The sequence below is a fragment of the Mus caroli genome, unplaced genomic scaffold, assembly GCF_978045245.1.
Source record: "Mus caroli unplaced genomic scaffold, Mus_caroli_1 scaffold_6, whole genome shotgun sequence".
In the NCBI taxonomy this organism is placed as follows: Eukaryota; Metazoa; Chordata; class Mammalia; order Rodentia; family Muridae; genus Mus; species Mus caroli.
In genome coordinates, this window is record NW_028227261.1 from 73,502,161 (window position 1) to 73,574,249 (window position 72,089).

The 72,089-nt window shown below is 40.3% G+C and overlaps 1 long non-coding RNA gene across 1 annotated transcript; it reads left to right on the forward strand.

The window, feature by feature from the left end:
- Positions 1-2,671: 2,671 nt before the first annotated feature.
- LOC115030847 (uncharacterized) lies at positions 2,672-37,593 on the forward strand. The gene is made up of 3 exons (XR_003836409.2): positions 2,672-2,759; positions 35,093-35,180; positions 37,304-37,593. It is a non-coding gene; the product is annotated as an uncharacterized LOC115030847 (long non-coding RNA).
- The last annotated feature ends 34,496 nt before the right edge of the window (positions 37,594-72,089 follow it).

The following is a 72,089-nucleotide window of genomic DNA, read 5'->3' on the forward strand; positions in this document are numbered from 1 at the left end:
GTTCATAAACTTCAAGCAATGACATTGAACTCTTCTTGTATACCCACATTTTATAAGCATTAAAACTCTATCATCTATCTATCTATCTATCTATCTGTCTGTCTGTCTGTCTATCTATCTATCTATCTATCTATCTATCTATCTATCTATCTATCTATCTACCTATCTATCTATCTATCTATCTATCTATCTATCTATCTATCTATCTATCCATTTTCATCATTGAAGCTAGAAAAAAACAAGTGGATGTAGTAAAACCAATATAGCAATCAGAAATGCTTCAAATGGCCAGAGAAGCTTGTCACCTCCTGTCCGCCATGGCTGTTTGTGATAGGAAACAGGAACAATGGCACATCAATGCTTGGTTTTCTAGATATTGCCAAGACACTCATAGAGGTCATTATGCTGCTGTCAGAGTTAAAGCTGCAGGCTAAGCAAACTTCAGCTTATTAGAAAGCAGCAACAGATGGCCTTATCTGGTATCAATGGGAGGAGAGGCCCTTGGTCCAATGAAGTCTCAATGCCCCAGTATAGAGGAATCCCAGGGCAGTGAGGTGGGAGTGGGTGGGTGGATAGGGGAGCACTCTCATAGAAGCAGGGGGAGGGGGATGGGATAGGGGGATTTGTGGAGGAAAAACTGGGAAAGGGGATAACATTTGAAATGCAAATAAATAAAATATCTAATCAAAAAAGAATTGTTTAAAAAAAGAGAAAGCAGCAACAGAGAAACATGTCACTTCTTAGTCCCCTCTTGGTAGCAAGCACTCCTTCAGGATACAAGACCCTTAGTGTTCACAATAACCACTTAAGCAAATGGAGCCATGAGAAGGAGTTCTGTGACCGAAGATGACTTTCCATGTTTATTTCATCTTAATTATTTTAAATTTAAAACACTTATACTTGATTCAGATTTTAGGAAATATTTAAGTACTTTTGGCACAACTTGTGTATGTGAATCTATTTTTTTTCAACTGCAAGTCTTGACAAAGCTAAATATAAAGTGAGTATTTCTTGTGAAAGTGCACTGTCTCAGTGTGTAAAATCCACATTGGCTTTTAGAGACTTAGTAGGAAATAAAATAAATGTAAAATATTCCATTAACATAGATTTGGTGACTAGGTCTTGAAATGATAATATTTTGGATACATCAGATTAAAGAAAATGTGTTATTATAATTAATTTCCCCTGCTTCTTCTCTGCCTTTTGAAAGTGTGGCTACTTGCAAGTTGAAAATTACAGACATGGCTTGCATTACATTTCTGTTGGACAGCATGAATTGGGAGGTCTTTTGAAAATCTCGGTCATGTCACTGAATCGTTAAAATACTCCAAGACAGTAGCCCCTGCCTCCAACCCCCTTTGTAGGAAGGGTAATGGAGTGAATTTTTAAAAAAGTTTTAGTAAATTGGAGAGATGGTTCAGTGGTTAAGAGCACTTATTGCTCTTCCAGAGGTCCTGATTTCAATTCCCAGCAGCCATATGGTGACACCCAACCATCTGTAATGGGATCAGATGCCCTCTTTTGGTGTGTCTGAAGACAGCTACAGTGTACTCACATACATAAAATAAATTAAATCTTAAAAAAAAGTTTTAGCCTTTGAGGAATTATGGAGCTAGTGAGGTGAAGCCAGGAAGGAGTACAGGCCAGGTTGTGAAGGCTCTCTTCCCCTCTCCTCTTGGCTGTGTAACTCTGTGCAGCAAGAGGTGGAGAGCTGGCATGCTTTGTCTCTTGAGGCTTCATAACAAAGTTTCCATAGCTCAATTTATAATCAACGATAGAGTGAACAAGAATACCTTCTCTCCAAATGGCAGCTAGTGGAGTACTGCAGTTTGTAAAAGGAATGATCAACAAACCCATTTATGTGAACAAAGGGAGCTATAACAATGAAGGCTAAGATGTACTGGTAAAGGAGAGAGAGAGAGAGAGAGAGAGAGAGAGAGAGAGAGAGAGAGAGAGAGAGAGAGAGAGAGAGAGAGAGAGAGAGAGAGAGAGAGAATTATATAACAGAACTAACACAGCCTTAGGAATTCTCAGAATTGCATTCACCCTATTAATAGTATTCCATATATGGACATCACAAAGAATGAAAATCTTCCCCCTCCAAGCACATTTTTGATGTTATTAGTTTCAAACCAGCCAGTTCCCCGTCGTCTCCTTATTTTGCTGTCTTCTCCACGCAGTGGGGCACAGAGTCACCAAGCCTTTCTTCATCCCTGCATCATCGAAAGCAAAGCATGGCTAGAGTAGATACAAGTGAACCATCCGCATTGGCACGCACTCCTGTGAGGGAAAGACTCACAGAGAGCAAGACAGGCACTTAGCGGATCATTTCGTCCACAGAGATATGTGCCAGCTGCATGTCTTGAAAAGTTTAGTCATCTGCTCTGTGCCTTGGTCAGCCTTTGCCTTTCTCAGATTCAAGCACTTGGGGTTGGCGGAGCTCAGTACTTCAGTAGTGCCTAGGACAAAAACAAAGAGAACAAAAATTGTGCCCGGAGGACAGCATGCCCGCTTTTCCCAGGGGAATCCTGAAACCACTTCCTCGGATGTATTTTCTGTGTCATCGCAGGAGACAGGGGAGAAGGTGTCCCTGCCAAAGCCACATGATGGGCATTCTGTGGCCCAGCTTTCTGGCTCTCCCCAAGTCCTGCCTTCCCCATTCTGACCTTCCACTGTGCAGAGAACAGACCTGCCAGAGAGCCTTGCTATTTTTACTTCACTGCGAGGGGATCTCAGGTTACAAATTATATACGGATGAGGTAAGTTCCAGGTAGGCAGACTCATGTTTCCAATTTAGCTTGGCACTGATTTTGAACATTAAACAGTCCCGCCCCAGCCCTCCCTGTTTCCACTCTCCTCCCTTCTTTGGCATCTCATTTCATCCTGCTTCTTAGGGTCACTTTCTTTTCCTGCTGTGTCCCTCAGCTTTCAGGCTGCGTGAGGGCAGGTGAGGGCTACCAGGGAGAGTTAAGTTCTGGACAGATAAGATTGACTCCTACTTCCTATTACTCAGCTGTAGCAGCAGTGCACACACCTTTTGCTATAGTGGATATTTGTAGTAAAGTTTAGAAGTTTTCCATGGTTTTCATTCCTGCAGTCACAGTTAAGCCCTGAGACAGCTTGAAGAGGTTGGGATTGCTGTAATTATCTATGGGTTGCAGAATGAAGAAAAAGAAAAAGAAAAAAAAAGCCAGACTGAGAGAAGCTAGTGTTTTGACTAGAGTACATAGGCGAGATGAAGTGCAGAAATAAAAAGGATGAATAAGACCTGGCTGGGTGGTTGTCCTCCTTTAAAACCCCAGGTCTCTTGAAGAAGAACACATCTTTCCTCCTCTCTAAATTTCCCTTTCGTTCCATTATTTCTCAGTCTCAACTTGGTTGGACTTCAGTTGAAATGTCTCCTCAAAGTTACTTGCAAGACAAACACATTGAGTCTTTCCTGCATTCCTTCTTATGAATGTGAAATGTTGATGTGAATTTAATTAGAATGGAAGTTTTAGGAATGGGAGCCGCTAAATTTAGGCTAAAATAAACAGGGGTTATTAAGAGTCAGAACTCAAATGCTTGTTAATTTTGCTTTTAAAAGCTAAAGGTATCCATTAAATGGTATGCTCATCTTCAGGGAGTTCATAGTATAATATGTAAGAAAAATTTTAAAAATAAAACAACATTATTCCCAACCAGAATCTTGCAATCAAGGAGAAAACTTGAATTGCTCCTAGGGAAAAAATAGCTTTAATTTAAAAAATGCAGCTTTGAATTTTGGAACATTGTGCATACTTGTTAGAGATGTAGACATTTGCACATATCCATGAACCCAGTGTAGTGTTTAACCCTTCTCTTGGCTTGTTGGGGTACCTGTTTAAGACTCCTTGACTGTAGTATTGGAGTCCTCTTAGAGGTGGGTGTAGTTTCTTGTTCATGAGTGTCTTCATTCTCTTACACGTGTGCTATACACAGTTCACAATATAATAAAGTGAACATGGAATGAGGTATGGACTGAGCACGTTTTTTCAGTGTATCTGTGTCCCTGTTTCCTCATTTGTAAATTGGGAATGACAAGTAAGGCTACTTTAAAAGTCTATGGACAGCATTGCATGGATAATCTCTAAAAAGCACTTAGAATGACTTTAGTAAATAATGTTTGATAAAGACAGACAGGGAAAGCTATAAAACTGTGACTTGGAACAGAGACCCACCTCCAAGATAGACTAGTGACTCAAATGGCATGAGAGTAACCAATAATTTTTTAAATTGTGGGAGAAGTGAGGGGGAGGGGAAAAGAGGACACATGATCAGATATGGGGGGCAGGAGAGAAGCCCTGAGGGCCAGCAGAATGAATGGAAATATGCAATCTCCAGAGGTGGGAAGTGGGGAGACCCTCTAGAAAGTATCAGAGACTTAGTATGTGAGAGACTATCAGGACTCAAAGGGAGGGACCTTAGATGAAATGCCCTACAGTGGGAGAGGGAATATGTAGAGACCATCTCCAGTAGAAAGACAGGGCATCAAGTGGAGAGATGAGGATGTCATCACACAGTCAAAAACTCTGACCCAGTATTGTCCCTGTCTAAAAGAACTGCAGGGACAAAAAATGGAGAAGAGACTGAGGGAAAGGTGGTCCAGTGACAAGCTAAAATTGGGATCCATCTCAAGGGGAATCTCCAACTCTGACACTATTACTGATGCTATGGTGTGCTTACAGACAAGAGCCTAGCATGGCAGTCCTCTGAGAGGCCCAACAAGCAGCTGACTGAAACAGGCACAGATGCCTAAACCAACTGAAGCCAAGGACTCCTGTGGTTGAATTAGGGAAAGGCTGGAAGAAGCTAAGGAGGAGGAGAATCCCATAGGAAAACCAGCAGTCTCAACTAACCTGAACCCCTGAGATCTCTCAGACACTGAGCCACCAACCAGGCAGCATACACAAGCTGGTCTGAGGCCCCCAACACATATGCAGCAGAGGACTGCCTGGTCTGCTGTTGCAGGATTTTCCCTGTCCAACCACATCAGGGCAACGGGAGGCCTGTGATTGGACAGGAAAAAGGAAAGTGTAGAATCAGGGAGTATCTCAGGGTAGGAGAAGAAAGAAGATGGCTGCTGGTGTGTATCTGTGGGGTGTTTTCCAGCCACAAGTAATTATGATTTCACAAGGTTAGAACTATTGGGATAAAGCTTCTATCATTATCAATTGCTCTGAAGTTATTGTATTTACATCTTGTTAATTGTGATATTATTGATACATAAATCTGCTTGGTTAATTAAGCTTTGGGAGTCTTGATTCTACCTGGTAATTGGGTATTGAGATGGCTGACAGTGGGGTGTGTGGTTGTCGTTTCACATGGACGAAGCAATGATTTCATAGACATGAGAGAGCTCCAGTGGTATTTATCATCTCTGGTCTCCTTTCTAGCATAGATCAGGCGATGTTTGGGAAAAGGGTGTGGGTTCTGTATTGGAGAACAGCAGAGAATGTGATGAAATCCCATGAGATTCGCAAGGTAAATAGTGCCAATGGGAGAGACATTCAGAAGCTCCTGAATTCCTCGGACTGTGCCGTCCCTCTCCTTTCCTCTGAATCACTTGCAATCTTGGAAGGGAATTTTAGGTGTGATCACCTCAGTTTGTCCTCTGGTTGTGCTGGGTCCTGGCATATATCATTGTTGATGACAGCCTCTTCCAGACTGACTCACTGATTCCTTGGACAAAGAAGGAATGGATGGGAGTGGTGCCTGCTAACCCATTCATTCAATTGTTTTTCCGTACGATAGATAGAAAAGCAAAACAATACTAAAACGCTCAGATTAGAAGACGTGTTTTGCTTTTCTATCTATCGTACGGAAAAACAATTGAATGAATGGGTTAGCATCTTATTATCTTTTTTTTTGGTGTATTTTCTTAATGCATTGAGGTTTAACTTATGTAGAATAATTAGTCCCATTTAAAACAACAGTTTGATGATTCTGGCAATTATATAGAGCCATGTAACCAATATCACTGTCAAGTTCTCTTATATTTTCAGAATGGCCTCTGTTACCCCACATCTCTGCAGTTGGTCACCTCTGTGAGGTACTATCTTTAGTCGTCCTGAGTTCAGCTGATGTCCTGCAATATGGTGCTTTGGAGAATTATCCCTGTTCATTGCTTTTTATAGCTGGATATATTGCAGAGTTGATGACCATACAGTTTCTTTACATAGCAGACTATGTAAAGATGCCTGTATGCTTCAAGGGCTGCTATTAGTAATGCTGCCCTCATGAGCCTTCCAGCACATGAATCATTTTGAAATACATGTTTATTTAATTTAAATCACTATCAACAAAATGGGTAATGGGGTAAGCATGTATTCACCGTCATAATTGTCTGGTTGTTTTCCCAATTACTTCACCACTCTCAGTGGAACCAGCAAGGTATGCCAGTACCACTAGGTAAATAGTTACCTTATTTTCCTAGCATTTACTGATGCTCCATACTCCACAGCTGGTCATCTGTTTACCAGGTGATTGTCTATCTCGTTTGATGAAAGTTGATTAAATGTTTTGCTTACCAATCACTTCTTAGAGTTGCATTCTTACTAAACTATGTATACTGTATTCTAGACACAAAGGTTCTACCTAATACAAGCTTTGCATTTTCTGCCAGTCTGTCTCTGTGTCACTCTTCTCCATGATTGTATATGCAATTCATTTATTGTATTTTTCTTTTTTCTTTTTGCTTTTGTATCTGCATTCTTTCTGATCTGCTTAGGATAACAGTTATTTCATTTACAAAGATGGTTTTGCTAACTTTGCGGCTTGAGATCTCATTTTCAACTCATAGTTTCTATAGTATACTTTATTTTTGTTTCTGTTTTGTATATATCTTATTTAATTTTTTCTCATGAGAAAAAATTATCACCATGTTTTTAAAAAAATATTCATTTTTGGTTGAATCATCTTGGGAAATCTTTGATTTAAAAAAAAATGTAGTCGATGGTGTGTTTGATCTTACCCCTGAGTCTTGCACATTGGTCTGTGGGTCTGTACTTAGTGTAGCTTTTTAATAAGTCCTAGAGCAAGATTGAGTAAGTATCCCAACTTGTTCCATTTTTTCAACAATATTTTTTCTGTACTATTTTATTTTAATTTCTGAACACAACGCAAGACCAGCTTATCAACTTCCTTCATAAAATTTAGGGTAATTGGTGTGTTTAGTCTATTAAAATGTAATGTGACTATCAATGTGCTTGAGTTTGAGTCTGCCTTTTTATTGTTCAGTTTCTATTAATCTATTTTATTATCTTCCCAAAGTCCCTCTTTCCAGACCTTGGAGATTTTTGAATACTTTTTTGGCATTTAATTTATTGTTTTTGGCTGTTTGGAGTGTTTGGATGTTAGTGTCCTGGTTGTGATATCTTAGTTTAGCCATTCAGATATTTCCATTGGGGGAAAATCATCACAAAACAAAACCTTTAAAAGACACTATTAAACATAAATGATAGAAAATAGATTACAGAAAAACATCTGTAAAATGTGTGTTTGGCAAAGAAATTATAACATAAGATTTATATTAAAAATAAAGCATCAAAACTCCTACAATTTTAGGAAAAGACAAATGACCTAATATGGAGTTGGCAAATTATTTGGACAGACAGTTCCCAAAGTGCATATGTGAATGGCCAAAGACATGGAAATATATTGAATACCACTGTATTAGTCAGGGTTCTTTAGAGGAACAGACTTACTACAATAACACATATTAAAAGAGGGTTTATTAGGTTGGCTTATGTGATACTGTCTGGAAAGTCCAACAATGACTGCTTCACACCAGATCGACCAAGCACTCTAGTTGCTCACTCCATAAGCCGAATGCTTTAAGAGTCTCAATATGGAGTTAAGGGTATTGAAGATTCCTGTAGAGCTGCTAATTTTCAATCCAGATTGGAAACCTAAAACCGAGTACAATTATCCATGGAGGAATGCACCCATGGCAACAGCAGATTAGATGACCTTGCCAACAAAAGTGAAGGGAAGCAGGCAAAAACAAAACTTTCTTCTTCCATCTTGTATCCAGACTCCCACTGGAAGGGGCTGATCACATTCAGGATGGATCTTCCCACATAAAATATTCTGGTTAAGAAAACCCCTCATAGGAGTACCCAGTGGCTTGTCCTTTTAGTTGGTTGCAGATAGAGGTCAGTTGACCAACAAGATTAATCATCAAGGAAGGAGTCTAGAAAGTCAACATCACAGTAAAGCACCATCACCATTGTTTACCCAGTAAAGCTAAGCTAAAGAGATTGACAAGGTTGAAGCATGGCAAGGGTATAGGATAACCATAATTATGACCACAATTGATGAGAATGTAACATGATACATCCACCTAATAAAAAGCAATGGCTAGTTATTATAAACTAAAGAAACAACTAACTGGTATTCTAAAATGCCCCAATCAAGTCTTCTCAAGATAAGTAAAATATGTATCTATAAAATGTATAAATCTTTTTGGAAGAACATGTTCCATAATGGCCAGAAATAGACATGCCTCAGTAGACCATGAAGAGAGTGGCTAAACAAACTGAGGTTATCCACTCCTCAGGATACCACTCATCAATGACAAGGAGCAAGTCATACATACCAGGGATGAATCTCAGAATCATGCCAAGCTAAAGCATTGTCATTGTAAGATTCCACTCAAGATGTTCCAGAACAGCCAATACACACTTGTGGTAGAAAAATCACATTTGGGGTTGCCAATGGTAGTGGGTGCAAGGTGAGAAGAAACTGGGGAATGGCATAATGAACTTTCAATAGAGATGCTCTCTGTCCAGGTGGGGATTTGAACTACACAGGTGTCTAGTGGCACTTGAAGGTCTTATTGTGGTTCGTGGTTCCAGAAGGATAGCATCCATAAGGCAGGGAAGACTTGGCATGGTGGCTGGTCCAGGTTGTGTCTGTGCTTTCACATTTAGGATTTCCAAGGAATTTGGGAAGGGGGGAGATTATTACTTTATTTATGAATTGAAAGATAAAAGGATATTGAATTAGTATTAGGAAGCTGACTGATTACATTTCCACGCATACACAGGAAGAAGAGGGAGTGAGCAAGGAGTAGGATGAGACTATAAACTCTCAAAGCCTTCCTTCAGTGGCTTATTTTCCTCCAGCAAGGCAGTACCTCCTAAAGGCTCCATAATCTTCCAAGCAGCACCACCAACTGGGAAACGAGTATTCAACTACAGGAGCCCATGGGGGACATTTCTCATTCAAACTGCCACAAAAGTTATAGGCAAAGTCTTTCCTCGAAAATATAAAGAATTGTTAACATCATTTAGTTAAATTAATATTTTATGATATAAGAAATATCTGCTAATCTCTGATTACTGTTAATAATATCCTCAATTTTTTAAAGGCATTTGAAGCAACTATAAAACATTAGTGGCCTGCGGCAATAGGCATTCATTTTGTGGTCCTTAATTGACTCTAAGCTTCAGATTCAAGATGCCTCTTTTTAAAACAATTCTTAGACATACGCTTTTCTTAGGAATATCAGAGACATTTGAGGGTAAGGGGAATCATGTAACTCATCCCTCGAAGCACTGTTTGTATCATGTCTTCTAACATCCCGTTGGTGACAATAATTCACACACTAGAATTCAGAATTAAGAGGGAGGAAAGTGCTTGATGATAATTCAATGTGTGGGTGACTAACTACTGGGGTGACACATGAAGAACTATGTCCAGGATGGGGCTGTGGTTTCACATGAGAGAATTGCCAAGGAATTTTGATGGGGGAGAGATTATTATTCATGGATTAAAAGATAGATTGAGCCAGGCGGTGGTGGCACATGCCTTTAATCCCAGCACTTTGGGGGTAAAGGCAGGCGGATTTCTGAGTTTGAAGCCAGCCTCCTGGTCTACAAAGTGAGTTCCAGGACAGCCAGGGCTACACAGAAAAACCCTGTCTCAATAAAAACCAAAAAAAAAAAAAAAGATAAAGAAAGAAAGATCCTGAATTAGTACTAAGATAATGTGAAAGAGAGAGAGAAGAGTGGGTCGAGGTATAGAAAAGCAAATATTGGCCAGAAGTATGTAATGGTTGAAATGAGACATGGATATAAGGAGTCTGTTACATGATCATTGTTCTCTTGAATTCGCTGGAAATTTTCTATAACAAAATGTTGCAAATAAGACAGAAATCATGCATTGAATTTATTACTTTTATATATGGGGAAACAGAAGTTCTGAGATGGTGTGTTGTTTGTTCTGTGATGAGATATCTATTTATTGGCCAAATAGAGCCAGGATCCAGGCCAATGTTTTCTACTTGATGTGGCTGTCAGTTGCTTATTTGGTAATTCCTCAAATATTTATTTAATGCTAGGTTCTACACAAGTTATGGATAAAAGAGAAAGAGTTTCTATTGTCTCAAGTCCTCTATTTTAGTGTGTCAATAAGAGATTGCAAAGATGAAAGCATGCTACTTTATAATGGAGTTCTATGCAAGATTTATTGGGGTATAAGAAAAGAATCCCTTAACATGATTGAGGTGATTGCACAGAGCATTCGAGGAAGGAGGTAGTGGGAATGGTGTGTGAAGGACACTGATATGTAGGAAGCCAAAGCATAATGTTATTTTGTGGAGATTTATGTGACCCCCTAGTGCTGAAAGATAGCTCAGTAGGTACGAGCACTGGTTGCATGGGGAACTGAGTTCAAATCCTCAGCACCTATATAAAAGACATGCATGGCCTTAAATGCTTATAACTTTGGAAGTAGAAGCAGATCCTGGAAGCTCACTGGGCAGCTGACCCATCCAATGTCATGGGCTTGTAGATCTCAGAAGAGAAGTACGGATGCTCTACAAAACGTTGGGATTTAACACTATGAAGCACATTGCTCAAATACAAAACTGTCTTGCATACTCAGTAAGGCACAAGACCTTAGTTCCTAGTTCTGACCGAATGAATCAGAGGTGAGATACGTTTGAGAAACACCATGTGGAAGCTACAGAAAAACTCTGAGCAGAGGAATGACTCCTGTGTCAGAAGGCTACCCAGCAGAGGGATAAGATCAGTATAAAAAGTTGAACTGGAAAGATCCCTCAAGAGGGCTGTTTGCAGAGCCATAGAATGTATAACGAGTTCCCAGACCATCATAGCAGCTACAGGACTGATGAAAAAGGGTGTGGCTGGACTGAGACGCATATGCTCCTGTTAGTCTGACTGTATGGAAACAAGGTGGTCCTTTCAGAGTGTTTGCCTTGAGTGGGTGTGGTGATATCACTGTTCTCATGCAGGCAGGGATAAAGGGATTCAGAATGAGAAAGCTCATGAGGGCAAACATGAGCTCACTTTAAGTTTTGGGTAGCATGGGTACTTTCTGGCACTCTGGGAGAAGTGTCCAGAAGGCAGGTCCGAAGCTCAAGAACAAGAACTTAACTAGAGATATAGAAAGTGCAAGCTTGTATTCAATCTCTTAGGTAGACTGTATAATTTTAAAATATTAGAATCCAGAGTCCATAGAAGTGGCAGCATTGAAGACACAGTTAGAAGGAGGACCAGGAGGGAGGGAACAAGAGAAGGAAACTTGGGGGAAGAAGGTGAGCACAATCACAGCTGAGGTCAAACATGCATTCTAGTGACTGAACAAAACACCAGCTATGGTTGGCATTTGCTGGGATGGTGCCAGTGGGGCACTGGAGGAGAACCATAGCTTTGGATTGTAAGTTGAATGGGATCAGGGGAGATGGAAGGAATGTAGGTAACACTGGAAAGTTTTTCTGGGAACAAAGCTCGCTTTATTTTTAGGAAAGGAGAAAAGAGAACACACACACACACACACACACACACACACACACACACACACACACATGGGCATCCACTACATAATAATTAATCACCCTGGCAAATGCCATCCTTTTTGATAGGTAGGAAGCTCCTCTCATCTGCATTGGCAATAACTGATATGAATTTCACATTCCTTTTGTTAAAAATGCATCGGCCAGTCTTTCCTTGTTAATTTATGGCATAGATTAAATAATTTGGAGTAAATTTATATAAGAGAATTTAGGTGCAACAGCAGTGTGTTTAAAATAATAAATATTAATTTTACTTTCTGAATACCCAAGTAACCATGGTGAGTGTCCATGTTCATGTCAGAGGCATCCCTGTGGGCTTATGGGCATCAAAAGAAATCTTGTGAGTATGTACACAATTTTAAGCTCACAGGATACAGTTAAGTTATCAGATCTTTCTTCCAAAGTTTTCAAAATCAAAACTTTAAGAGGATATTGACAGACTACTAAATGTGAATTTTAAGACAAGCTGTCAAGAAAACCATATGGTAATACTAATTTTTTCCATGATTAATTTTTTTTCTCCAACAACTCATGGGGTTTTGAGAACAGGTTTTAGAATGCTTATATGATTATTTTAAAGTCCTGTTTCATATTTTATCTGTTTATATCATAACTCAAATACTCCTCTTTGAACTCTACACTTGGTTCCATATTGCGTTCTATTTCAGTCTAACTGAGAGAGCATCTATTACATTTCTTCAAGCCCTTGTAACTTAGCTGACTTGAAGAAGGGTTTTTAAAAAGAGCTTGTTCTTAACTTCTATTCTGAAACTTGCTGACACCACCACCCTACCCCCTTTCTCTCCCATTTTCATCTGTGAATTTGAGAACATTTTTAGGCTGACAAGAATCATGGGAAATAAATGAAATGCAGATGAGTTTTATAGCTGTGCCACAGCCAAAATTTATATTTTTCTGAGTAAAGAAAATGTTTTAGGTAAGGGCAGGAGGAATGTCTCCAGACAGAATGTGGGACCCTTTAGAGGGGAAATGAAGGACTTGCCTGCCCCAGCAATGTGTTCCACCTTGGGAACTTTCTTCCCTATATTCATGACGTCTGTGTGTGTCGGACTCCTAACTCCTAAGGAGATGATATGGTGGGGACTTTGACACTGGTGGCTTGGCTCTTCCATCATGAATAGGATTAGTACACTCACAGAAGGAACCTCATTGAGTAATCTTTCGAGGGCCCAACAATAAGGTGCCGAGGTGAACAAGGAAGTTATCTTTCACTGGACACTCTATCTTTTTCTCTCCTCACTATTGAACACCTCAGTCTCCAGGACTATGGGAAATAAATTTCTGATGTTTGAAAGCTCAACTGTATATGCTGTGTTGTAGCAAACCAACTCACAGTGAACTGTGATGTTTAAACTTTGGCAAGAGAGTTGTTTGCCTTGCTCTGACGCTGAATACTAAATTCATGGCTTGCCTGTGGAAATCCTGCGAAGCTAAGTCTGTGTTACAATATCTAGCCTAGGTCACTTCTGTTTCAGATCATACACTGAGATTCCAAGACCCCAGAGTTTCAAAACTAGGTCTTCATCACACTTCCTGGGCAACTGTGGTTCTTATCTCTGAATGCACCCTTGTGAGGGTACACCCCATGACTGGAGATGAATGGAGGGGTGGTAGAAGCATGGCTCTTTACCAGGGACTGTGATTGGCATGTCAATGTCTTAGACTAGGTTTGAGCACATCATCACATAAATCTCACTGCTAGGCCTGGCAGAGCTGAAGGGAGAAAGGTTGGACCAGAACCATATGCCCCATGTTCCACTATGAAACTCTGAGGAGTCTGAGGGTTCTTAATGGATACTGAAGCTCATGGGTCATCCTGAATGTGTTTCCTCAAAAAAAATATGAAATATATTCTATGAAACAGCTTTTAGCTTTATTTTTAAGGCTTCATCATTTTGTAAGGGGCTTCAGTTTACATTTCTTCCTGGAACTGTGTGTCAGATTTGACACCAGGCATTGTCCTGTTCATGTAGGCACCACTTTACACTTAATTTCAAGAGGTGAAAGCCCATTTAAGTAAGCAGATTGGAGACCATTTCTGTGCTGCACTAAGCTGCTTTGGATACTAGACTAGCAACCTTGGAAATCTGACCAAGTCTGATTGTCCCCTCCCCTAACACCTACCTCTTACCTCCACTTTCCTGGGCTTTTGCTGACTGTTATTTAATTGTATATGTAATATTTATTATATATTATATAATTTTATTATATAGGAATTTATAATATATTCAAGATGTTGAGACCTTCTTAACTAAGCAATAGTGCTGCCTTGATTTTTTTTTTCAGTGCCATATATGGGCCAGTTATATCTCCAAGTCCTCTGTGAATATTAATTATAGTCCTTTATGATATTAGACAGAGCATGTACTGTTTGGGCATAAGGAAACAGAGTCTCAGGTGAGTTCCCTTACCTAAGGATAGCCAGTATATGAGAAGCTAGGATTTGGAGCCCAGACATATCTGGCTCAGATTCCTCACCCCACCACTTGGGTCCATTGTCTCACATGCAGCACATGGAAGTAGGCAGCTGTGCTGAACACAGCCTTGTTCTTGCACTAATCCTCCCACTCTGTAATATTCTAGGGTTGGTCTTACTGTCCATTAGCTCAGAGATGAGCTCTGCATTGTCTTGTGGCTTAGGTTAAGATAATGTTTGCTGGCTGAAATGGAAAGTTATCAGTCTCAGCCAGAAAATTTACCTCAAAGTACAATAGTTTCCTATAGTTTTTTTTTTTTTTGGATGGACAACCAGACACAGTTAATATATCAGCACAGAAAAAAGTCATGACATATTCCTAAAAATCTGTGAATGTAACTCTTATCCCAAGAACCCCTGAGTGAAGGTTTTATTTAAAAAATTAGAAATGGATTACTACTATTTCACAATCTTTACTGAGTCAGTCACTGTCATGAGATTCAGCATCAGTCTGAAAGCAATGAAGCTCAGTTTCCGACTGACTGATCTCTGACTGCCACTCAGAATTGCTTACTCCTCTGCCTAACTTAGCCCAGCTGATTAGGAACTTGTGTCCATTAAAGAAATGCCAGAGATTGATAACTGCGATAGCAAGCTAATTTTCCCCCTCATTTTCTTTTTTTCCTTTACACAACTGCAAAGCTTTATCCATCCTTAGGGCTGGAGTGAGGCTCACTGGCGCCTCCCTCTACCATGCTGTCATCCCCGGCTTCTTTTGATTTTTTTCCAGTTATGATAGCTTACCCACTCTCTTTTTTCCTCCATTGCTTCCCATCCTTTCCCCCTCTATGTTTTAGGTAAATGTAGCACTTTCCTGGATAGGTCATGCCAAGCATCAGGGCAGAGTATCGCAGTACCTAGTGGTCTTGATGAGCACTCAAAGCACCCTTTTGTCTATGACGTTTGCGCCAGAAGCCACAAGTTAAATTTTTTTTCACCCAGAATCTTTATAGGAAGACAGAACCAGCCAGCTGGGCTGGTTTTACTTTACAGTTATGTGCTGTCTATGGCAAGTGAAAAGGAAAATAAGGAACCTGGACTGGAGCTGCAAACTCAGACCTACATGATGCAAATTAGAATTTTATTCATTTCTTCAGTAGGTCATCATCTAATTTAATCAGTAAACACGTAGACTGGCTCTTCTGACTGGCTGAGTAGGGTTTTGTATATGGTATTACATAATTCTCATGACAATTTCAGTTACCTCTTTCAGCCTCAGTGACTGAAAAAAAACCCTAAGACTAATGTTCTGAAAAAAAGTTGAAGCAGAATTCAAGGGCAGGTTCTATCTTTAAGAACTTTTTTTCTTATACTGTGAGACTGTCTCTGTGATGGCTATCCCCCCACCAAGTAATTTATTTATTTATGATTGGATATCTTCTTTGTTTACATTTCAAATATTTTCCCCTTTCCAGGTCTCCCCTTCAGAAGCCCCCTAATAGCATCTCCCTTCTGTCTGCCTCTATGAGGGTGCTCCCCAACCCACCCACTCCCATTCTCCAGCCCTGGCATTTCTTGGTTGTCTACTTGACTACATCTGGACTGAGCTTCAATGCAGAAATAGAGGGCACATCTGAAAGTGATTGCTTGCTTGGTTTTAAGTGGGTAAATTCAATTCTAGTCCAGATCTTTGAGGTAATAATACACATACCTTTGACTCAGATCTTGATGCTGGAAGACACAGCTTCAATCTAGGCCACATCTTCTACTGGAAGTCCATGTAAGGACATAGAAGAAGGAAGGTTTTGTTCTTTGCTTGCTAGCTGGCACCTTGGTAACAAATCCATTCTTTCACTGGCATTGAAACCCACTTCTTCAGGATTCCAAAGTCCTAGGAAATTTGGCTGGAAAAACACAAGTAAAGTCATTGAGTGCTCTTTCTATTATCATGCATGGCATTTTTTTTTGCACTTTTTATCTGTACCCAATTTAGCATTATAGGTCTAAATTCATCAATAGTTATCTTCCTTATGAAAAAATTTAAAATATAGAAATGTATATGTACAGATAGACACTTTGTAAAAATCTATATATGCTGATTTTAACATTTCTGAAAGAATGACAAGCATAAAAATGCTGAAAATTACAATAAGCAGAGGTTACTATATGGAACAGGTATTAAATCTATTATAAATCTACAATAGATACAATGCCATCATCCTAGAATATGATATAGATAAATCAATAAAGAAATAATAAAAGCTATAAAGGCAGATACATAAAATAATTTACTGTATAATAAATGTGGCATTGGGCACTCTGGTTTAGCTGATAAATGGTACTGAGGCAACTAGGTAGCCAGGTCACATAAAGGAAATTTACGTGGTTCTTCATCCTATGAAAATGTGACCAACTTCACACATAAAAGAAGTGCATATGAAAACTGTAGTAAAATATTACCCATCAACTTATGCATATATATATATATATATATATATATATATATATATAAAGTTTATCTGTGTATATGTGTATCTGTATGTCTGTAGGTATACCACATGTATGTAGGTGCCCTTCGAAGTTGAAAAAGAGTGTGAGGGTCTCTGGAGCTGAAATTACAGGCAGTTGTGAGTCCACCACTATAGGTAGTGGATGGGAACTGATCACAGGTCCTCTGCAAGAGCAGCAAGTCCCCTTAAAGACTGAGCCATCTCTCTAGCTCCTTGGACAAGGCTTTGAAGAACCAGCTTTTCCAAGTACTGATGGAAGTCATGTGGATGAGTACAGCTTCTGTGCAAAGCTTATCCAAAATGTCCAAATTCATCCCTATATCTGGGTGAATAGGAAGTTCATAAAACTGAAAGTGGGTGAGATTACTACTTAATTCCATATGTACCCTTTTATGCCTTCTGAATTTTGCATGTAGCCATATGCCTAAAATTCAATTTAAAAAGAAAAATGGTAGTGCCCATAACTTATTTTTCCCACTCATTTAATTTTTAGTCAGATACAAATTCAGCACATAAAATTTCAGTTCTCTACTTTATTTCTTATTTCTTTTGTTATGTAGGTAATTATTAATTGATTACAGGATTGTTATAAATTGGCATACAAAATAGTCAAGTTTAAGCATCTTTGCAGAAACCACAGATTCCATTTGTCTTGTAGTGACTTCTAAAGATTTGGTAGTATGCTTTTAGTTGTGTGAAGTCATGTCTGAGCTTTTACTGATTCCCAATAGCAAGATGAGTAGCAACAGCCATGGTGTGGTGAAGATGATGTGTTTTTACATGGTGAAGGTTCTCGGTTCTTTCTATGTGCTACTCTTTTTATTGTTGTTGTTCAATTTTTTATTAGATATTTTCTTCATTTACACTTCAAATGCTATCCCAAAAGTCTCCTATACACTCTCCCCGCCCTGATCTAATGATTTTAGGTCAGGCTTTCAAATTTCCAACAAACTTTTTCAAGTGTTGTTTAGGTTGTTGCCATTTTCATTTCTTTTTTTTTTTAATAAAAAATTTTTATTTACTTAGAAGCATTCAAATTGTCAACAAAACAGCTGAATTTTGTTGTTGTTGCAATTACAGAGTGGTATTCAGCTATCAGAGCAACAATTATGTTCATATAAGCTGCATCAGAGACAACTGAAGATGAAAAAAAAATGAAAAATAAAAACAAAAGAAAAACAAAACAAGAGGTTTTTGCCTCAGGATCTGTGGGAGCCATCTTGGCTCTGGGACTCTGCAGAAAGTTGTCTGCACAGGCAAGAGTGTGGACCACAGAAGCTAACAGCTTCTGGGACAGGCGAGAGCCACAGAGTTTCTGAGGCAGTGCCATTTTCAGGCTCCAGATATCCGGCCACCTTCCCGGCTAGAGGACAGGGGTCCACCCGGCCCGGGAGGTTTTTGCCTCAGGATCCCTGGGAGCCATCTTGGCTCCGGGACTCCACAGAAAGTTGTCTGCACAGGCAAGAGCGTGGACCACAGAAGCTAACAGCTTCTGGGACAGGTGAGAGCCACAGATCTTCTGAGGCAGTGCCATTTTCAGGCTCCAGACATCCAGCCACCTTCCCAGCCAGAGCACAGGTGTCCATCCGGCCCTGGAGGCCCAAGCCTCAGGATCCGCGGGAGCCATTTTGGTTCCGCGACTCCTCAGAAAGTAGTCTGCACAGGTGAGAGTGTGGACTAATGAAATTAACAGCTTCTGGGACAGGCCAAAGCAACACAGCTTCTAGGAAAGGTCCTGTTTTGGCCCTTCATCTTCGGCCAGGAGGAGGTCCAAACGCCAGATAACTATGCACCTTCCCTGTAAGAGGTGAGCTTGCCTGCAGAGACTGCTCTGACCACTGAAACTCAGAGGAGAGAGCCTGTCTCCCAGGTCTGCTGATAGAGGGTAACAGAATCACCACAGGAATAATCTCTAAACACAGACAACTATAACAACTAACTCCAGAGATTACCAGATGGTGAAAGGTAAACATAAGAATCTTACTAACAGAAACCAAGACCACTCACCATCATAAGAACACAGCACTCCCACTTCGCCCAGTCCAGGGCACCCCAACACACCCGAAAAGCTAGACCTGGATTTAAAAGCATATCTCATGACGATGGTAGAGGACATCAAGAAGGACTTTAATAACTCACTTAAAGAAATACAGGAGAACGCTGCTAAAGAGTTACAAGTCCTTAAAGAAAAACAGGAAAACACCACCAAACCATGATGGAAATGAACAAAACCATACTAGACCTAAAAAGGGAAGTAGACACAATAAAGAAAACCCAAAGTGAGGCAACACTGGAGATAGAACACCTAGGAAAGAAATCTGGAGCCATAGATGCAAGCATCAGCAACAGAATACAAGAGATGGAAGAGAGAATCTCATGTGCAGAAGATTCCATAGAGAACATTAGCACAACAATCAAAGAAAATGGAAAATGCAAAAAGATCCTAACTCAAAACATCCAGGAAATCCAGGACACAATGAGAAGACCAAACCTACAGATAATAGGAGTGGATGAGAATGAAGATTTTCAACTCACAGGACCAGCAAACATCTTCAACAAAATTATAGAAGAAAACTTCCCAAATCTAAAGAAAGAGATGCCCATGAACATACAAGAAGCCTACAGAACTCCAAATAGACTGGACCAAATAAGAAATTCCCCCGACACATAATAATCAGAACAACAAATGCACTAAATAAAGATAGTATATTAAAAGCAATAAGGGAAAAAGGTCAAGTAACATATAAAGGCAATCCTATCAGAACTACACCAGATTTTTCACCAGAGACTATGAAAGCCAGAAGAGCCTGGACAGATATTATACAGACACTAAGAGAACACAAAAACCAGCCCAGGCTATTATACCCAGACAAACTCTCAATTAACATAGATGGAGAAACCAAAATACTCCAGGACAAAACCAAATTCACGCATTATCTTTCCACGAATCCAGCCCCTCAAAGGATAATAACAGAAAAAAAAAACAATACAAGGACGGGAACCATGCCCTAGAAAAAGCAAGAAGGTAATCCCTCAACAAACCTAAAAGAAGACAGCCACAAGAACAGAATGCCAACTTTAACCTCACACAATAATAGTGGGAGACTTCAACACAACACTTTCATCAATGGACAGATCATGGAAACAGAAGCTAAACAGGGACACAGTGAAACTAACAGAAGTTATGAAACAAATGGATCTGATAGATATCTACAGAACATTTTATCCTAAAACAAAAGGATATACCTTCTTCTCAGCACCTCATGGTACCTTCTCCAAAACTGACCACATAATTGGTCACAAAACAGGCCTCAACAGATACAAAAATATTGAAATTGTCCCATGCATCCATTCAGATCACTATGGACTAAGGCTGATCTTCAATAACAAAATAAATAATAGAAAGCCAACGTTCACGTGGAAACTGAACAACACTCTTCTCAATGATAGCTTGGTCAAGGAAGAAATAAAGAAAGAAATTAAGGACTTTTTAGAGTTCAATGAAAATGAAGTCACAACATACCCAAACTTATGGGACACAATGAAAGCATTTCTAAGAGGAATTCTCATAGCTCTGAGTGCCTCCAAAAAGAAACTAGAGAGGGCACACATTAGCAGCTTGACAACACACCTAAAAGCTCTAGAACAAAAGGAAGCAAATTCACCCAAGAGGAGTAGACGGCAGGAAATAATCAAACTCAGGGGTGAAATCAACCAAGTCGAAACAAGAAGAACTATTCAAAGAATCAACCAATTGAGGAGCTGGTTCTTTGAGAAAATCAACAAGATAGACAAACCCTTAGCCAGACTCACTAGAGAGAACAGGGAAAGCATTCTAATTAACAAAATCAGAAATGAAAAGTGAGACATAACAACAGATCCTGAAGAAATCCAAAACACCATCAGATCCTTCTACAAAAGGTTATACTCAACAAAACTGGAGAACCTGGATGAAATGGAGAAGTTTCTAGACAGATACTAGGTACCAAAGTTGAATCAAGATCAGGTTAATGATCTAAATAGCTCTATATCCCCCAAAGAAATAGAAGCAGTCATTAATAGTCTCCCAACTAAAAAAAGCCCAGTACAAGATAGGTTTAGTGCAGAGTTCTATCAGACCTTCAAAGAAGATCTAATCCAAGTTCTTCACAAACTATTCCACAAAATAGAAACAGAAGGTACTCTACCCAACTCATTCTATGAAGCCACAATTACTCTGATACCTAAACCACAAAAAGACCCAACAAAGATAGAGAACTTCAGACCAATTTCCCTTATGAATATTGATGCAAAAATCCTCAATAAAGTTCTTGCTAAACGAATCCAAGAACACATCAAAACAATCATCCATCCTGACCAAGTAGGTTTCATCCCAGGGATGCAGGGATGGTTCAATATATGGATATCCATCAACGTAATCCAGTATATAAACAAACTCAAAGACAAAAACCACATGGTCATCTCATTAGATGCTGAGAAAGCATTTGACAAAATCCAACACCCGCTCTTCCAGCCAGACCAGCACTGGGGTAGCTAGAGTGCAGGGTCAGCTGACACCCGCCAGCTACCCACGACCCCCGCCACAGGATTTTGAGACTGCTGGTGAGTGGAACACAGCTTCTGCTCCAGTCCAATCACGGGGGACCTGAGACTGCTTTGGTTGGGGAGGCAGAAATCCGGCCTGAGTAGGGCCATAAGCCTCTTCTGGTCAGAAAAGCACCAGAGTAGCTAGGGCACAGGGTCGGCTGACACTCGCCAGCTACCCACAACACCCGCCACAGGATCTTAAGACTTCTGGTGAGTGGAACACAGCTTCTGCTCCAATCCTATTGCGCGCCTGAGACTGCATTAATTAGGGAAACAGAAAACCGGCCTGAATAGGGCCACAGGCCTCTTCCGGCCTGAACAGCACCGGTGTAGCTAGAGCACAGGGTCGGCTGACACCCGCCAGAAACCCACGACCCCCGCCACAGGATTTTGAGACTTCTGGTGAGTGGAACACAGCTTCTGCTCCAATCTTTAAACAGTGACAAAGACAACAACTAACCCCAGAGATTACCAGATGGCGAAAGGTAAACGTAATAATCTTACTAACAGAAACCAAGACCACTCACCATCATCAGAACCCAGCACTCCCACTTCGCCCAGTCCAGGGCACCCCAACACACCGGAAAAGCTAGACACGGATCTAAAAGCATATCTCATGATGATGGTAGAGGACTTCAAGAAGGACTTTAATAACACACTTAAAGAAATACAAAGGAACACTGGTAAACAGGTAGAAGACATTAAAGAGGAAGCACGAAAATCCCTTAAAGAATTGCAGGAGAACACTGCTAAAGAGTTACAAATCCTTAAAGAAAAACAGGATAACATAATCAAACAGGTAGAAGTCCTTAAAGAAAAACAGGAAAACACATCCAAACCATGATGGAAATGAACAAAACCATACTAGATCTAAAAAGGGAAGTAGACACAATAAAGAAAACCCAAAATGAGGCAACACTGGAGATAGAAACCCTAGGAAAGAAATCTGGAACCATAGATACAAGCATCAGCAACAGAATACAAGAGATGGAAGAGAGAATCTCATGTGCAGAAGATTCCATAGAGAACATCGGCACAACAATCAAGGAAAATGTAAAACGCAAAAAGATCCTAACTCAAAACATCCAAGAAATACAGGACACAATGAGAAGACCAAACCTACAGTTAATAGGAGTGGATGAGAATGAAGATTTTCAACTCAAAGGACCAGCAAACATCTTCAACAAAATTATAGAAGAAAACTTCCCAAATCTAAAGAAAGAGATGCCCATGAACATACAAGAAGCCTACAGAACTCCAAATAGACTGGACCAGAAAAGAAATACCTCCCGACACATAATAATCAGAACAACAAATGCTCTAAATAAAGATAGAATACTAAAAGCAGTAAGAAAAAAAGGCCAAGTAACATATAAAGGCAAGCCTATCAGAATCACACCAGATTTTTCACCAGAGACTATGAAAGCCAGAAGATCCTGGACGGATGTTATACAGACACTAAAAGAACACAAATTCCAGCCCAGGCTACTATACCCAGACAAACTCTCAATTAACATAGATGGAGAAACCAAAGTATTCCACGACAAAACCAAATTCACACATTATCTCTCCACGAATCCACCCCTTCAAAGGATAATAACAGAAAAAAACCAATACAAGGACAGGAACCAAGCCCTAGTAACAACAAGAAGGTAATCCCTCAACAAACCTAAAAGAAGACAGCCACAAGAACAGAATGCCAACTTTATCAACAAAAATAACAGGAAACAACAACTACTTTTCCTTAATATCTCTTAATATAAATGGACTCAACTCCCCGATAAAAAGACATAGACTAACAAACTGGCTATACAAACAAGACCCAACATTTTGCTGCTTACAGGAAACTCATCTCAGAGAAAAAGATAGACACTACCTCAGAATGAAAGGCTGGAAAACAATTTTCCAAGCAAATGGTATGAAGAAACAAGCTGGAGTAGCCATTCTAATATCTGATAAGATTGACTTCCAACCCAAAGTCATTAAAAAAGACAGGGAGGGACACTTCATACTCATCAAAGGTAAAATCCTCCAAGAGGAACTATCAATCCTGAATATCTATGCTCCAAATACAAAGGCAGCCACATTCATTAAAGAAACTTTAGTAAATCTCAAAGCACACATTGCACCTCATACAATAATAGTGGGAGACTTCAACACACCACTTTCACCAATGGACAGGTCATGGAAACAGAAACTAAACAGGGACACAGAGAAACTAAGAGAAATTATGAATCAAATGGATCTGGCAGATATCTACAGAACATTCTATCCTAAAACAAAAGGATATACCTTCTTCTCAGCACCTCATGGTACCTTCTCCAAAATTGACCACATAATTGGTCACAAAATAGGCCTCAACAGATACAAAAATATTGAAATTGTCCCATGCATCCTATCAGATCACCATGGACTAAGGCTGATCTTCAATAACAAAATAAATAATAGAAAGCCAACCTTCACGTGGAAACTAAACAACACTCTTCTCAATAATACCTTGGCCAAGTAAGGAATAAAGAAAGAAATTAAGGACTTTTTAGAGTTCAATGAAAATGAAGCCACAACATACCCAAACTTATGGGACGCAATGAAAGCATTTCTAAGAGGAAAACTCATAGCTCTGAGTGCCTCCAAAAGGAAACTAGAGAGAGCACACATTAGCAGCTTGACAACATACCTAAAAGCTCTAGAACAAAAGGAAGCAAATTCACCCAAGAGGAGTAGACAGCAGGAAATAATCAAACTCAGGGGTGAAATCAACCAAGTGGAAACAAGAAGAACTATTCAAAGAATCAACCAATCAAGGAGCTGGTTCTTTGAGAAAATCAACAAGATAGATAAACCCTTAGCCAGACTCACTAGAGGGCACAGGGAAAGCATCCTAATTAACAAAATCAGAAATGAAAAGTGAGACATAACAACAGATCCTGAAGACATCCAAAACACCATCAGATCCTTCTACCAAAGGCTATACTCAACAAAACTGGAGAACCTGGATGAAATGGAGAAGTTCCTAGACAGATACCAGGTACCAAAGTTGACTCAAGATCAGGTTAATGATCTAAACAGCCCTATATCCCCCATAGAAATAGAAGCAGTCATTAATAGTCTCCCAACTAAAAAAAGCCCAGGACCAGATGGGTTTAGTGCAGAGTTCTATCAGACCTTCAAAGAAGATCTAATCCAAGTTCTTCACAAACTATTCCACAAAATAGAAACAGAAGGTACTCTACCCAACTCATTCTATGAAGCCATAATTACTCTGATACCTAAACCACAAAAAGACCCAACAAAGATAGAAAACTTCAGACCAATATCCCTTATGAATATTGATGCAAAAATCCTCAATAAAGTTCTTGCTAACCGAATCCAAGAACACATCAAAACAATCATCCATCCTGACCAAGTAGGTTTCATCCCAGGGATGCAGGGATGGTTCAATATATGGAAATCCATCAATGTAATCCAGTATATAAACAAACTCAAAGACAAAAACCACATGGTCATCTTGTTAGATGCTGAAAAAGCATTTGACAAATCCAACACCCATTCGTGATAAAAGTCTTAGAAAGATCAGGAATTCAAGGCCCATACCTAAACATGATAAAAGCAATCTACAGCAAACCAGTAGCCAACATCAAAGTAAATGGTGAGAAACTTGAAGCAATCCCTCTAAATACAGGGACTAGACAAGGCTGTGCACTTTCTCCATACCTATTCAACATTGTACTTGAAGTCCTAGCCAGAGCAATTCGACAACAAAAGGAGATCAAAGGGATACAAATTGGAAAAAATGAAGTCAAAATATCACTTTTTGCAGATGATATGATAGTATATATAAGTGACCCTAAAAATTCCACCAGAGAACTCCTAAGCCTGATAAACAGCTTCGGTGAAGTAGCTGGATATAAAATTAACTCAAACAAATCAATGGCCTTTCTGTACACAAAGAATAAACAGGCTGAGAAAGAAATTAGGGAAACAACACCCTTCTCAATAGTCACAAATAATATAAAATATCTTGGCGTGACTCTAACTAAGGAAGTGAAAGATCTGTATAATAAAAACTTCAAGTCTCTGAAGAAAGAAATTATAGAAGATCTCAGAAGATGGAAAGATCTCCCATGCTCATGGATTGGCAGGATCAACATTGTAAAAATGGCTGTCTTGCCAAAAGCAATCTACATATTCAATGCAATCCCCATCAAAATTCCAAATCAATTCTTCAACGAATTAGAAAGTGCAATCTGCAAATTCATCTGGAATAACAAAAAACCTAGGATAGCAAAAACTCTTCTCAAGAATAAAAGAACCTCTGGTGGAATCACCATGCCAGACCTAAAGCTTTACTACAGAGCAATTGTGATAAAAACTGCATGGTACTGGTATTGTGACAGACAAATAGACCAATGGAATAGAATTGAAGACCCAGAAATGAACCCACACACCTATGGTCACTTGATCTTCGACAAGGGAGCTAAAAACATCCAGTGGAAGAAAGACAGCATTTTCAACAAATGGTGCTGGCACAACTGGTTGTTAACATGTAGAATGCGAATCGATCCATTCCTATCTCCTTGTACTAAGGTCAAGTCTAAGTGGATCAAGGAACTTCACATAAAACCAGAGACACTGAAACTTATAGAGGAGAAAGTGGGGAAAAGCCTTGAAGAGATGGGCACAGGGGAAAAATTCTTGAATAGAACAGCAATGGCTTGTGCTGTAAGATCGAGAACTGACAAGTGGGACCTCATGAAACTGCAAAGCTTCTGCAAGGCAAAAGACACCATCAAGAAGACAAAAAAACCACCAACAGATTGGGAAAGGATCTTCACCTATCCAAAATCAGATAAGGGACTAATATCCAATATATATAAAGAACTCAAGAAGGTGGACTCCAGAAAGTCAAATAACCCCATTAAAAAATGGGGCTCAGAACTGAACAAAGAATTTTCACCTGAGGAATACCGAATGGCAGAGAAGCATCTGAAAAAATGTTCAACATCCTTAATCATCAGGGAAATGCAAATCAAAACAACCCTGTGATTCCACCTCACACCAGTCAGAATGGCTAAGATCAAAAATTCAGGTGACAGCAGATGCTGGCAAGGATGTGGAGAAAGAGGAACACTCCTCCATTGTTGGTGGGATTGCAAGCTTGTACAACCACTCTGGAAATCAGTCTGGCGGTTCCTCAGAAAATTGGACATATTACTACCAGAGGATCCAGCAATACCTCTCCTGGGCATATATCCAGAAGATGTCCCAACCGGTAAAAAGGACACATGCTCCACTATGTTCATAGCAGCCCTATTTATAATAGCTAGAAGCTGGAAAGAACCCAGATGTCCCTCAACAGAGGAATGGATACAGAAATTATGGTACATTTACACAATGGAGTACTACTCAGCTATTAGAAAGAATGAATTTATGAAATTCCTAGCCAAATGGATGGACCTGGAGGGCATCTTCTTGAGTGAGGTAACACAATCACAAAAGAACTCACACAATATGTATTCACTGATAAGTGGATATTAGCCCAAAACTTAGGATACCCAAGATATAAGATACAATTTGCTAAATGCATGAAACTCAATAAGAATGAAGACCAAAGTGTGGACACTGTGCCCCTTCTTAGAATTGGGAACAAAACACCCAGGGAGGGAGTTACAGAGACAAAGTTCGTAGCTGTGATGAAAGGATGGACCATTTAGAGACTGCCGTATCCAGGGATCCATCCCATAATCAGCTTCTAAACGCTGACACCATTGCATACACTAGCAAGTTTTTGCTGAAAGGACCCAAATATAGCTGTCTCTTGTGCGACGATGCCGGGGCCTAGCAAACAGAGGAGTGGATGCTCACAGTCAGCTATTGGATGTATCACAGGGCTCCCAATGGAGAAGCTAGAGAAAGTACCCAAGGAGCTAAAGGGATCTGCAACCCTATTGTTGGAACAACATGATGTACTAACCAGAACCCCGGAGCTCTTGTCTCTAGCAGCATATGTATCGAAAGATGGCCTAGTCGGCCATCACTGGAAAGAGAGACCCATTGGACTTGCAAACTTTATATGCCCCAATATAGGGGAATGCCAGGGCCAAAAGAATGGGAATGAGTGGGTAGGGAAGTGAGGGGAGCTATGGGGGACTTTTGGGATAGCATTGGAAATGTAATTGAGGAAAATATGTAATAAAAATATTAAAAATTTAAAAAAAATCCAACACCCATTCATGATAAAAGTCTTGGAAAGAGCAGGAATTCAAGGCCTATACCTAAACATGATAAAAGCAATCTACAGCAAACTAGTAGCCAACATCAAAGTAAATGGTGAGAAGGTGGAAGCAATCCCACTAAAATCAGGGACTAGACAAGGCTGTGCACTCTCTCCCTACATATTCAACATTGTAGTTGAAGTCCTAGCCAGAGCAATTAGACAACAAAAGGAGATCAAGGGGATACAAATTGGAAAGGAAGAAGTCAAAATACCACTTTTTTCAGATGATATGATAGTATATATAAGTGACCCTAAAAATTCCACCAGAGACCTCCTAAGCCTGATAAACAGCTTCAATGAAGTAGCTGGATATAAAAGTAAGTCAAACAAGTCAATGGCATTTCTGTACACAAAGGATAAACAGGCTGAGAAAGAAATTAGGGAAACAACACCCTTCTTAATAGTCACAAATAATATAAAATACCTTGGCATGACTCTAACTAAGGAAGTGAAAGATCTGTATGATAAGAACTTCATGTCTCTGAAGAAGGAAATTAAAGAAGATCTCAGAAGATGGAAAGATCTCCCATGCTCATGGATTGGCAGGATCAATATAGTAAAAATGGCTATCTTGCCAAAAGCAATCTACAGATTCCATGCAATCCCCATCAAAATTCCAACTCAATTCTTCTATGAATTAGAAAGGGCAATTGGCAGATTCATCTTGAATAACAAAAAACCTAGGATAGCAAAAACTCTTCTCAAGAATAAAAGAACCTCTGGTGGAATCACCATGCCTGACCTAAAGCTGTACTACAGAGCAATTGTGATATAAAAACTGCATGGTACTGGTATAGTAACAGACAACTAGACCAATGGAACAGAATTGAAGACCCAGAGATTAACCCACACACCTAGTAGACCATCACTGGAAAGAGAGGCCGATTGGACACACAAACTTTATATGCCCCAGTACAGGGGAACGTCAGGGCCAAAAAGGGGGAGTGGGTGGGTGGGTATGGGGGACTTTTGGGATAGCATTGAAAATGTAAATGAGGAAAATACCTAATTAAAAAAATGTTTAAGCTTAAAAATAAATAAATAAATAAAAGAAAAACAAAACAAAAAAACAAAAAACAAACTACTGTCCCCATATAACTAATTTGTGCTGTGTACCAAGTAGAACCTTCTTTAAATTTCTATGCCAATTTACAACCCCCAGACTGTACCAGGCAAGGTTAGTGGCTGAAAATACCATCAGGAGAGGGCTATCTAAAGGCACATTCAGTAGTGTGTTAAGTATACAAAAAGACACTGTACAGTTTAAAAGCAAATCCATTTTCATTTCTTATGGGTTACTATTACTTCTGACTCTTGATTTACTTTGGGAGCTAATCCATGAGGTAACTGCAAGACATTCCCATGTGGTAGATACAGACCTACATCACTGGCAAAGCAAGATCGAAAATTACAGAATGGCCTCAGCTTCAGAATGGCCAAGTCACATGACAGTGCCTCTATAAGATAGCATGACTTATTAGGAAAGCCATATGTTCTTTCTAGCCTTCCCATAACTCCTTTCCTTTATGCTCTGTGAGCTAAGAGATGCTTTGGAGTAGATGAAGATGGTGATAAGATACTAGATACCAAATACGTACAACTTACAGAATCTTGGCAGCATCCAACATGTTTCATCAAACCAGATCCTGCTTTATAGGCCCAGGCATGAGATTAGTGTGAAGCCTAATCTTCAACCTCTAAGGGGAGAGGGGATCTTGTTTACAGTTGGAATAAAAAAACCCAGTGATTTGAGAGGTTGTCTTTATCTTTATGTTGCTTTGATAGTACACTTTTCTTAGGGTTTCTATTGCTGTGAAGAGACACACCATGATCACAACAACTCTTACAAAGGAAAGATTTAGTTGTGGCTGGTTTACAGTTCAGAGGTTTAGTCCATTATTTTCATGGCCAAGAAGCATGGCGGGCAGGCAGACATGGTGCTGGAGAGGGAGCTGAGAGTTCTACATCTGGATCCTGAGGCGGTAGGAAGAAATTCTGAGCCACTAGCCTAGCTAATGTCTCAAAGCTTGCCCCCAAATGACTTACTTTCTTGAATAACACCACACCTACTCCACCAAGGCCATAAGTCTTAATATAGTCACTCCCTAGTGACCAAGCATTCAAATGCAAGAGTCTCTGGGGGCCATTCCTATTTAAGCCACCACAAGACAACTCAGGGGAGGGTTTATTTGGCTTACTTGTTATTGCCTGTAATCAAGGGAAGCCAGGATAGGAACTCAAAGCAGGAACTGGAGCAAAGACCATAGAGGAATGTTGCTCACTGGCTTGTTTCGCTACTTTTCATATACAACTCTGGCTAACCTGATCAGGGGTAGTGCCACTCACAATGCACTGGGTTCTCCCATATCAGTCAGAAATCAAGAAAATGCCCCCAGGACATCCTCACATGCCAATCTCCACAATTTCACAGTGGAGATTCTCTTCCTCTCAGGTTTGTCTAAGTCCATGTCAAGTTGACAATGACTAAGTATGATAGTTTCTATAAATAGAAGAAACATTATCAGAGTTTGATAAAACAACATTTCTTTAAGGTTTTATAATTTGGATAACTCAGAGTAAGAGTGTTAGAGTTATTTACAGCCCTGGAAAATGAAGAAAATAGAACAGCTTAAAGAATTAACTGTTTCATTCAACAAGCACTAACAGAATGTCTGCTTCTCACTAAGCTTCAGGCTATGTCAGCATTCACTCCAGGAAGACATGTCCCTGCCTATCAAAGAGCACTGGCATTTGTTTAATCCTTGTACTTTCTCAGTGCATTGCCAGGTAGGTGGATAGAATGACTATGAGTATTTGTGAGGACTTTCACACAGAGCCCTGGGACCTTCAAAGACTTCAGTTTTGGAGAAGAGCTTAAGGAAACTTTTTGTTTTGTTTTTGTTTTTAACCAGCAAATGGTGAAGTTTATTCTTACAGCTCCCTCTGTATCCTGTGCCATTAAGATGCCAATTGATTGCTAATTGCTCTGCATTATCCATAAGCCAGCTACAAACATGTTTAATGGCATGCTCTTTGTTGTAATTTAGGAGCAGGGACTGCTGCTGTCTGTCTCTTTGTTCTTCAGAACTTTTTTTTTTCCCTGAGCCTACAAAGTGTTTGGCTGGCATGCAAGGGCCTGAGGAAGCTTAAGCAGAAACCAGGTCCCAGGAGGCATAATCCTGCCACACCCTAAAGTGGATAGAAGGCTGTGCCTTGAATGTGGAAGATGTGTCAGCCAGATTTGTGAGAAGTGCCACTACACTGCAAGCTAGCTCTGCCAGAGGAGAATGCCACTTGCTGAGGACGAACCTGGAAATGGCCAAGAAAATCATGTTTTCCCTGGGTCTACGCTGGTTGCAAGCACTGAAGTGAAGCTGACAGGTCATTTAGGATATCCTTTCCTGCTGCTTAGTGGGGCTTCTGCATTTTAACTTCAGGATTTTTTTTTTTACCCCACATCGGGCACTAGTATCCGATAATTGAGTCTAAAGCAAAATCTTGAAGATGTTATTAAAAAGTAATAATTGTGATGCCTGGTAACTAGAATGCTGAGATGGATAGAAAGGTAGAAAATAGTTCCGCAGTGAAGGAAAGGGAGCGCCAGCTCCCCCATCCTCCCATGGCCCTTGCCAAGCCTTAAGGAGGTTGAGGTAACTGAGCTTCACTGAAGTACAGGGCCAGCTTATTTACAAGTCTGGAGATCTTAGTATCAGTGACATCATTAGTCACCTCTTTAAATCTTGTCTGTTTCTCACCATTTGATTGTGGCAGTGTCTTCGGTAGCACAAGAGGACCTTGACTATCCTCTTTAGCTGGGGATGCCTTCCAAGTCCTGATCCTACTGCATCTAGCTAGCTAGTATCTTCCCACAGTTTTCTTTTGCCTAATTTCTTCAAGATTTTGGTGGGAAGACATGTCCCATCTATATTGTGCTTTCGTCAGAGTACTGTGAGAACTAGCCAGTCCCCTACTATGTCTGGTTACCATAAGCCCCCCAAGTAATGTCATCCTAAAGCCAGGTTTCTCCTTTGCTCCAGGTTGAAGCCTAGTCTTTATTTCCTAGATTTAAGGGGTGAAGCATCTTCCTTATTAAAAGTAGATCTATCCCGTTTGTTGTAGATGCCCCGGGTACCCCATGGGACTGCCTTCTCTGACTAGTGCATGTATGCTCCATCTTCTTGGAGTGTTCACTGTTAGCTTGTAGCTTCCCCTTCCCTGGAGAATTGCTATTGCTAAATGAGAGCCCTTGTGTCTTGTGAGATACATTACCATCCTATAGGCAATGCGCGAGGACGCAGAAAAGTCAGCCCTTTGTCACAGGGCCAAATCTGAAGAGAGATTCATGCTCCATGGCTCCTTGTCTGTACAGGCTGCAGTTAGATTTAATGGGGACCACGTCCTGCTCCACTTTCCTCTGCCTTACCTTGGTACCTTCATTCCACTTCCCTTGGGAACATAAACACAGAATGCCTGTCTCAGGCTCTGCATCAGGGGAACCTGACAATCACCCTCATTATGAATGTTTATGGCAGGTGGGTAAGATTCTGGGAGTGGTAAGGTGATTGGAGAGGGCTTAGCACATAATTTACCCTAATAAGTGTTTGCTAAATGAATGGATTTTCCAGGCTTGCTGTTTGGATTAAAGGTACCACAGCTATTATCAGAAAATCTATTTCCCAAGAAGGGCCCAGCTCACTGACTCACTCCTAGACTTAAAATGGAATGACTAGGAAAATTTCATAAGGCTTATTATGAACAGAAAGAAATTGATGATTGTTAATGATGTTAATTAATCAACAGGGATTATTCCATGCCAATTCTTCCCAGTATGTCATTGAGTCCTCTGTCTGTGGTAAGTCTGGTGAGAAAACAACAGCAACAAACAACAACAAAACCCAAAGAATCTTTCATCTCTTTTTTTTTCTTTTTCTTTTATTAGATATTTTCTTTACTTAGATTTCAAATGTTATCACCCCCTTTCCTGGTTTCCCCTCCAAAGAACCTTTTGGTTTTTTTTCGAGACAGGGTTTCTCTGGGTAGCCCTGACTGTCCTGGAACTCACTCTTTAGACCAGGCTGGCCTTGAGCACAGAAATCCACCTGCCTCTGCCTCCCAAGTGCTGGGATTAAAGGCATCCAAAGACCCTTTTATCTTTTAAGGCACATGTTATCTCAACAAGAGGAAAAGAGTTAGTCTAAGGAAACAATTGGGGGAAATTATAAGATACCACATAATCCCATGGGAAAACATAGGTGACAGATTCTGAAGAGGCTCAGAGAAGTCAGTGTGGGTGTTCACCAGTTAGGCAGGTCTGGGGATAGGAGCAGGAGAAAGAAGCCATAGCAAGCCGGTGAAGCAGTAAGGAAAAAAGAGTGGAGATAATTGTGAGGTTGCCAGTGTTTGCCTGAAAATAGAAACCTAGAAATGTTCCTTCCATCTTTGTATTGTCATGAACATTTGCATTTCTGCTTACTTACTCATGCATTTGTTCAACCAGTTCCCAAACCCTTTCTTGAACACCTGCTCTATCCAGGCACTCCCAAGTCTTGGGATTACAGCAGTAAAGATTCCTATCCTGGCTCTCAAGGAACTGGCAGGTCAGCAATAGGGCATTGTAATACACAGTGGCCCTGATTCTATAGGAGTAACAGGGTGCTGAGAGAACTGGGGAGAGGCAAACAATATATACTTGCAGGAAATCACAGCTATTTTGTTCCCTGATGGGTAGATAGAATTCAGCTAGATAACAGGGTACAAGGAAAAAGTTCTGGAGTTACACAGGACATTGAGAGAACTGCAGTGTGAATGGTGTGTGTGGAGGGTAGAGAGACAAAGGAAGGACAATAATGAGGGGCCAAGTAAGGAACAGCCACAGATCAAGCAAAGGAGAACAGGCTTTCAGATTCCATGACCACCACTCATGAAGTACTAAAATTACATAGTAAGAGTCACGTGAGGCACCAGCTTAAGGAGCGTGGAGAATAAAACACTGACCTGGATGCTAACAGGTGCACCATAGCTTTATCATCTCCTACTAATTGATGGTGAGTGAGAGGAAAGACAGGGCCAATGGAGGTAGGTGTTTTGTTAGGTTCCAGAAAGCAGAAGCATGACCACTGGAAACATGGGGACCACAGAACAGGAGTCAAGACTTTCTGTATTTCTATAGATTCTCATGAAGTTAGGGAACTTAGGAGGAAAAATACAATTGTGGGTGAAGAGTAGAACTCAATTTTCAACATGTTGAGTTTGTACTCAAAGGAACCTCTTAAATGGATGGATCTGGAAGTTTTGACGTGCTAAGAATAGATTTGGAGTTTCTACTAAGAAACACACTTTCTTACACTACTGTGTTTAGTCATCAATACTCGTCCCATCCCACTACATTACACCATTCCACTACATCCTCCTCTTCATCTTATTAGAAAGTTTTACTTTGTTTAGAGAAAATAGGATCTTCAGAAGTTTTATACAAAGTTTTGCAAATGGGCAAAATGTGTATTTTCCTGGTACTGTGAGTCACAGGCTTTTGTGAGGTTTTCACTGGTTTTCTTGACTCTCCTCTAAAGTAGAAAACCAGAGAGACTAAAGATGAATATCTCTTCTATCTCACTTTCTCTTTGTATATTTACTCACGAATTAGTTTTCATAGTTTGAGCCATAAAGTCCTTAATTCCCCCTTTCTCATTGCTAGTTTTGTAACAGATCGTTACCTACTTGTGATTTAAATTCTTCTTACTGGGATTTCCCAACACATAGCTCTACATTGGCCCTAAACTGATATCACTTTGTTTATTTTTGCAATGCAGTTATATAAATCTCTGACTCAATTCAAAGCTACTTATTTTTTACTAAGTTAAACCTTGTCTGTTTCTGGAAGCTGGACCCAAAGAAGTAGAATATGGCCCATTCTCTCTGTCTCTTTCCTGTTTCAGGTAGTTGTGCTGTGGGTAGCAGCATTGGGAGGGTGAGAATGAGTGGAAAAAATTAGGTCATGCAACTGCAGCATGCTCAAGGTGGCAAGCTTAAAGTGCCCACTTCTACTTCATTGGATAGGATACTTTTCCTGGCTCAATCTCCAGGTGTAGTAACCAGTCCCTGGTTAGATACTATAGGTGATATTTGAAGTTTATGTATGTCATGGAGAACTGTGATATCCACGTGTCATTTCTGATAGATGCATCCTTCTTGTAGCAGCCCCTTATTACTGTTCATTCTGGATTGGAGACCTGGGCTAAGTCTAGGGGGAAACTTGGAATCTTTCCTCTTTTCTTAGGATATCTGAAATGCAGAAATGAGGCAACCTTCCTAATTTGTGACTCACCTATTTACTTTGTCTTAGAATCCTATCTCTAAGATACTTTGCTCATTTTCCTGGGATGGGGTGCCGCCAGATACAGTGAAGTCTCATCACAGTTTCTTCTTTCTAAATTTGCTTTCAGACTTGAGGAGCGAGTCATTGTGGGTAGACCTGGCTTGGCTGGACAGGAGAAATGAGCCCATTTACTTCCCACCAAGAACATGAAGAGGGTAAATACTGACAATCTCAAGTCTCCTTTTTTTTTTTTTTTTAAATGCCTTCCAACAGATGGTCTATGATTCTTCTGAAAAGTCCTTTTGCGAGCAAATCCTATGTCAGGGATGGCCACACCATAGTTTCCAGCTTTGAGTGGCCCCTTTTTGCTGACTGGCAGGGAGGGGTCTCAGCATCTATCACTCTTTAGTTGTACACTCTTTTAATTGGTACACAAGATATAATCTCTTGTCCTTCCTGACTATCTTCACGTCAGTAAATTTACAAGGTCAAGTCAGATTAAATCTTAGAAGCATGGCCTCAATGAATAATGTAGCTATTCCCTAAGTCTTGTTCTAACACATATTCATGCTATAACACATTACCTGTTATATCCTCTATTCATTTTAATCAAATCTCTTTTATTACTTCTTTATGTCAACCTCATATTTCATCTTCTCTGTAGTCTCAAAAAAAAAAAAGTCTCCGAATCTCGTCTGTGTGCAACAGAACATTATTTAATCCACCTGATTCTGAGAATTTATGAAAACCCGTCTGTTTAACCCATGGTCATTATAAAGCTAGCAAAGCACTTTGAATACAACAAATTCTCTACTGAATTTGTACGTAGGTGGAGTTAGATCACGGCAAGAGCTTAAAATAAACTTAAACAATAACATAGTTGGGATCTATTTAATAGTTAAGATTTGGACAAGGAGGCACACAAATTTCTCAAGGTCATTCAGATTTGCAATTTATAAGATGCTCCCAGTGTGGTCTTTCAAAAACATATTTACTCCAGCAAAGCACACTGCTGGAACAAAGCTGCCCAGATGGGCACTGCCTGATGACATGGGGGGGGGGCGGTCTAAAAGAAGATCCAAATACGAGTGTCCCCAGAAATGACCATATGCCTTATATAGTGTTCTAATCAGGTAGATGAGGTTGTATGGCCAGGTACTGGGCTAGTTTTAGCTGTATATGGTGAAGCAGAAAACAAGGTAACCTGAGCCAAATCCTGCAGGGCCAGTGGGGTCCATATGGACACGATCAGGCACTCGAGCATCCTATATTGCATAGCCATGTGGCCTGAGCCACCAGGCATCTGAGCATCTGGGCTTCAACAAAGCAGAGCTCTGAACAAACTTCATCTTCAAAGGTGGCTGTAGACAGAGGGCTTCAAAAAGGGCTCAGGGATCTCTGGGTAACACTCAAATCTGGCTACACTAAAAAGTCCCTGTGTACATGAACAGAGGCTTAGCTGTTCTTTAAACAGCTCATTAGTCATGCCTGAACCTTATAAACAATGCAATGCCCATAGATACATATCATTCCAAAAAATGTTTGAAAGATCATCTAGACACATCTAAATTTAATTTGATTTGCTAATTTTCAAGAACCAAGTCTAATAATACCAGCTGCATGAGCCTCAACTTCCCCTCAATCAACTTCTCCTCAAACAGTGCAGACACTTGCCTATTCAGATGATCACACTCATGTAAATCATTACTACAAGGTTACATGCACAGGCAGATCATATATCTTCACCAAACCTGGGATCCTATACACTCTCCTGCCCATGCTCTACAGCCTATGCTGGACCATGCAGCTGCTTGGGGTCACTCTTTGACCACCACTGTAGGTAGAACAGCTGTGGTCACAACTTAGCCTGAGAGTTGCTGCCAAGAGAGGGATGGGAGCTAGCCTAGGGAACAGCTTTTGCCAGTAGGTTAGGAATGTGGGTGGAGCCAGGGATAATGGGCACAGCTGATGTCACTTTTTCAAGAAGGCAGGAACCCCTTTCCTCCACAGAGAGATGAGTGAAGGCAGCTGCATGCTGCTGATGCAGCAGCGAAAATGAGCTGGTAGAGCCCAGCTTCAGGAGGAGCAGCTGCTGTGGTCTGGAGGGCAGCACCAGGTCACTGGGCCCTGCTCCAGGGCTCATACATCATAGGGAGAGGAGGATGCTGGTCCTAAGGAATTGGCAAAGGTTTCTGATTCATTGTATTTGTGAACCACTGTGCTATCATGTGTGTGTGTGTGTGTGTGTGTGTGTGTGTGTGTGTGTCTTGGGGGACACAGTCTCACCTTTTCCAGTATGTGTGAACATTATCCTTAGGGATTTTTTTTTCTTTTGCAGCTTCTGACCAGCAGAAAAAACTGAGGATTGGTGGCACTGAATGAACACATGTAATGCCCTCGTCCTTGCTTTGAGAGCTTATGCTCTCACTGTCCTTTAATAACCAGTACCCTGAGTAACCACAGAGTCTCATCTAGACCACTTCACCCGTGCCTGATGCAGTCCCCTTTTTTCTGTCCAGTCCAAAGGAGCTCAATGGGGCCCTGAACCCTAACTCTTACGGAATACATTTGTTATTTGAGAATCAATGAATAAGGCTACAGTAAGATTCAATCCTGGCCAATAAATACCAACTGAAGACCCAAGGAGTGTGTCTTTAATATGGGAGTTTATGTTCAGTAAAATATTAAAGAAAGGACTCCACTAGTATTCAGGCTTTTCACTATATTTTAAAACATTTTAGATATATTAATAGTATAAACGATGAATTTCAGTGGCACAGTCTTATATATTCATAAGGTGCACTTTGAACATTGCCTGTCAGGCCCTCCTCTTTCTCTTGTCTTTACACTCCTATATATGACCAATGCCCTTCAGTAGTTCTGACTCTCAGCCAGGCCTACATTAAGAACTTCTGTACAGACAGCCTGCTATCACTAGCAGTGACACTGTGAGTGGGCCTGTGGCTCCCAGAAGACCAGGTTTCCTGATAAAACCAACAGATGCTGAGTGCCTTTATCTTTGACAAACATCACGAAACTTTGAACCCCTGTGCCTTTTCCTTCTTCCCGTCTTGGACCTCAGCAGACATATTTGCTGTCCTTGGCTCAGCGATGGGATTGGCCATTCTTTGAATTTACTCCTTCTTGGCCATCTTCTCAGCAACAGCTGCCTTCCCAGCTTGACTTCGATCTCCATGAATCCTATGGATAAATCCATAAGCTGAACGCACCTGTGCCTGGCAGCTGGAAATTATAATCTCTCACTATGTGATGTACTTCCCTTCTTGAGAAGGGAGTAGGCAACAGAGCTTTAAAATTAATATTTGAATTAAACCGTTACTCTTTTTGTTCTCTTGACAAAGTCACGCCCATCAAAATTCTTCTCTCAGCATGATATTTGGATATCACCATCTAAAATAAGTTTTTATACTAAAGTATAAAGGACCACTAAGAGATCAGTCAAATATGTGGCTCTTATGATTTTGGTGAAAGGGGCCTTATTTACTTTGGTTTCCATCTTCTGAAGATTCTGTACTGGCAGGTCTGTAATAGTCTGATATGGGTATTTTTATTCTTTCCTTCGTATGGATGAAACCAACTTGTCCAAAGTCTAAGGTTACAAGACGCCTCTGAAACTCCACTTTTCTTTGAGGGTTAAATTTAGTAACTGGGTCTCCTCCCTCCTAGCCACAGGTATGGAAGCTGACTCCTCCCCTTCACATACTCTGCAGGAGCCCTGTATTTAGCGTTGTTTAGACTCATTACAGTCACCAGATAACACGGGAAATATTTCCCAATGGAAAATTTCCTTTTTGTGCAAACTTCATAAGCAAAGAATATAAGGAGCTATTGTTTATAGTCTTTTTAATTAATGCATTGTAACTAAGACAAATTTGGTATCTTATATACATCTAATTTTCCATCTCAATGTCCCAAAATGATGGTCATTTGCAATGTATTTTTTTAATATTTTTTATTACATCTTTTCCTCAATTACATTTCCAATGCTATCCCTAAAGTCCCCCATACCCTCCCCCCCACTTCCCTACCCACCCATTCCCATTTTTTTGGCCCTGGCATTCCCCTGTACTGGGGCATATAAGGTTTGTATGTCCAATGGACCTCTCTTTCCAGTGATGGCCGAGTAGGCCATCTTTTGATACATATGCAGCTAGAGTCAAGAGCTCTGGGGTACTGGTTAGTTCATAATGTTGTTCCACCCATAGGGTTGCGGATCCCTTCAGCTCCTTGGGTACTTTCTCCAGCTCCTCCATTGGGGGCCCTGTGATCCACTCACTAGCTGATTGTGAGCATCCACTTCTGTGTTTGCCAGGCCCCAGCATAGTCTCACAAGAGACAGCTATGTCTGGGTTCTTTCAGCAAAATCTTGCTAGTGTATGCAATGGAGCTATGACGAAAGGATGGACCATCTAGAGACTGCCGTATCTAGGGATCCACCCCATAATCAGCTTCCAAACGCTGACACCATTGCATACACTAGCAAGATTTTGCTGAAAGGTCATTTGCAATGTATTGATTAAAGAAACTGATATTAGACCTTGTGTTACTTTTCTCATTGCTGTGACAGAAGCCCGACAAAGGTGTCTAAGGAGAGGAAGGGTTCATGGTTTGAGGGCACAGCTTGTTATGCTAATTATGGCGGCAAAAGTCTGAGGTGACCAACTAGTCACATTGCCCCGACAGCCAGGGAGCAGAGAGAGATGAGCTCATTTTCCCCCTTGTGTTCAGTCTGGGATTCCAACACATGGGATGGTGCTACCCAAATTTAGGGTGCAGGTTCCCACCTCAGGTCATGAACTCTAGTAATACACTCACAGATGTGCCCACAGGCTCATTTTCTAGGCACTTTTAGATCCCTGAAGACGACAATTAATATTAAGCACAAGTCCACCATTTGTTAACCTGGCAAATGCAAATATTAACTGTAAGCCAATATCGTCTGCCTCTTGTGCCCATAGGCTCATACCCATGTTGTGATGAAATAAAAGGAATTCATTCCAGCTTCAAAAGAGTCAGTGGAACAGTTCCAGCACTATTCTAAAGTGTGGTCTCATCTGAGACTCACGGGGTCCCTTAACTGTGAGCCCCTAGAACATTAAAAACCCAAGTTACCCAGTTCTGGAATACAGTGTTGTATAGAACCATTGCCATTCCAAAATGAAATGATAGGGCCCAGCAGGAAAAGATTGGGCCAAAACAAGACTAAAACCCAGCAGGGAAAACATTCATTCCCGAACGTCTGCATCTGGCATCTGGAACTTATGATGGAATATTCTCAGTTCCAAAAGCTTAGGTACCCCACCCTCCCCCATTTTTGCTACTTGCAATGCATACAGCCTCTTCGGAGCTGATCCTACTCCATGTATGAACCTTTTCTTGGATGTCCCATAGTTCTGGCATTTCTAACATCATGGGCTCTTCACTGAAATTCAGGCTTCACTGTCACAGATTTATGCAATAGCTCCCTAGCATTTGCTTGCATTGAATCGGTTTTAGTTTACTTTCTATCACTGTGATAAACATCATCACCAAAAGCAATGTATGAAAGAATGGATTTATTTTATCTTGTGCTTCTACAGCATAGTCAACCACTGCACAACGTCATAGCAGGAACTCCAGGCAGGCACCTGGAGTCAGAGTCTGAGGCAGACAGAGATCATGAATAAATGCCTCTTAATGGATTGTTCCTCATGGTTTTGCTAGCCTGCTTTCTTGTATAATCCAGAAACTACCTTCTCATGGGTGGCATTGCCCACAGTAGCCTTGGTCCTCCCACATGAACTATTAAGCAAGAAAAATTTTCATAGGCTTGCTTACAGGCAAATACTATGGAGGCATTTTCCCAATGCTTCCCTCTTCCTAGACTCAGGGGGTCTTGGAAGGTATCATGGCAGGCAGAGAATAGATCCAAAAATATGAAAACTCAGTTGAGATCAATGTTATTAACCTGGATCAAATTTTGGAAAGTCTGATGCCAGGTGGCTTATTTTCTAATATAATTTTGGGGGAAAAATTTCTGGTGTCAATCCCCAGTACACAAGGAAGCAAAAATCACATTGAAACTCAACTTAAGAATACATGGCATTTCTTCCACAAAGATGGGTTCTGGAGATAGGCTACCTGTATTAGCTTAAGGACCTAAGGAAGGATGTGGTGGCCTGGCCTTGGTTATACAGATAGTGGAGAGGTCATTTGGGTTATTAGTCACCACTTGGTTCTGGTTATAGGAACTTGTGGGAGCCTTTGGCTATACAGATAATGTAAAGGCCATTTATACTATTAGTTATATCCAATCCTGGTTGTGGGAGCTTAGAAGACCCTGGATCTCCAGGTAATGAAAATGCCATTTAGATTACAATCCATCTCCAGTCCTGACCCAGCAGATTCTACACGGATCACCAGATTGTTTGTCACCTCCAAACACCAGCCTTCTAGAAAAACACGTCAACCTTCCCTTTGAAAGGAAAATCCTGGGGGGTGATGGGGGGTGGTTAACATTTGTGGTTTCCCTGGAGATCCCATGGGCCAAAGGACCTTTCTGCTCCCAACACTAGATGACCCTAGATTGTGTCAATTTGACAAAAATCTTACCAGCACAAAATCTAACTCTAGCACACATTGCTTGGTTTCGGTAGCCTTCTGGGTTCTTGGCACAAGCCTCTATGATCTTGTCACTCTTCCATCTATCATAACTGTAAAAACAGTACTATGTGGATGTCACTGACAACTTCTGCTGACAGCTCAATATGTATCCTGCCCCTTTGGACTACACATGCTGCCTCAGCCAATGTGTGCCATCTGGGCTGACCCTAAGTGTCTGTTTTTGAGCCGGGAACCCCTTCAGAAGCAATTTAATTTTAAGTAAATGCATTTTTACAAGGTGGATCCCTTGATAAATAGGGTCTTGCCCTTTGGAGTCCTTTTCCTGTTGTCGTAATGCAGAAAAAGTCTTCTTGTCACTTGTGCTAATTGCTTTAATAAATACAGTTGCTTTCCTAGCATCCATGTTGTCTTTTACTCGGCCCTTCCTCAATTTCCCTGCCAGACAGCACAGTTTTCATGTTTCCTTGGCCCACTCTTGCCCTGTTTCTCTGTAGACTTGGGTGAGAGTAGTAAGCAGTAGCCTTGCCACAGCCTGAATAATGGTTATTCTGTCTCAGAATTTTGTTAGGCAAAGCAAACCAGTCCATTATGTTTGAATTCCACATCATCAAGGACACGGGCAGAATGTAGCTCTAGTCCCGGAATATAACATAAATGGCTTCTAGCTCTGAGTCCATGTTCGCTGAAGTTTCATGAGCCAGACTCACACTTTCTGTATTCCTCTCAAAAGTCTTCGCTTCTAGACTCCTACCAGAATGACCCATTAAGCTGTGCTTACATCATTCTAGCAGTTTTTCTAGCCTGAAGTTCTAAACTCTTCCATGTTTTTCTGTAAACCACTTCCAGTGGCCTGAAAAACACATGGCCAACTTTATCATAGCAACAATGCCACTCTCAGAACTCATTTCCTATGTCAGTTCCTTTTCTCATTACTGCACCAAGATAAAATACCTAGTAATAGCAACTTAGAGAGTAAGGCCTTATTTTGGCTTACAGTTTGAGGGTCCATCCCTTATGGTGGGGATGCCATGGCAACCAGAGAACATCTGTATATACAATATGTGCATATGGGTGGTTTTTCTTTATATACAACTTTGGCATCTTAAAATCCACACTGGAGAAGTCTGTCTTAGACCTAGGACTGAGGCTAGTTGATTCTTCAAGATAATTGGGCTCAGAAGCACCTTTGATATGCATATGAACCATATGCATACCTAGTGCCATACCTAGTGCTTCATGGAGCCTTGGCTTTCTTGGAGGCAATGATCCCAGGGCCAGGGGCCAGCCAGCCAGGAAGCACTGCTATAGTTTAAAGCCAGTACAGATTATGCAAAATCACTCATCCTAAACTGTTGACAACCTCAGTCCCCCTTTCCATGGAAACTCTAGTGTAGGCTCAGTTGGAGACTCTCCCCCACCACACCGCACCCCCCCCCCCCAGTCTTCTGTCTCCTGCCCATTCTGTGTCTTCCCCAAATAGAGCTACGTGGTCTGTTATGTTCTTTCCAGCAGCTGTGAGAGCAGTGAGATTTTTTTTCCCCTGAGCCTCTCCTCTGTGCTCTCCATGACTGCACCTGACTGCACATCCCACCCAAGAGTGCAGCACAGTTTCCCACAGAACTGAACTTATAATGTGTGCATGTCTTTGTGGCAGCGGAGCTGACTGTTTGGCAGGTAGCGTGCGAGTTGAGCCTGAGAAGTTAAGAGTCAATGTACCCATTGCTCCTCACCGGTGGGCAGAACACAAACTCGGGACACGCAGCTGGAGGAAACTCTAAACTTCAGACTCTCAATTTGTGAATTTGTGAGGCTTTAGAATAACCGCTGTGACGGCTGGTACTTAGTAGCAGCTGATATCATCTGCCAGTTTTGCATATATTCCTCTTCATTTGTGAAGCCTCCCCACAGATGTTGTATCCCTTGTGATCACACCTGCAAACCTAAAACCAGCTTTTTTTTTTTTTAATGGAATAGCAGATGTTTAGAAATTGGAACAGTTATACAATTGGACAGGAAAAAGAAGGAACCAAATCTGTTCCGCCTACTACTTTATCTGCACAAATGCCAAAAAAGCAACTCCCTCCCCCCCCCCCTTTTTACCAGGGAACAAAAGATGAGCAGCCCTACAGAAGCGGAAATAGAGAGGGAGGCTTTGACATTGCACTTCTATAAGTGATGATGGTTTGAATTCCAGCCCCAAGGGTCAAATCACCTTCAATGTATGGTTGCACGATAGTCCCGCCTCACCAGCAGGAAGTAAAGAAATGCCTTTTAGTCATAGGAAGGCACCACATTTGCTGATGCAAAAAAATGTGTCACTGTGGTAGGAAAGCTAATTAAGCAATGAGACAAAACATGGCATGAATTATTGTGTAATAACTCACTCCTTTCATGCATCGAGACACAAACTTGAAGGCCAAGTAGCTCTCCAGCATTGGAGCTTGAGTTATGTTACAATAACTCAAGTCCTGAAGTTTTCCAGTGAAGTGGGGTTGAGGTGGAAGTGGGAGTTTGGGTGAGACAGGAATGAAAACTAAGGACAAAAATTGATGCTTTGCAAGTAAGAGAGAAGGAAAAGGAAGTCTATTCATATTTGCATCCACTGCTCTTCAAACATTATGGCAAACATTTGGGGAAGAAAGACCGTAGTGAAATTTAATCACTGTTTATAGCTTTGACTTTCATTCTGGAGCTAGCTAAAGAGCAAGTTTTGTCAGAAGGAAGGATGGGTATTGGGAAGTCCAGCAGCTCAGTGGGGGTCTCTGTGACATGAAGGGAAAACTGTTCACTTATTTATGTCTTTGGACATTTCATGTACTGCCTCCCATTTTGGGAAAACATGCTTGCTGCTCTTGTGAGAAACAGTAGTTCAGCCGGGTGTGGTGGTACATACCTTTAATCCCAGCACTTGGGAGGAAGAGGCAGTCGAATTTCTGAGTTCGAGGCCAGCCTGATCTACAGAGTGAGTTCCAGGACAACCAGGACTACACAGAGAAACCCTGTCTCAAAAAAAAAAAAAAAAAAAAAAAAAAAAAAAAAAAAAAGAAAGAAAGAAAGAGGAAAAAAACAAAAAACAAACAAACAAAAAAACCCCAGTGGTCTCAGAAAGACATCTCCCCTCCGTGCAATCGCTGCTTCTTTTGCTGGATCACTCACTAAATAGAGAGAGTAATAAGCTTCAGAATTGGTCCAACAAAGAAGGCCTGACTCCTCAAACTTGATTTTGACCCAAAGAACCAAAGGCTGTATAAAATGTCTAGAAAGTACAGCTTAAAGAGTTAAATAGAATGAGCCCATTTAGAATCCTACTCCAAAAGAGGGAGAAAAATTAGGTCTTCTGAGAGATTTCCTTGCTTGCTGGTGTTCTCTTTCATGGGCGTATTGATTTAATGAAGGATGATGTACCTAACAAGTCCCAATTAGTGGATATGGTCCTGTTAATCTCACAGCTGGATAGCTTGACAGCCAATCAGATTGCTCTTTGTTAAAATCCAATTTAACAAAAGCGTATCTATGAAGGCGGCAGCAGGACTTCCCACTATCCCAATGTGGGCATGTGGGGCTGATTGAGATTGACAAGAACGTGCCCTGTTCAGCCCCACTCCTCCTAAGCTGCAGGCAGAGCAGCCTCTTTGCTTCCCTCTCAGTTCTCCCCGAGAACCTTCAGCCACAGCCTGCACGGAGAAGAGAAGTTCAGTAAATCTGCCACTTCAGACTGTCAAGTTTGCTGGTAACATTCCAAAATTCAGAGTGAGACCATGCCTCCCTGCATACGACAAACATATGGTATTAGAGAATTTTACCCACGCTGTATGAAGGGAACCACTCCAGAATGTGTTTGCTATTCCTAGAGTTACTCTGTTGTCTTCCACCGTGGCACTGATATTACTCCTCTTTGGTCCTATCTGAAATGCATATTTTAACATTAATTTCTCTTCCTAAGTGGAGCATAGAATTCCTACATTTGTGATAGAACTCTTACTTGATTCAATGCGTTGCTGTCTGCTGTCTTCATTGGACGAGTGGGGATCTCATCCTTTCCCCCAATCAGCTTATAAATATGCATTCTGTGCTTGACTAACAAGTGTTCCAGAGGGACAATGTGTGGATCAACAAAGATAGTCTATAATGGAGACCATCAAGCTTTCTGTCAAGACCAAGTGATAAATGACTTGGGTTTTAAGCCCTATTGTGACTGTGATGTTTTGGTGTAAAAAACAGCTGTATACAACATGGGAAAGGGTGAGTTGGGCTGTTAGGATAAAACTAAGCAAGTATGTAGCAGGCTGGCTTTGACTCAAAGATGGCTGTCTTATAATCTGCGGTATTAGGAGTCCAAGGAAGACAGATACAGGTTTGTTCCCTCTTTGGAGTCTCCAGAGCTGACAGGCCGTGAGGTCAGGACCAGAGATCAGTAGAGCAGGAAGTGGATCAAGAACCTAGGGTTAGCTAGATAGGGGATTGGGGTTGCTTTCAGCTACCTTCTTTAATGTCACTTTGGGAAAGTTATTTGCTGTCTCAGAGCTGTACTTTCCCCATGTTTGGAAGGGCAATTGCATTGGCCCAGGCAGCATAGGGTAGCCACTCATGTGTATTTCTGCTCTTCTATCCCCACTGGGCTCAGAGCTAGACATATTGCCCAGCTTTCCTTGCTGGGGTGTGTCTCCATGTGATTAAGATGTCTTCAGTAGACAGCATGGGAAGGACAGGTTCGGCTCTACCACCGTGAAATCCATGGGCCCATTTTCACAGTCACGTGGTAGTGAGGCACAGGAGCAAGACTAAAAGGAAGCACAGAGTTTGGAGAAACAGCAGGGAGAGGCCCTGAGCTCTGGACTGCTGTGTGGAGCTGTTGCTCCCTGCTGAGCTGAAACCCTGGCAGGGCTGTGTTGTAGCAGAGAAATGCATATTGTTCCTGGCAATGCTTATGCCAATGGTTTACTTCATTAGTGTAGTCACTGCACTAGACACTGCAGTGTCTAACCCACAAGCTTCTTATGGAGATATGCAATCATTCATGTGAGGTGCTTGGCACTTAACAGGTACTCTATAAAAGAGAGCTTTTATTTGTTTTATTATTCAGAAAGGCCACGGCAAAATTGGCCTTCCCCTATCCATTTGCTAATCTGTAGTAAGAATGATCATCAAAAAACAAAAGAATGTGATTAGGTCACTATCCGTTTATTTTCCTCACATCATCATTATACTTATTATGAGCATGTGTGTGTGTGTGTGTGTGTGTGTGTGTGTGTATTTGCAAAGTATATCTGTGTTGGGGCACACACATGCCACAGCATATGCATACAGACAAAAGAACAGTTCTGTAGAGTCAGTTCTCTCTTCCTACCTTTACAAGAGTTATGGGAATTGAACTAATGTTGTCAGGCTTGCTTGGCAAGCAGCTTTGGTTGCTTAGCCATCTCAGCAACCCAGTCATCCTCCATTTCAAATTGATTAGCAAGCCAATTCTTAACTCTTTAGATACAAATTGGAGTTCTCCCGTTAACCTTGAAGGCCCTTGCAATTGGATCATTGCTAACATTCCAGCTGTATCTCATGGCTGCTTCTCTTTCTTCTCCACTAGTACATGTGTTCTTGCTGTTATCCAGACATCCTCTCATTGCTGGAAAACCCCAGCAGCACTTCATTGTGACATAGTTTATAAAAAAACAACTATAAACTAATAAGTGATAATTAGGAACAGGAAGAAGCAATTCACAGAAATATATAGTTAGCAATATAAAAAGATATTCAACCTGCCTTTAAATAAATGAAAATGAAAATAAAAATGTTTAATTTTGTGGATAATATTAAAAATGATAAAAATGACCATCCATTCATGGTGAGCTACTAAGTTGTATAAATCTGTTAAATAAAGGTATCATTTGACCAAGCCATTTACTTAGGACTCTGAAATGTTGTGTAATGATGGTTTGCTGAATTCTCTTCAGTCTCAGGGACTTACTAGACTGGGAACTGTAAGGCAGTGAAGAAAAGACAAATAAACAGGCTCACAGAGAATCGAGGACTCTGGTGGACTGGGCTCTCGGATGGAGAAACTATAGTATTCAAGAACTTGGTGTGTTTGTTCTACAGAGTTGAACAGAGAGGCAGGGTCATTGCAGACAGTTGAACAAGGAGTCAATATTTGTGGTACACAACTGGATAAGGAAGCAGGTTAGCTAATCTCAGGAGAAGCAGTCTCTGGAGAGGAGAGGACTGCAAACCATAAATACCCGAGGGGAGAAAGCTATGAAGGATATCTGTCATGGCTTTGTAGTCTTCTTAGTTTTAAGGATACAATATGAATTGATTTTGTTTTGGGGATATTAACATTTTCCCACTGTATTTGTTCTGAGTGACTTTTCGTGACTATCAGGAGCCCAGTTGCCTTTGTCACTGTTCTCTGTGACTCTGCAGTCAGTCTCTGATTAGTTTTTACAGTTTTCAGTTGACTCTTTTTGAGTTTTCTATGCAGAAAGCATCAGCCTCTATAATGCTTCTTTTTATAGTTACAAGCCATACCTCCCACTTCCTTTCTTCTATATGGCATACTCCTGGGTATGCATGTGTGCAAACACACACACCCATGTGTGTCAGCATGGAGGCTGGAGGCTACTATCAGGTGTCTGGTTTTGCTTTCCACCTTTTGAGACAGGTCTCTCACTTAATCTGAAGCTCCATGCCTGGGCTACTCTGGCTGCCCAGTGAGCCTTAGAGATTCCCCCATCCCAGCCTTCCACACTAGGTCTCAGTGCACATGGGCATAGCCACATCCAGAATTTACATGGATGCTGGGGATCCAAATTCAGGACCCCATGTCTGCAAGCACTTTACTCAGTGAATCATATATCCAACCCCTCTATTATTTCTTCTTTTTCCTCTTCTCCTTCTCTTTCTCCTCCTCCTCCTCCTTCTCTTCCTCCTCCTCCTCTTTCTCCTCCATTCTTCTTCTTCTCCTCCTCCCCTTCTTCTTCATCTTCTCCCTTTATCTTCTTCCCCCTTCTTCTTCTTCATTCTTCTCCTCATCCCTCCTCCTCTTCCTCTCTGCCTTCTCAGGCTGCCTAAATTAGTGCTTCTGATTCACTCTTATGGAATGCTTTTATCTCTTTTGGGGAAACTCCCCTATCCTTAGCCAATCTTTGGTTACAGTTGATAAACATATTCGTGTGGCTACTTGTTGACATTTGACATTTTTGTTTGTCTGCACTGAGTAAAAGGCATAGTTAAACAAAGCAGTGAAGACAGATGTTTAAACTTGACTGGCTTTCCACTAACTGAGGGACTTCCTTTCTTGATCAGATAAGTCTCTAATTCTGCAAAAAGGTCACAAGTGTCTTTGTGCTTCTCACTATGTAACAAGTACTTTCACAACACGCATAACACCTTGCCCATTGCTTTTGAAAGCCTAAGTCAGGAGTCAGTCAGCAAATTATGGCTGACAGACCAATCTGAACCAACGCTTCTCTCTGTAAATAAAGTTTCACAGGAACACAGTGACACCTGTTTATTTACATATTGTGAATAGTAGCCTTCATACTACAGATGTAGCTGTGCCATAAAGAGGGCCTTAAAATATTTATTATGCGGTCCTTCTTAGAAAAAAAGGCAATCTACATATAGACAGTCATCTATATAGTAAACCATACCATATATTTTAGCATTTTTTTTTCTGATCAGTACTACATATCATCTCATCATGGCTGTTGACAATGAAGACGGAGTGTGAAAGACATGCACAACATACCATCGTGAAGTGCTATCACCTTCAGACTTTAATGTGGTTAGCTCAAAAGCAACAATGACATGAAGTAAAAACAATTCAATCACAGGCACTATATACATTAATGGGAAGTTCATGGATTTTATTTTAAATAATAACTGCATTTCATAATGCTATAACAGAAAAATCCCTAAAATTTTGACAAATATCTCTCAGTAGTTTATACGTGTTAATTCTAGCTCACCACTATTTGAAGACTCATTTATTCTTTGAGAATTCCATTCATGACTCTATGTATCTTGATCATATCCACTCTTCCTGTCCACCTTCAGTTTCTCCCAATTTCCTTCCATACCCTTCTCAAATTAATGAGTTCTTACTTTTAAAAAATATGTAATCTAGTGAGTTCAATTAGTTCTGTTCATATCACAGGGGAATAAGAATGACCACTAATTGTTCTATCAAGGGTTCCTGTTACTGAAGAAAATGAATTCTTCCTTCCAGAGCATCTGTTGACTGCCTATAGATTCTCAGCTAGAAGTGGAGCCTTGTGAATATTTACCCATCTAACCTGGAATATATGGACAGACTTGATCTTATGCAGCTCTTATAGAGGCAACCATAGCTGTTAGAGTGTGTGGGTGTAACATCCCTGTTATATCAAAGAGACATTACTTCATAGCAGTCCTCTTAGTCCTCTGGTTCTTAATAATCTTTCTACCACCCTTCTATGATAGCGGGAAGGGGTGTTCTGTAGATGTCCTATCTATGCATTGGCATTCCACGTCTTTGTAGCTAACCTATTGAAGTTTGCTGTAATAACCTCTGCAACAAAAGAGGCTTCTTTGGTGCGGGTTGAGATCTAGGGGAATAAAGATAGGCTTTAGAAGACAATTGGATGTTATATAAATGTAAAATGTAAAATGGTAATAGTATTTCCCCGCTGGGGTCTATGACCTCTCCAGCATCAGGTTCCTGTCTAGGTTCTTGTCTAGGCATATGTTTCCTCTTATTAAGTGGACCTTAAATCTAATCAGACAGTGGTTGGTTATCCCCAAGGCATTTGTGCCACTACTGCACTAGTGGGCATCTTTTGTCAGGCCAACTCTTATTAAAGTTCATAGGGTTACAGATATGTAGGTCTGTTGATAAATTTCCTACCCTGAAAACCTACATAACATCTCCTGACACTATAAAAACTAGCTTTCAGGTCATTATGGCATAATTTCTCCATCTCATAGGACTGGTCTGCAATGTTTTCAGCTATAGGGTTTTGCCTCAAGGTCTGTCAAGGCAACCAAGAGCAATGCTAATAGCCTTTATTGTTCTGGAGGTCTCTTGGATCTACCTCACTAACAACTCATAGGGAGATAGCCCACACCTGGGCTTGTTTGATAATTTATGTCTTCTGGGAGGAACATTATTTCCCAGAATGGGATAAACCCAACTAATTTTGTTCCATATATGTGTATGTGTGTGTGCATGCACACAGAAACATGCATGTGTATATATATATATATATATATATATATATATATATATATATATAAATTAAAATAATATTTGTGTGATACTTTTGAGAATTTTATTCAATATATTTTGATCATTTTCATTTCCTCCAAACTTCCAGGATCTATCCTGGTATCCTTATTCATCTGACTCTCTCTCTCTCTCTCTCTCTCTCTCTCTCTCTCTCTGCCTCCCTTCCTCTCTCTCTCACTCCCTCTCTTCCTCTTTCCTTCCTTCTCTTCAACCCCAAGGAGCCCAGTTCTTTATATGGCCAACTCCTCTGGGATATGGAGACTACACTGAAGAGTGGTAAATATACCAGAGGTCATACCAGTAAAGACAACTAATTTCTCCGTTCCCCAAAGATACTAATCACCAAAAATTCCTCAGCTAAGGGTGGGGCTGTGTACTCTCCTCCCTCCTCTCTGTGCTGGGATTATGTCTGGTTTGAGCTCGCATAGAGTTTGTGTTTTTTGTTACAATCTATAGGAGTCTACTTGTGCATCTTCCCTGTTGTTTAAGAAAACACTGTAAAGTCATCTACTACCTCTGGTTCTTATAGTCATTTCACTTCCCTTTTCACTGAAATCCTGTCCTTGAGGGAACTCACGTGAGACAGACATCCCATTTAGGGCTGAGTGCTCCACGGTATTATTTTTTGTTTGCCTGTTGACCAGTGTGGAACTCTTTATTAATTATCATCTAGCACAAGAGGCTTCTCTGATGAGGGTTGAGAGACATGTTGGTCAATGATTATAGCAATAATTCTTAGGAGTCATTTTAATACTGTACTCATTTAGTGGAATAATAGAAGTTGGTTTTCCCTAGGGCCTAGGATCTATGTAGCCACAAGTTCTTGGGTTTATTAACAGTGTCAAGTATGGGTTCTATCTCATGGGGTAGGACTTAAATCCAGACAGAAACTGGTTGGTTAAACCTATTAACATTCATGCCACGATGGGCATATTTTGCCAGGCAGACTGTTATTATTATAGCTTGGAGGGTTCACAGCTGGATGAAAACAATGTTTACTTTTCCTCCTCCAGTGTCATGTCTAGAATCTCCTAGAACTAGGAAAGTTAGCCACTAAGGATGAATCTTACCCACTTAAGTCAGTACCCAACTAATTGTTAAGTTCTGAATGTTAACTGTGCTGGTTAGATTTTTGTCAGCTTGACACAAGCTAGAGTTGTTTGAGACTCTCAGTAGAGTAAGCTCGTCCACCAGATTGGTGACTGCTGTGGGTAGGCCCAGCTCTGAGTACAGTACCAAGCCTGGTCTGATGCTCATGAGTTCGATAAGAAGGAAGACTGGGCCAGCCCTGAGGAGCAAGCATTGTCTCTGAATCAGTTCCTGCCTCCATGTTTCTGCCTTGAGTTCTTGACCTGATTTCTTGGGATGATGGAGTGTTACTTCAGAGATGTAAGCTGAAGTAGATCTGTTCCTTCACAAGTTGTTTTTGGTCACAATGTTTTCCAACATCATTAGAAGAGTAACTAAAGCAATAACCAAGAAGAATGGCAATGGTCTTTAATTTGAGGAGGGTCTATGGGACCCCATTGGCCAACAACTCTAAAAAGTATAATGGAACAGCTAAATCAATTTAGCTGATTTCCCTCTGACTTTTTCAAACAGCTCTAGTGATATTTATTCCCTGTCTTTGCACTGCCCTGAGGCTTTGCCCTCCCATCCTCATCCCCTTCTAAATCCCATTCCCCCGCCATTTTCCCCTTAACATCTTCATACAACCTGTATTCTACTACCCTGCCCTGCTTAAGCTTTTTCACATACTGCAGAGCCCTTTCTCCAGCTTCTGATTAATTGGGACATGAGTGATTCACAGTGTTGGCATGACTTTCATGTTTCCAGGTGGTGCTAATGCTTTGAGTTGGGTATCCAAAGTCTTGAGACCCAACAGTATGAAGACATAGGTGATCTGCCTTTGAAGAATATCCAAGTCATGTTAAGATGCTGTTACAGTTATAGTTCACTAGGGATTTTTTTTTATTGTTACTGCTATAAATTTTATCACTGCACATTGCTTATCTTTTAAGTTGATGATTCACTCTCCTGTATTTGATCCAGCTATGTTTATATTAGAAAATTTCCCAATAAGAAACCACTTTTGTATTCCTGGTGTTGCATGTGATGATAGTAGGTTATATTCTCTGTCATTATACTCAATTTCCTTATTTATTTAGGATTTTACTTCAACATTCATAATCAAAAAGAATATTCATATTATGCATGCTATACTTTGTGTTTTTCTTATAATAATTTTGGAGGTAAGATTATGTCAATATTACAAAATTAAATTTAAGGCCTTCCATCTGTCTCTGTGAGTTAAAGTGGAGTTTACTCTGTCTGAATGTTGACAAATCTCGTTGGGAGACACATTTAGTTTAGAAACATTTGAAGGAAAGTGCTTTGAGGTATTTTGATTTTCTTTTCTAGGCAAATTTATTTTATATTCACTGTTGCTTTAGGCCTTGTTCTGGGTAAATTGTATTTTCTCACTTCTTTATCATGATTTTTCAATGTTTTTAAGCCTTTTAAATCTGCTCTTACCTTCACTTTATTTGTCTTAATTTGGTATAGTGATATTATTTCTCTTTTTAAAACTGGATTTGCTCATATTTTATCACTTCAAAAAACTTGATTTTACTTTTATCAATCTAAATCATTATATATGTTTTCTAATTTGTTTCCACTTTATTTTTTTTTAATTTTTAATATTTTTATTACATATTTTCCTCAATTACATTTCCAATGCTATCCCAAAAGTCCCCCATAGCGCCCCCCACTTCCCTACCCACCCATTCCCATTCTTTTGGCCCTGGCATTCCCCTATATTGGGGCATATAAAGTTTGCAAGTCCAATGGGCCTCTCTTTCCAGTGATGGCCGACTAGGCCATCTTTGGATACTTGTTTCCACTTTAAAAAAATCCTTTTATTTCCCAAATAATTTTGGTATCTAAATTGCCACTTTAGTTTGAAAATGATAGCTTTAGTCATTAAAATTCTATTCTTTAAACTTAAAGATATATATGATATTCAAAACATAATATTCCCCAAATTATTTCTAAATCATTTCACATTTTATTATTATTTAGGATCTTAAGAATATATTTACACCTTTTGGTCTAGAAGGTGGAAATTCTTTGTTATATACAGTATACTTGTAAATAGCACAGAAAAAAATTAAAATTCCCTCTCTTATTCAAAACGTGCTCTTCAATTTAGTAGAAAGAATGCATCATAGATAATCCTGGGAAGTTTGAGCATGTTGCCTCAGTGTTCACTTCTGGCTCTACCTCTTAATGTGATCCCTTGACATCAGTATTAATGTTCAATGGATTCATTCATTCATGCCAATTTGCTTGACTATAACCAAAACCTGGACATAGCTGAAAATCAGGAAAATCTCAATGAGTCTTTGCGAATCAGCTGGTCATATGGAATTTTCAAAAAATAGCATATTTTACATATATTGTGTTATAGCATACAAACTGTTGTGCAATCTCTAAATTAATAAATTTATAATATATAATATATGAAAATCAGTTATTAAACATATTAGTACTACTAATATGTAGGCACCTGAAAGGGTAAAAAAAATGTGTATATTTTAAAACTACAATGTATCTTTGGTTTAGTTTAAATAGTTTGAATTAAACATACCTGAGTATTTTTTAAAAATAAGAGTTGAAGGATAAAGTAATAAGCATAATCACTTTCTTTATATGAACCACTTCTAATTTTTTATCACTATTTTAATGCTTCAGGAATATATAATTCCATCTATAAAATTTGTATCCCTTTTTGATATAATATATTTATTATACCTTTTAAAAAATAGGCCATCATGTAGAAAATTGTTAGATGCCCGTTAAAAGGTAAGTACTTAAGAAACTGTGGAATTCAATAAGCATTTACAACATCGTGGAATGTTCTCTTTAGTAAAGGAGAAAATCTCGTCAGAATTAATATGGATACACTTTGAGGATATGGTGGAAAATGCACTAAAATCAAGTCAGAAGGACAATTTCTTCCTAATGCTACTTTTAGCCTGTTTTGTCTGTTTTGTTTAGTTTTGGTTTCCTTTCTTTTATTCAGAAAAAGAGGATTTGGAAAGATGGGCATCAGTGTGAGGCATAGGCACACATTAGGTCAGTGGACTTATATTTGCCCTACTGTGTGAGAGGGTTAATAGTACAAGGCTGAACTGAGCGCTCAACGTTAGCTGCTTTGAGATAACGCAGCAGCAATGCGCTACCCACCTTGTGGAAATTATCTGAATAAGCTCATAAGACTAGGATGTTCTAATATAATGTTTACTATCTCTACACATGAGTTGGAAGTCACTTTACTTTGGGGAGAGAACAAACATCCTTTCCCAACTCTCCCAGATCCCAAAAGATTCATCCCTCGAGCCTAGAAAATTTCTAATGAAGATATATTTTGAGAGGAGCATACTGGGTATGCTAATGACTGAGACATATCCTCTGTTCACCCGTAAGGTATCTATTTAGCCCACTAAGGTCTCAGATAATCTTATCTGACTTAGTAAGGCAATGAAGCAGGCTAGGCAAAATGTATAGCAGTACTGTAAACTCACTGATGATAAGATTTTTTTTTTTTTTTTTGGTTTTTCGAGACAGGGTTTCTCTGTATAGCCCTGGCTGTCCTGGAACTCACTCTGTAGACCAGGCTGGCCTCGAACTCAGAAATCCGCCTGCCTCTGCCTCCCGAGTGCTGGGATTAAAGGCGTGCACCACCACGCCCGGCAGATTTTTTTTTTTAAACTGGTAATGGTTACAGTATTTAAATAAGCATCTTATAGTTAGTGTCTATTGCTCTGATAAAACTCTAAGACCAAAGCAACTTATAAAAAAAAAGCATTTAACTGAGTTTATGGTTTTATAGGGTTGGAGTCCATGAAGGCAGAACAAAGGCACAAGGCACAGTGGCAGGAACAGTGGAGCATGCATACAGATCTGTAAGTCGGAGGAAGAGAACACACTGGTATGAGCCCTTTAAAACCTCAAAGCCCTCTCCTAGTGATAAACCTCCTTGAACAAGGCCAGACCTTCTAATGCTTCTACCAGCTGACAAGCAAGAATTCCAATGGATGAGCCAATGAGGGCCGTTCTCATTCAAACCAACAGAGGAAGGGCCCAGTAGAATTTATTAAACATATAGTTGGGTCTTGAAAAACCAAAGACACAGGGGGCATAAGCTCTGAACTCAAAGAACTCAAATGGAATTTAAGGAGACAGAGAAGTGGGCTGTTCCTAGTAACACTGTAATATTAAGGTAAATTCACCTTTTAGCTGTTCACAGTGGACACTTCAAGTGTGCTTAGCATATTCATGATAATCAGCTCCTACCTGGTTCTGGAACATTCTCATTATTTTGTAAAAGAAGCTTTGTCCCCTCTCAGAGTTCAGTCCTCTTCCTACCTGGGGAAATGACAAATCTGCTTTCTATTTTTATGGGTTTAAGGAGGTTGGACCTTTTTTTTTTTTCCCACCCAGATAATTGCGTTTGGAGAAGAAAACAGAGGTTGAATCTCCTTAACTAGAGGGTGAAAGAAGATGGAGCAAGGCAGTTGGCCTTTTTGAGATTCAGGCACTTTATCTACCTGAATTCTCTGAAGGCAGGGACCAGGCCATATGAACCTAAAGGTTTGCTCTGAGCCCATGGGTTACGATTATGAAATGTCATGTTCCTTTTGAATGTCATGAATCAGTGCTTTGCAATAAACTAACTACAGGTTTATGTGTAACCTTAGTAACTAAACTCCAGTATGCCACAACTGGCCTATTTTTGGAAAAAGATACATAGTACTTGCATAGATTCTCAAATAGTAGTAGAAAGAGTGAAACTCTGAGGTGACCAGAAATGTTCTAGAAGAATACTGTTTGTGCTGTTAGGATTTACACTCTTCGTACTAGGATGCCAAGAAAAGGTGCAATTTGTCTTTTTTTTTTTTAATGTTTGTCTGTGATCCTGTAGAGATTCTCAACTGCTGACCACTGCTTTGATCTTTTTGAGAGCTCCTAAAAAACAATGACTATTAGTATAGCCAGAGAGAACTATTTGAAACAAAAGGAGCACGTGATGTGCCCTTGTAAGATTCAGTCCAGCCCAAATGCACCTGGAAACATGTAAACAATGAGCGGACTTCTCAGCACAGAGGTGGGAAACCACTGTCTCATCCTTACCCTTTTAAAATGCTGACTTCCTGGCCAGTGTGAGGGCAGTGATAGCACACACGGTACCAGCTCTCCCTCCATAAGCATCCAGCGTTCCATTTATCACTTTTCGCACTGCCATAGTATTATGGCTTGGAAAGGCGGCAGACAGAAACCTTCGCAAGCCGTGTCTCAGACGTGCGCTGAGCAGCAGGGATTCTTTAGGCTAGATTTGACTTAATGCTGACCCTTTGAATTATACATATTTTTAAGTTTTCTTAAATATGAGAAACATTAGTTAAACATGAAAGACCTTCTCCGGAGTCCCGCTGCCGGCTATTTTAAAGAAAAATAGTTGCTTACAAATAGAAGAGGTTATTCTTAGCCAGCATGAAGGTCATCCGTCTTGAGGACTTTTCCTTTCTCTTTCTCTGCCTTCTCTAGATTTTATTCCTTTTTCCTGCCATCTGCATATCATCAAAGCAAGTCAGTTATGTCACAGTAGAGAAGCCTATCACCATTCTGAGAGAACTCCCCCCAACCCCGGGTCAAAACCCTTTCCTCAATCATCATGTTCAAGGACCCTGGAATTTGGTTCTCTCTTCTGAGATGGTTAAGACCTATACAGTTTCAAGTTATTTGGAGCTTTTCATGAAAATAACCTAGCATGAAGCCCTCGGGTCATTAGTTCTGCCTGACAGAGTACTGCAGAAAGCAGAAACTTTCATTTGAAAAGAAAATTCATGGAGAGAAAGCTGTTGTAAAGTTCTGAGTATTCATTAAGGTATTCGTGGCGAGGTAAAGAGACCCTCAATTTAAAGTAAGCTGAGTAATTTTGGAAAATGGAGCCGCAGCACCAGGCTCCAGGTATGGGCTGTCCTTACTCACTAGCAGCTGTGTGGGATTTGCAGTTTCTCCGTGTTTTATGTGATGATGGCGCAGGCCCGCTCAGCCTCCAGCACTGATTGCTATTCGGGGACCAGGTTCTGGATTTGCTCCAATCATGTGGAATCTATTTTGGACCCGTCATGTCATACTTGAACTCTAAAATATGTCTATCGGTGAAAGGTTCTGTTTATCTTTCTCTACTCAGACTCACACAGAAAATGGAGTTCAGTCCACACACCAGCGGGCTTTTGTTCCACTCTGAAAGCCTCCCTGATCCCCTGCAACAGTAACAGAAACAGCAGCCCCAGATCCTGTCATGGCGGCTAGTTTTTCTTTGGTATCTATCACGTGCTTGCTCTTCAATTCTGCCTTCTTTACAAATGTCCCACTGGGGCAATGGGGACTTCAGTTTACACAGACTTGCTTCTGCTTCGCAGGTAGCAAGCAGCTAGCTCAGTCTTTTGCAGGGCACAGCTGAGACCGCCTCCTCCGTGGAGCAGTTCTTGCAAAGCCTGCGTGTTCTGCCAAGGGCAACGCTTCACGGTCAGGGAAGCAAGCAAGCAAGATGGGAAGAAAGGCAGCTAGGCTTGGGCCTCAGCGTGAAGAACTAATCCAATCTGCTAAAAGCAGATAGTGGAGACTGGCCCAGGAGGCCACCCCACCCCCTCGCAGAGGACTGATTCTCGATTTTACTAGGAAGATGGCCATACAGCTGTGCTCTGGTCTCTGATGTGTTTTCTTTTTGCCTACTGAACCTACAAAGAGGACAGCCATGAGCATTTAGTTTCTTGAAGTTGTAAAGAAAGTTTTCTGATTGGCTGCTTCTTTTGGGTCAATGTCTGTTTCTGTCTCTGTGTCTCTGTGTGTGTCTCTCTCTCTCTCTCTTCCTCTCTCTCTCTCTCTCTCTCTCTCTCTCTCTCTTTCTGTGTCTCTTTCTCCCCCCACCTTTCCCTCTCTCTCCCTCTCCCCACCACACACACACACACACACACACACACACACACACACACACCACTAAAAAGTCAAGACTTCAGTACAGACTTGGGTTGCTCCAATTTGTGATTTGAGTTTGACAGTATCTTCCCTTTCTGGCCTCGGTGTTTTCTTCTTGATGGAGCAAAAAAGAAAAGGAGATGATTCATAAAATAACTGGGGAGGAGGCATTGCTTTGGCCATGGAAGGAAGGCCTCTGAATCTTTTAACTGTGATGCATTTGAAAGAAGACCCTGTAGGCCATGTGGTCTGAATGACATGAAATGTGTTGGAAATGACTGAGCATCAGCATTAGCTAGGGACTCCTGAGCACATGAGCTTGCATTTCCATAATGGGGACAGGCTCTCTCTGGGTCCATGTGTTGAAGAGGTGGCTGTAATTTGTTAGTGACTGTGGCTAAAATGCAAACATTTTCCAGTCACATTCGCAGGAATCTGAAGCTAACCACAGTCTCGGGCACAGCCGTGAGGAAACAGGTCCCAGCTGCACTGCTGCACTTGGCGACCCTGCTGGGAAGCCATTCACAAAGCTGCCAGTCTCCCTCGCTGGACCAGTGCCACTGGAAACAGAAGTGCAACTTTATCACTTGACTTCAAGGCATGGGTTTCCAGCAGCATATGGAGGCAAGGCAGGCACAGACCAGCTGTGGAAGAAGCTCCCCTTTCAGGTTTGGCAGTGGATATGGGGTGTCCCATCCATGCCTGAGGGAGAAGGCTCAAAAGTCTGAACAGTGGAATTCTTTTCTTAAGGAAGAGCAGGAGGAGCAAGGAGGGGAGCAGGAGGAGAAGGAGAAGGAGAAAGAAGGAGAAGATGAAGAAGGAGAAGAAGAAAGGAGAAGAATAAAGAAGGAGAAGGAGGAAGATGAGGAGGAGGAGGAGGATGAGGAAGGAAAACAGCAGCTAATTTCTCCATGAACTGTAAAACAGATGAGAACTCAAGGCTTCTTGTGTGCCCCTGAGAAACAAAGTTCAAATAACCATTGTACAGCCCAGCATTGCCAAGCGATCTGCACCACAGCAGTAACCCATCTCAGGATGTTCTGAAGCGTTCTTGCAACTGCACACAGAAGCACTCCAGACTACTGTGGTTAATGGTGCCGAAAGCAGCTCTGGAGTGAAATTAGAGGTGTGCTATGAACAGTGATTTCCACTTGAGCTGTTTAGTTGGGAAGAAATAGCAGCCTTGGGTGGTCATGACTAAGTATTGTGCTTGGCCCAACTCACAGAGAGTCTGGAGGCCCAAGACCCTTGGGTACTCAACATTAACAAAGGTCCAAGAAGGAAGTTTCTTAAAAGCTGTTAACGAATTATAATAGAAAAATAAGACTACAGCAGCCATTGGGCTATGTGTAAGAACTAATCCCTGTTGGGGATAGACTCCTTCTTTAGAAACCCCAACCAATGAGAGAAACGTGGCCAGATGACTGCCACTTTTCACCTAGGACAGCTGCTGAAATTCTTACACACACACATAGATATTCATATGACTTTTGTTTATAAATAAAGGAAATGGTCCAATAAAATAATTTACAAGCATTAAGGCTACACAGGTGCACACACACACACACACATACAGTGTACACACAAGTATACATACATATTTATATAGGAAATGCAGTCCTCTTAATTCTTTAAGTGTGTCTAGGAGAGTGGAAAGAAAAATCAAATTTGGTCATTGTGACTCTTAATATGGGATATATAGAGAGGTGATTGGATAAAGCACTTGCTTTGCAAGTATAAAGACAGAGTTTGGATTCCTAGATCCTATTGAAATTCTGACTAGTCCCTGAAACTTGCCCGTAATTCCAGGATACAGAAGGTAGAGGCAGGGGATCTTGGGGCAAACTGCTAGTTTTACAATGGTCATGTTGGTGAGTTCTGGCTTCAATGAGAAACTCTGTCTAAAGATATAAAATTGAGATAAACTCAATATAAGCTTCGAAAAAATAATTAACAATTATATCTACAACAAAAGGAAAGCAGCCAGCTTTGGAGGCCCAGGTCTATAGTCCACATCTGTAAGAAGCTGAGGCAGGAAGATTACCAGGAGTTCAGGGACAGCCTGGGCTTATAGTGAGTTTAAAGATCGGCTTGGCTACAAAGTGTGAAACTGTCTCAAAACAAACAAACAAATAAACAAACAAACAATAACCAAAGCAAAACATGAACATGGACATCATACAATTTTATAGCGCTGTGTTGAAAGAGTAAGATCACCAACAGTGAATTCCCTGATCCTGGATTACTGATATACTCAAATTCTCCCTTTTTAACAATCTCTGCTAGCTTGCCTTCTCTTTTAATGCCCTTCAGATAGTCTATACTATTTAATATCTTCATAATGATCATGTATTATTTATGTAATGTGTATGTTAAGTGATGTGCTTTTATGTTGAAAAGTTATTAAAGGTCCTCTGAGATGGCTTAGAAAGTGAAGGGCATTGCTGCTAAGCTTGACCACGTGAGTTCTAGTCCTGGGACCTGATAGACAAAGAGGACCAACTTCTAAAAGTCATGTGACCTCCACTTGTGAGCCATAGCATGAGTGCATGTGCACACACACATAAATAAACACATGTAATGAAATTATATTTAAAAGTGTGAGCCCTTGTCTCTTCATGAGTTTTCAATCCTATCCTAACATTTCAACAAGAGAAAATAAAAACAATTCTGTGACTTTAAAAGATGAAACTGAAAATATTTGACCAAAGGAATAATGGAAGTAAATAATAATATGCTATAAACATATATGCTATAAAATTTGAGATTATTAAATTAAATTATTATAGACATTCCTGTGAAATTCTAGAAAATAATATAAGCATGTCAAACATCGCCTGACTATGAATCAGAGGTACATTCAGCAATCAAGAAAAGAAGACACTCATGGAATAAGAGAGGTTTTTTCTTTTTACAGTACAGAGTGAAGGGAATCCAGCTTCATGGGTCCTTCCTATGATCCAGTCTATCACAGAACTTCTCTGAAGATGGGACTGCCAGGGGAAGGGCTCCAGAGGACAGTGTCTACTGCAGTGTCTGTGCAAAGATGCCCGAGGCACTCTGCTACCAAACTTTTGTGCACTTATTGATAGGGTTTTATTGTGGTCCAATAAAGTTTGGAGCAATGATTCTAAAGAGATCCAGCACTTTTGAAATCTTCATGAGTTGGATACATCCATCCAGACTTAAGATCATGTATTAGGAAATTATCTTGCGTTTCTGGTGACTGAATTTTTAGAAGTACTGGAAAGATCTGTTTATAGTTTACCAATCAGCACAGTGAAGTAGGATTAAAGAACTCTCCTATACTCAATATGTCCCATTGCATGCTAGAGATTAAGACAATATGGTGATGGTTATAGAATATATTTCATATATACATGGGTTGTGATGTATTAGATGATAACACAATGTCAGGAAGCTTTATAAAGGAAAAGATTTCCCTATTCACCTGATAATTTTGTGTTGAACTAATTGAATATACAGATAACCCAGTAGAAAATGATTGTTAGCAACAAAACACCAAAAGCATGTTTCAAAACATGAAGCTCCTAGTTCAATTTAGCTTTCAGATTAGATTGAACCTCCCCCACCTCTGAGGATGGCATAATTCCCATGGTTCTTTGGGAGTCTCCTCTGAAATAGAATTTGGAGAAAAAGACAACATGATTGACAAGGGCAGGTGATATGAGCTCAGAATCCCGCTGAGGGAGCTCACTTAGGATTCCAAATTAAAGTTAGCCTTAGCCCCATGCTGGCTTGGTCTGCCCTGGTGCAGACACTAAGTCTGTTCTCTGCTAAAGACATACCATGTACAAATTAACTAGTACAAGGGTTGAAGGTCTCACTACATATTCTGTCTTTCATAAATAAGCAAATATAGCTGTAATAATGACAAAGTTAACTAGGAAATGGCAAAAAACTTTAACAAACACTTCCTAGGCTTTGTCTGTTTCCCCAAATATTTGTCTTACACAGAACACATTTGACATCTCTCGACTCTCCTTCAAAGCAAAGAGTGAATTTTGGACTGAGAGAAAAATCTTGATAATCTTGAAGTGATTGTTTTGCTTTTATACTTTAGATCATCTAATTTTAGAGTGGTTATTGTTATATTAATTCTATGTAACTAAAGGCTCTAAGATGTGAATTCACTATAATAACACAGTACATGATAAGCTTGTAGTTTCTATGAGAGATTTGTATGTAGACAATTCAAGATCCACTTTCCCAAAGTCAAATCTCTAAGATAAATCAAGCCTCCTTTTGTAGACCTTTGCACACAGCAAGCATTTTATAAAGCTTACTGTTTAATGAGTAGAAATATGCACGGGTAATACAAGAATGAATATAACACTGTTCTGTGCATATGGATTCTGAAAACTATGTAGTCTACTAAGCAATAAATCTATAGAATGAATGACAGAGTTCTTCAGAAAGTTTAATCTTCTATTTTCAGAAGAACTCTTTCAGTAACAGACAGAGGTTGATTAGCTTGCAAACTTTCTGTTTGTCAACCTGTCTAACATACCTCTTTCACAAGGAAAGATTGTATTCCAATATCATCATGGTCATCATGGGCCACACTTCCGTCATCCTTTCCCTTGCTCACCTAGCTCCAACAGAATGTTCTACCCTGTTCAGGGTGCTAGCTGAGCCAGAACTGAGACTTACTCTTTTTTTCAGATAAATGCAGTTGAGAGATGCTTGTTGCCACTTGTTGTCTCACCATCTTGAGCACCCGTTTCAACTATGATTGTATAGCAAAGGCAAAGACAAGACTACAAGGAAATTATATAGAGCTCACCCTTTACTGGAAGCAGTTCAATTTATGACTTTATTAACTTTATGATAGTACAGAAGTTACACTGTACACGGTAGAAACAGTACTGTGAATTTGGACTTTGATGTCTTACCATGATCCTTCCTGCTGCAGTAGTTTCTTTTGATACCTACTGGTGGCAGCATATAGTGTCTGCCATTTAACCATGTGATCATGAGCGGAAGCAATCAGCACTGTACGGTACACTGTGTAGCTAAGTAAGCTGTGATACTTCATGGGTTAGGTGATAAAACAAACTTCTTATTTTTTATTAGATATTTTCTTCATTTACATTTCAAATGCTACCCCCTTACCTAGTTTCTTCTCCAAAAATCCCCTATACCCTCCTCCCTCTCCCTGCTCCCCAACCCACCCACTCCTGCTTCCTGGCCCTGGAATTCCCCTGTATTGGGGAATATCAAGGGCCTCTCCTCCCATTGATGGCCGACTAGACCATCCTCTGCTACATATGCAGCTAGAGACACGAGTCCCACCATTTTCTTTGATTGATGTAAAACAAGCTTCTTACTTAGAATACTGTCCATTTACAATGGTTAATTGTGATGTAGCCAGTTATACAGTGAGGGACATATATACATCATACAATGAGGGACACATGTCTGAAGGGATGAGAGGAAAAGGTACAAAGCACCTATTTCCAGAAAAATAGAATTCTATATATGAAAGAAGAAAAAGAAAGGCTCACTCAGAAATCCAACAGAGGGCTGTACAATGAAGTACCCTCAATAAGGTGGAACTTCATTTTGGAACCTGCTCTTACAAAATTATGTTATTTGTGTGAGGAACAGGAGAGAAGAATGACAGCAATTGCATATGGAAACTAAAAAACTCATGTAAATATTTGAAGCATATGAAACACCTAAATGCTGGTCTCTTCAGAGGGAGACAAAAGGCTGGTGGGATCCTTTCTGCTTCTAGCAAACTGCTGACTTGCTGGAGATCATGACTAATAATGACATTGATGGCAGCAGATGATGCATAGGGTCTACCTGTCAAGAGCAGGGGCTGAAGGCAGAATAGTTGCTTGTTGAGCCTTGGCATGGGAGCAGATCTAGCAGACTAGATGTCATCAATGTATCAAGTCAACAGCTGGGAAGATGGGACATGAGGAAAGGAAAGGGGTGCAGTCGTGGCTAAATAGCCCCACAACTCACTGTAGTGCTGAGATAAAGACACCAGGAGTCCAAGGGTGTGTATCTCACACTGTGTGAACATCTCCATAATACAATAAGTTCTGTGTGAACTTTCTAAGATTTCCTCAGCAAGCTAGGGTGTTTTCACTTTCTGAAATCATGTTTAACATTCTCTCTGCATCAACATGGATAATTCTCAAAAACAAAATGTTGAGTGAAAAAGGCAGATTGCAAAAGGATAAGTGCAATATGCTACCACTTATATATATATTTTAAAATACATGAAACATTGGAATACATTTTTGGATGCATATACATATATATGGTGACATTGGGAAAGATGGGTATGGAGGAAGAAGAATTGAAGTATCTTGGGGATGGTCCTTATTTCTGAGGTGACCATCTCTGGGGAAGGAAATTCCAAGAGGCAAGCACATTGTTCCATCTCCACATAGGTTGTCTCCCTCCAAACCAGAAGCAAATATAACACAGCATTTGGACAGTGACTTCTTTGAACTTCTGTATCAGAACTATTAATCACTATTAAAACAACTTCAGGTGTAAACCAATGTGTCCTAGCATCTCTGGGCTATTAGAACTTTGTTATCTATGAGGAGACTGGTTCCTATTATCCTAGACATCTACTTCCCTTGAAGCTAATTCACAGAAGGTTCTGGATTTGTAGTTCATCTGGGCTTATCTATGAAGAAAGCAGCTAGTTATTATGAAGTCAGAGAGTTATTGGACGCATTGTTCGACTTCAGAAGGCTTCATTATTGAGATTAAAAACCAAGCATGATTAGACTCCACAAATGATAATGCAGAGCTGCACCCTTGTGACTGGAAAGCGACACATGCAGACTTCAGTCTGGAATCTTAGCTTGCCTGCTGCTCTATCGTCAGCTCTGCTGTGTGCTTCCCCATCCTGGATATTTATCCACATTTGTCTCTGTGTGTGCTTGCCATCCTTTAACACAAGTTTTTGATTTTAGGATTTTTTTGTATTAAATAAGCAGATGATAAAATAGACTCCCAAATACATGATTCTCTGACTTCAAAGAAAATCCAAATGTTTTAAATTTTCTATTTGTAGTGTTCTTCTTCTCTTACTTCAAGTTAAAAAAAAGTTTTAGGCAATATAAAACAAGTCAATTAACCACATTTTATTAAGAAATGGGGCAAAACCCCTCTGAGCTGAGTAGAGAAACTAACAACTTACTTGTTTCTAAACAAATAGCAATGGAAGTGAAATAAGCACTGATTCTGAAGTTTGGGGTCAAAGTTAGAATTTACCTCTAAAAGTATATGTACAGTGGGGATGCAGAGGGGATACAGAGACCTTTGGTAGTCATTTTAGGGGAACTGAAGAGAATCAGTCAGTATGTAGGCCTGGGCTCTGCCCTCCCTAGGTGTCTTCCTTGAATATACATGGGACCTTTCCCCAGCTTTCAAGTGTGCTGGGTTAAAAGTTGGTAGCTTCTTACTCAGAACTTGTCTCTATTTAATTTGTCTTGATATGGTGGAAAACCATAAAACAAGGAGTTGGACAAATGTGACTGCTTTAATTTTTATTGTTATCTGACTTTCTCTAAGCCTCTGTTATTCATCTTTAAAGAGAGAGGATGATAGCTACATATAAAGTGAAGATAAATTTAATTTGAATAATTGTATACCCATTGACTCGCATATGCTCCAAAACCTGTATTCCAGTCTTCTCTGTACCAGGCTTCCTACCTGGCAGCAGGCAGCTGGCATCTATTTCATGGATCCCAAGCTTCAGGACCTAAACTTTTCCCCAAACCAAATCAAAACAATACAATATGTCAACGACAAACTTTTCTTCTTGTCTTTAGTTTCATTTATAATATTCCACAGTCCATCAATCCTGTTTGTATATAAATGGAAACACAGTTTGAACTTCGAGTGTTCCTGCCCTCTGGACCTGAGGATTGGCCATGCTGGCTGTCAACTTTGATCATTAGCTGGATTAGTGCAAATCCTCCAAGCCACTTGCTCCCAGATCCTGTCCTTTTCTCACTAGACCAGTGAAACTAACCCAATGGCTCAGGTTACTCTCCACTCACCATCCACAACATTAAGCTGAAATTACAATCCAATCCTTACACATTTTAGCAATTGCTCTTCCCATTAGATGGGTGAACACTAGACCCTGCTAAGTAGATGCTGGCTTATCTGTTGAGATGTGGACATGGAGCATACAGAAGTAGCTTTGTGACTTGTGGATAGTTGAACAGAGCTGCATTACCAAAAGAGGAAGAGAGTTTGGGGCAGAATTTAAGGGCTGATATGGCTGCTGAAGATGCTATTATATTGAAACGTTGGAGATAACAATATTGAATATTTCACAAGGTGATAGTCAATGATATTTTCTTTCTAAACAAGCTCTATATGAATCCTTTTTAGTAAGGTAACATAAAATCAGAATTAAATATACCCATTATTACCTTGCTTGTTTGAAAAACACCAAAGCAAACCCAATTTAATATCCTCCTCCAACTTCCTTGATATAATTGTTTCCCAGTCCTCCAAACACTTGCCTATGGATTTTCCTGGCTGTCACTAGGGTTGCAATGACTGCAGGCATAATTCTTCATTCCCAGGAAACACCCAACTTTTTAGTTTTCCCTATAGAGTGCTCAGCTGTGACAGTGCCTCCCTCATACTTCTCCCAGTAGTAACCTCTTAGAACTGGAACCAATAATTGACAGGAGCCATAAGGAGGTTTTGTCAACCTCTTATGTCAAGGGGTCGGACCTTAAATGACACTTCACAGCACAGGACCTGCAACCATTTACTTAGTAGCTTCCCTGAAGTATAGGAGTTGAGAATGCAAAGCCATGGATAAGAAGCTAACTCTGAGAGACCTTGGAGCAATGAATGTCCTAGAACCTTTTTTTCCTATTCTGACAAAATACCCATGGCTAGTTAATTTATCAATACATAATTATTTTACTTATAGTTGGAAGATCCAAACAACAGGATATTGGACCTCTTCAGTTGGGTTCCATGGCTTAAGAGCAGAAAGTACAGCATGTAGAAAAGACAAGATGTGTGCTCATTTCATAGCTTTTTTAAAGCAAGAAATAATTGAAGCCCATGAGGCTCAACTAATTCCTCAAGACTAGTGTTAATCCACTCCTTAGTGACGAGTTGTCACAACGTGATCATCTACTTCTTTAAGCTTCTGCTTCCTCACTAGAAACCAAGCTCCTAGCACAGGCTCCAGTGTAGAACTGATCATAGATTAGGCATTACTGTAATTATAGAAAAGATGATAAACTTTAGTCCCTTCCTTTCCTCCCACCAAATTGCCTTTCCAAATCTCAAGGATAGATTGGCTCATCTGGATATACCTTTTGTGTCTGAGCCACTGACTCTCTTAAGAAACCAGAGCTCACTTGGTTATAGTGGGTCCTGGCTGTGAGCTTATTGATGTGGTTATTTTTCTTTTCACTTCACATCCCTATCCTCCCACTTGTGCTGTCTGAATATTGTACCCCCTAATAAAGAATCACTGCTTACATTTTTCAATAAGTAAATCTATATGGAAACCTTGCTAGGGAAGATAAGCTCCTTTATGATGGACAACAAGTGGTGAGCAAGATAAAAGTGGTCTCCTTCATAAGAAGCCTTTGATATATATATATATATATATATATATATATATATATATATATACACACACACACATATATATATATATATATATATATATATATATATATATATATACATACACATACACACACACACACACACACACACACACACATACTACACACTGGCAACCCAGAACATAAAGAAAATATTACAATAAACTGAACTCTGAGAGGAAATAAGGTAGGAGTGCAGAGGAAAATAAGATAAAGTCTACATGAAGAATGTATAAAGCCTCTGAGGAAGCCATGGAACAATTCAGCCATGACAAAAGCAGAGGGAAAAGAATGAGCTTCCAGGGAGAACAGAGTTGGGAAGCAAGAGGGAGCCCTGAGCTGAGCATTCCACACACTGGGTGAAGATGGGGTGGCTGGATGTCACAACCAAGGCCAAGCATGACTCACTTGAAGTCGGGAGATGCAAGCCTGGCTGCAGGGCTGAAGACTTGTAGGGTAGGTTCAAGATGGCTTTTATTATAAATGTCTCTTGGAGTGACTAAAGTGTTTTGAACAGAGATGTTACAATATAATCCAGTAGAATCTTAATTACAATTCATGATCCCTCTTAGCTTATTTGAATACCTTTTACTTATAGCTCATAAAAGAGCCATAAAAGAACAAAAATAAGTACAAAAATAAATTCATAGAAGCAAATTTTGTACACATGAGTTAGCACCAGCATAAATATGCTCAATATACATGCTTATCATCACCACTTTCTCCTCGCTAAGAGACTATCATCTATTGTAATCATAATTCTCCTTTGTCCAGATGGTCCAGTGATGTTTCTTTTTCTTGGCTTCACATTCATACATCTTGCTTTCATTATGTTGTAGAAAGTTCACAGCATTTGTGGCTGCAATTCCTTAAAGAAAAGAGGCTCTTCTGCCTCAGAGTTTTTCATTAACTATAGTTCTGTTGCTATGGCTATCATTAGTGCAATCTGCTAATTCACAAATTCACAGGAGTACCAAAGTGCATTTTGCTAATGTGTGGTGTGAAATGTTTCCTATATAATAGAATTCACAAAACGCCTGCTGCAGCTGCTAGTAGAGTTTCTATAGTCTATCTTGGGTTAAGGTGAAGGTAATATATCTTCTAGACAGAGTAAGTTCTCCATCCTAAGCCCATGAAGGCTTTTCTTGATGGTTGCTATCTGTCTCTGGCTGTCACTATTCTCAAATTGCCTCTCTGGCATTAGGATATAGTCAACTCATGCCCTTTTAAAAATGCATTATATTAACAAAATTTGGCAATATTTTTAGTGTAATTTCAGAAAGTAGCAGCTCTTATGAAAATTCAAACCAAATATTGACGTCACCCTAGCCCAAAGCAAGATAGGCAATAACCTAAGTGACATGTTTTGAGGGATAACAGAAATGCCCAATTACCAAATATGCCATTTTTCTGGCAAGAAATTACACCCTAGAAGCCCATCATATTTCCTTGGCTAGAAAGCAGTGTCAGCCTGTCCCTGTTTTACCATGAACTGGTTGACAGGATTGGTTTGGGAAGATCATGATAGGAGATGGAGTGGGGCATGGAGCAGATTCCAAAAGAAAATGATGGACACTATCTGAAAAAGCAGTGTGACCAGGGAAGTCGGTAAACAGGGACTTAGGGAAAACCCTGGGGGCTCATGGGATGCAGAAAGCAGGGCTCAGTGCCCTGAAAGCAAAGATGGTTGTGTGCCAACTTCTGTCTCCAGACTTTTGCCTCAGGCGGGCACTGTTAGCACTTCAAGTCCCATTAGAGGACCTTTACTTTCAAGCAGATGGTGGCTTCATTGATAACAAAGGAAACAATAGTGGTAGCAGAAAAGATGGCCAGACCTGGTTCAAAGAGACAAACACTCAAGGGAGAAGATCCTAATGTTTCTTGGGAATGAATTACAGAAAGAAAGGAAAAAATTTAAATGGAAATGATGCAAGGATATAATTTATTCAAGAGAATAAATATTATCAAATTCATGATCACTTTCCTCTTGTAGTCTGCTCCAATACAGATTATGAGAAAGTAGATTCAGATATGTATTTTATTTGAATGAAAGGTATCCTACATTTGGACATCTTTCTGTGTGGGATGCACAGTATCCAACTGGGTTAATTTTAGTGACTGTTTGAGAAGGTGTCTGTGAGAATACAATATTTAAGATGAGCAATAAGACTTCAAGTCATCATGGTAAAAATTTCTCTTTTTAAAAACATGTATCATCAGAAAATGTAGTATCTGTATTTAGCTAATTTCTACAACTAAACTTATTTTCATTAACTCAATTTTATTATAAAAATACTTTCAAATAAATAAATAGCACACATAGAAATTAACAAGATCCAAAGAGTATCCATCTCCACGAGCATCTACACAGAATAGTGTCCAAAGCTGTGGACTTCATACTGGTCTTTATATTATTACATTTTTTGACATTTATTTACCAGGAAAACCAATAAAACTATGTCAAGATTTGAACTAGAAAAACAATTAGATTTTCATCCTCTTCTATAACTTGTATCCATTGCTTGTAATTTTCATATTATATGTTTAAGAAATCTGTAATCCCAGCACTTGAGAGGCAGAGGCTGGCAGATTTCTGAGTTCGAGGCTAGCCTGGTCTACAGAGTGAGTTCCAGGACAGCCAGGACCGAGAAACCTTGTCTCGAAACCCCCCCCCCCCCCCAAAAAAAAAAAAGAAAGAAAAGAAAAAAGAAATCTAAATTCTACAGAAGTTGTTAACAGATTACAAAAACTTATTTGATGCTTGTTTGGGGTTGGATCATAAATGTCCCTCCAAAGGCTCACATGTAAAAACTTTGATCCTCACCTGATGGTATTGTTAGGCAACAAAACTATTAGCAATAGGGCCTAGAAGAAGAATGTTGTTATTGGTGATTCATCCTTCATGGCTATGTTAGAATTCACTCTGTTTTCCTTTGTTGTTTTGTTTCCTGGCTGTTCTTCTGGTTCCTGCTGCCTGCCATGTTACTTTGACTTGCTCTAGAGCGTGGTGCTCATCCTCCCTAATGCTGTGACTGTTTAATACAGTTCCTCTTGTTGCAGTGACCCTCATCCCTAAGATTAGTTCATTGCTACTTCATAGCTGTAGTTTCACGGAGCCACTCCTCTAAAGGACGGAGCCAAACCACCATGTACTGAAACTCCCTATGCAACTGTTTTCATTTTAGTGAATTAGCTCAGGCACTTTGTCAGAGTGAAGCCAAGTTCAATAGCACAGTCATATGCACCTGTAGCACTTAATATTGTCAGATTGACAGGGTATAGAATCACCTAGGTGACAAATATCTGGACTTGCCCATGAGAGGGTTTCTAGACTAGGTTAACCTAGGTGAAAAGACTTGCTTAAATGTGACACCATTCCATAGTTTGGGAGTTCCATGATGAATAAAATTGAGAAAGCAAGTTGGGCACCAGCTTTAATCACTTTTGCTTCCTGATTATGGATACAATGTGATCCGCTGCCTCCTGCTCCTGTGTTGATTTCCTCACTGTAATGAACCAGGAGGCAAAAGATACCTTTC